General features: G+C 45.6%; 3 protein-coding genes and 4 pseudogenes across 3 annotated transcripts in view; 5 read left to right on the top strand and 2 right to left on the bottom strand.

Moving 5' to 3' along the window:
- The first annotated feature begins 4,522 nt into the window (after nt 1–4,522).
- On the top strand, nt 4,523–6,498 carry LOC136147203 (mast cell protease 3-like). Its single transcript, XM_065906479.1, has 5 exons — nt 4,523–4,585; nt 4,780–4,927; nt 5,414–5,549; nt 5,738–5,995; nt 6,337–6,498. The coding sequence occupies exons 1-5, from the start codon at nt 4,531–4,533 to the stop codon at nt 6,496–6,498; spliced, it is 759 nt and encodes a 252-aa protein (XP_065762551.1). The 5' UTR covers nt 4,523–4,530.
- Nucleotides 6,499–10,660: 4,162 nt separating this feature from the next.
- Nucleotides 10,661–12,590, top strand: LOC136147200 (mast cell protease 1A-like). The gene is made up of 5 exons (XM_065906474.1): nt 10,661–10,715; nt 10,930–11,077; nt 11,513–11,648; nt 11,838–12,095; nt 12,429–12,590. Exons 1-5 carry the CDS (start codon nt 10,661–10,663, stop codon nt 12,588–12,590), a joined length of 759 nt encoding a protein of 252 aa, XP_065762546.1.
- A 4,187-nt stretch (nt 12,591–16,777) lies between these two features.
- LOC136146959 (adenylyltransferase and sulfurtransferase MOCS3-like) lies at nt 16,778–18,955 on the top strand (annotated as a pseudogene).
- A 5,019-nt stretch (nt 18,956–23,974) lies between these two features.
- On the top strand, nt 23,975–25,864 carry LOC136146958 (mast cell protease 3-like; annotated as a pseudogene).
- A 2,755-nt stretch (nt 25,865–28,619) lies between these two features.
- Nucleotides 28,620–38,237, top strand: LOC136146957 (cathepsin G-like; annotated as a pseudogene).
- A 26,439-nt stretch (nt 38,238–64,676) lies between these two features.
- LOC136147212 (granzyme H-like) lies at nt 64,677–67,552 on the bottom strand (annotated as a pseudogene).
- A 2,438-nt stretch (nt 67,553–69,990) lies between these two features.
- The window catches only part of LOC136147002 (mast cell protease 1A-like), a 124,121-nt gene continuing 123,603 nt past the window's right edge, over nt 69,991–70,508 (bottom strand). The window contains exons 4-5 of the mRNA XM_065906089.1: nt 70,492–70,508; nt 69,991–70,172 (exon numbers count right to left, since the gene is read on the bottom strand). The exon at nt 70,492–70,508 is cut by the window's right edge and continues 241 nt beyond it. Of these exons, the coding sequence (XP_065762161.1) occupies nt 70,011–70,172; nt 70,492–70,508 (179 nt within the window). The 3' untranslated portion in view covers nt 69,991–70,010. The remainder of the gene's footprint in view (nt 70,173–70,491) is intronic.

The raw sequence follows: 70,508 nt of genomic DNA, 5'->3' as shown, positions 1-70,508 counted from the left end.
GTTATTGATTGGTAGGTAATTTTTGCCATTTTGTTCATTGTTTTCTAGTTGTTTCCATGCTTCTTTTTTTGTTTCTTCTTTTGCTCTCTTCCCTTGTGATTTGATGACTATACTTAGTGTTACATTTGGATTCTTTTCTCTTTTTTCTGTGTGTGTATCTAGTATAGATTTTTGGTGTGTGATTACCATCAGGCTCATATATACATCGATATATATACATCAGTATTCTGTAACTGTAATTAGTTTCAATTGCTGGCCTCTTAAGTTTAACATATCGTTACAACTCTGCATTTTTATCCCTCTCATTGTTCATTTTTTTAACATTGTATTTCATGGCTTTTTTTTGTTTGTTTTTTTGTTTTTTGTTAATCAAATGATACTTTATATTAATTTATGAATTATGCTTTGGAATTCTCTAAGTCACATGGCTTTTTATTTCAAGTATTTGTTAACTGCCTATTGTGGATATAGATGAGTTTACTACTTTCATCGTTGACTTTCCTACTAGCTTTATAAGTGGTTGATAGCTACCCTGAAGGACATTGTCCAGTTGCTCTGTCATGTCCAGCTCTGGGACTTCACGGGCTGCAGCATGCCAGGCTTCCCTGTCCATCACTCTCTCCCAGACACATACACCTTCATTTTTCCTTACCAATGAGACTTTTTCTTTGATAATTTTCATATTCTAGTTGTGGTCTTTTCTTTTTCATTTAGGGAAGACCATATAACATTTCTTATAAGGCTGTCTTTGTGTTGCTGAACTCCTAGCTTTTGCTTGTTGTAAAACTTTAGCTTTCTCCTTCAAATATAGCCTGCCCAGTGGAATACTCTTGGTTATAAGATTTTTTTTCCTTTCCTGATTAGAAATATATCATGCCACTCCCTTCTGGCTTGCAAATTTTCTGTTGAAAAGTCTGCTGGTAGCTGCTCGTTCCCCTAAACATAACTTTTTTGCTTTTCCTTTACTGATTTTAATGTTCATATTAATATAAAATTAATAATTAATTTTTGCCATTTCAATTACAGTGTCTTACTGTGGTCATCTTTGTGTTTATCCTGTTTGGGACTGTCTGTGTTTCCTGGACCTGGACATTTCTTTCTTTTCCTGTGTTAGGGAAGTTTTCAGCTATTATGTCTTCAAATATGGTCTCTAACCCTTTTCTTCTCTCTTCTCCTTCTGGGACTCCTATAATGTGAGTATCAGTATCCTTGATATTATCTCAGAGTTCTCTTAAACTGTCCTCATTAGAAACATTCTCTCTCTCTCTCTCTCTCTCTCTCTTTTTTGTCTGTTCAGGTTGATTGATTTCTACTGCTCTCTCTTCTATTTTGCTGATTCACTCCATTGTATCATCTAATCTACTATTGATTCCTTCTACTACTGCTACTAAGTCACTTCAGTCACGTCCGACTCTGTGCAACCCCATAGACAGCAGCCCACCAGGCTCCCCCGTCCCTGGGATTCTCCAGGCAAGAATACCGGAGTGGGTTGCCATTTCCTTCTCCAATGCATGAAAGTGAAAAATGAAAGTGACGTCGCTCAGTCGTGTCCGACTCTTAGTGACCCCGTGGACTGCAGCCTACCAGGTTCCTCCATCCATGGGATTTTCCAGGCAAGAGTACTGGAGTGGGATGCCATTGCCTTCTCCAATGATTCTTTCTAGTGTATTTTAAATTTCAGTTATTGTATTCTTCAGTACTGCTTGGTTCTTCTTTAGATTTTCTAACTCTTTGTTTTTATATAGATCAACTCTTTGATTATGATATATGTTCCAATAATTTTTTTCCAAGTTATTGTCTGTATTTTGGTTTTGCTTATGCTTGATTTTTGAGATATAAACATTAAAAAACTGTATTTTACATATCACAATTTATTTGTCAATCTCTTTTTTTAATGTTTCTGTATTTAAAGTCATTGCTAGACCTCTAATGTTATGAAGGGATTTATCCACATTTATTTATTACTATGGCTTTATTTCATACATTTGTCTCTCATATTTTGCACTTACTCAGGTGGTTTATGTGATGTATGACTAACTTATTGCTCCAGTATCATTTATTAAAAAGTACTACTTTTACCCAGTGATTTTTTTTTAAATGTCACCTTAGTGTAAACTACATTTTCATATGTGCTTGGGAATGTTTCTGAATTTTCTATTCTTTTTCTTTGGTCTGTCTGTCTGATCATGAGTGGGCAACACACTGTTTTCAGAAAATACATCTTACAGGATGTTTTTTGATATCTGACTAGTTATTCTTTCAAGCTATTTTCTAAATAAATTTTAGACATTAGCTAGAACTTCCTAACACTAGGAGAAAAAAAATTTTTTTTAATCGAAATCACATTATTATATCAACTTCAGGAGAATCAGTGCTTTTTTGGTGTGGTTCCACCCTATCATAGAACTAAGACTGTCTTTCTATTTGTAAAGTCTGTTTATATATTTTTCAGGAATCTTTTAACATTTTGCTCAAATAGTGTTTCACAATTCTGGTTTTGTTTTTCCCAAGCTCTTTATGTTTTTTGTTGCTGCTGTGATAGATTATCTTTTCAAAATGTATCTTCAAACTGGTTGTTGTTCATATATGTGAAGGCTATGGATTTCCTTTTACTTTTGAAGTCATCTCAGGCTTACAGAAAAGTAGCAATTATGATACAAAAGCTTTTATTTTCCTGAACCATTTGAGAGTAAAGTTACTGACATGGTGTTCCATCAGTTCTCAAAAACTTTAGAGTGCAATTTCTACAAACAAGGGACTGCTTATGCGACCACAATTCAACCATCAAATCCAGGAAATTAACATTGATGCCACCAATACCATCTAATCTTCAGACAGTAAGAAATCAGGGCACTGGCCTTAATATGTTTAATTATTTGATTAGTCTGCACAGATATTTATAAAACAGGTCTCTTCTCATCTCCAAGTGCATCCCCTGCTCTTCCCACCCAGGCCCTGGTGATCCATGTCATGCAGCCACTTCAAAGCAAAGCCCACCTCGCCCTATTTGTCCTGCTCTGACACATCTCACCAGATGCCCTTTTCTGTTGGAGTCCCTGAATCCTCCTTGGGCTCCTTTACCGCCTACTGGTCAACCCTTGTGTAAACACCCTCCTCACAGCCCGTGGATGCTCACTCCCTACGTAGCAGTAGTACTAACAGTCACTCAGTTGTGTCTGAGTCTCTGTGACCCCAGGCACTGTAGCCCGCCAGGCTCCCCATCCATGGGATTCTCCAGGCAGGAATACTGGAGTGGGTTGCCATGCCCTTCTGCATTCCCTATGGAAGGCAACACTCCTCACCTCACTTATATTCTGATATCTCATCCAGGTCGTCCAGTGTGGGGTGTCCAAGCCCATGTGGGATGAGGACACCCCTTGGTTCACTGTGACTCTCTTACCAGAATCACTATTGACCATGGACTTTGTTTCTTTAACTAAGGTCCTGTTGCTTTTAAAGAGGCTTGGGATCAAGATGTTTAGAAACAACAATTTTTTTGATTCCATGCCTTCCCCCATTTTCATGATGGGGACACGACTGCCATTGCCTGTCTCCATCCTACAGGCTCTTCTTACGTGACTGCAACAAAGGAGGTCTAGGGCCTTCCTTTTTTAACCTGGGTGAGGGGAGCTCTTGATTGCTTTAAGCAGTGGAATATGGTAGAATAGGTGCCATACGACATCAAAATCTAGGTAATGAAAAACCACAGCTTCTAGATGGCTCAATTTTTAGGAGATGCTCACTCTAAGGAAACCAACCGCTGTGTTATGAGGGAGACAAAGAATCCCATGAAGTGAGATTATTTGAGGGGCTCTTGTGGAGAAAAACCAACGTGCTGAGTGGATAGCCAGCACCAATCACTGGGCATGTGTGAGCAATCCTGCAAGTGATTTAGCCTCCAGGCTTCAAGCAACCCTGATGCCAAGGTGAGTAGAGGGATGCCATCCACACTGTACCTGGACCAAAATACAGATGGATAAAGCAATGTTACTGTTATTTTAAACCACTGAGTCCTTTAGTAAGGGGAATAAACCCTCTTCAGCATCACTTTCACAGAATTATTTCTATTCCACACCATGGATCTTGCCTTTATAGTTTGATCATGATGGTTTATCTCCTCTGCATGAAGCAAGGAATCTCATTTCCAATATTTCTCACATTCTTGCTGAAGAAGGGGTCTCAATGCCCAATCACCCTGGTGATCTCAAATGAACCACATGAAGACTTTCTTTGATCTCTCATCATGAGGCCCAGGTTTCTGGGGCTCAGTCACCTAAGGGCTTAAGGACTGGCTGATGGAACCCCGCCCCCTCCCCCCCACCCCGACCCCTGCCCCACCCAATGGATGAAAACTCAGCAGACGCTTTAACTAAATTCAAATTCACAGTCCACTCTGACTCCAAAAAAGTGGTTTGAGGCTTTCAGAGAAGGCTCACATGATAAAGGCCAGAGTATGGGAGGAGACAACTCAGGGTTAAAAGACCAGAAGGAAGCAGCAGCTGCTCAGAGCTGGGCAGTCTTCCTGGAGAGATGGTCCTGTTCTTGCTCCTGGTGGCCCTTCTTCTGTCCCCTACTGGGGAGGCAGGTGAGTGATGGTCCCACCCTCAGAGGCCCAGTCCCACCCCACATGGACAGACCTGATCAGACAATACACTCATGCACAGCCTGGGTCTGGTCCATCTAGAAAAATTTCTGAACTCAGGGAAACCGTGATCCCATGTCCCCTCTTCAAACTTTGGCTCCATGAGCACAGCAGGCAGGCTGGAATCTTTCTTTCAGGGAAGATCATCGGGGGTCATGAGGCCAAGCCACACTCCCGTCCCTACATGGCGTTTCTTCGCTTCCAGATTTCAGGGAAACCTCACATATGTGGGGGTTTCCTTGTGCGTGAGGACTTCGTGCTGACAGCAGCTCACTGCCTGGGAAGGTGAGGAGCAGGGCCTGGGCCTCCATGCCACTGTTGAGCCTCCCAGGGAACCCTCTTAGAGCTGCAGACCCGTGCACCCAGGTAACAGAGGAAGCTATTCAGAGGACAGGTGCGCACTGGGGAGAGAGGGACAGGTCAAGGCCAGTCGCGCATGGAGGGAAGGGACAAGCAAACTTGGAACATAAGGTAGCCAAGGTTGTGGCCTGGAGCCCACAGTGCAAATGTGAGAAATTCCTGTCTTCCTTCGAGACAGCCAAGCTTGTGCAGGACTGAACACCCTCCGTGGACTCCAGGAACTGCCACCCTGCCCAGGCTGCCAGGGAGCAGACAGTTTAGAGACGCTCAGCCCCAGGGCCCGTCACCTAGAGTTTCGCCACACCCTCCCCCTGCCCCACCCCAAGCTTTGCCCTGTCCCAAGCTGAGCTCTTTCCTCCCAGCTCCTGGACCATATCTCCTGTGACACCCCCCTCTCTGCTCTCTGTGCAGCTCAATTGGCGTCACCCTGGGGGCCCACAGCATCATGGAAAGAGAGAGGACCCAGCAGGTCATCCCCGTGAGGAGAGCCTTCCCGCACCCACATTATAATGATAAAACTTTTGAAAATGACATCATGTTACTGCAGGTGGGACCCGTGGCTGCACTGACTCTGGGACACTTCCATCCAGGGCCCTGCATCCCCCGTGACCTCATTCCTGACCCTCCTCCTGTGCCACCCTCCGTGGTCCCAGGGCTGTGAGGAGGCAACCCCATGACTGTCCTGCAGCCTCTGTGGGCCATCAGTAGGTGAGAATGCTTGTCCTCTGCCTTCAGCTGGCTTGGAAGGCTGACATGACGGATGCAGTGAGCCCCATCAGTCTGCCCAGGAACTTCCAGAAGGTGAATCCAGGGATGATGTGCAGTGTGGCCGGCTGGGGGCGACTGGAGGTAAATATGCCCTCTGCAGACAAACTACAGGAGGTAGATCTTGAAGTCCAAAGTGAGCAGAGATGTATCGCTCGCTTCAGAGACTACATCCCCATCACGCAGATATGTGCTGGAGATCCAAACAAGAGGAAGAATTCTTACTCGGTGAGATCCCAGTGTTATCCCGTAAAACCCTGGGCCCAGCTGAGCTGTGAGGACGGGGGGGTGGGGGGCTGTGGGAAGGAACCCCATCCCTGTGTCCCCAACCTGCCCTCCTATCTGGTCTCTGTCCTGTGTCCCTGGGGGGTGAGCACTGCTCCACAGTCACAAATGGGCAGAGACTTCCTGCAGGTGGAGCAGCAGGATTGTCAATGCAAGGATGAAACCTAGGGACCAACAGGACCCTGATGTCAGCCAGGACCCCTAACAGAGACTTCCCATCCCAGGGTGGCAGGGAGACTAGACCTGAAGAAGCTGAGCTCAGCCCTTGCTCTCTCTGCCCACAGGGTGACTCCGGGGGCCCGCTCGTGTGTGATGGTGTGGCCCAGGGCATTGTGTCCTATGGAGACGTGTATGGTACGGCTCCAAATGTCTACACCAGAATCTCCAGCTTTCTGTACTGGATCCAAAAAACAATGAGACAGTACAAACAGCAGGGATCGGCCTGAGGTGCCCCCTGGGATGGACCCGTCCATCTTCCCTGGGAATGGAGGCATTGGTCAAAGGGTGTGGAGGAAGGCTGTCTGAAACTTAATAAACTTTCATCTCTTGAGCAGAAATCACTAATTCCTCCTTTATTCACATATTCATTAGGTACCTACTATGTCAGGGAACCATCTCTTCCCATTTCTGATCTGTCACCAGCTGCCCCCCACCCCAGCCCATACACCGCGCCTCCCAGCCCCATCTTCCATCTCTGGAATAAAAACACCTGCTGTACTGACAGCCAGATCCCTCAGTCACGTGTCCCCAGGGCCAGCTCCCCTTCAGGCTGCCCGTGAGCCCCAGCAGAGAAGGGAGACCCCTCTCAGGAGTATAGGTCCCTCTTGATTCTGACCCTCGTGTCTCATCCGTACGCCCTCCTCCTCATCCACACCGACTCCCCTCCCCCACATCCCAGTGCCCAGGGGGCAACAGAAGAGAATCCAGATTTGGAAAGGGGACCACCTGAGAAGCTCTGGGGTTGAGGGGGGCACTTGTCCACCCTAACAGACGTGGGGGACGTTTACAAAGATATGGCTCACTCCCTGCATCAGAGGAGACAGAGATCAGAAGCCTGAGAAAGTTTCAGGAGGGCTTCAGGATGCCGAAGGCCTGCTTGAGTGTCTGTCACAGCGCTGTCTTGGAGTCGCGGGTCCAGGGCTCTGTTCAGCCTCTGGTGTCCTGAGGGCACATCCACCTTCAGCCCCAAGTGACCATGAGGGAGCTCTTCCACCTTGGCTGAGTCAGCCTCTCCCATTTCCATCATTCCCACCTGTATGCATGCTTCTATAAAGGAAAGTCATAGTAACAAAAATTTTTCGATTCAAGGTATCCTAATATTTCAAAGGTGCCCCATACCTAATAGCTTATTGAATAATTTTTTCTCTTCTATTTTTCAATAATCGAGGGATTTCATGTAAGAATCTATTCAGGAAAGTAATTTCATTTTTAAAACATGCAGCTTGGAGATGACTGGGCTAAAGAGAAGTGGTTTGCTGGAAGTTTGCATGGTGAGTGAACTTAGACCATGGCAAAATGTATTTTGCATGTAAAACATCACAGATAATCATATGAAGATAGCTAAATACAAGACATATAAGTAAGAAATTTAAAATTGCCTACAATTTCACCACCCGCAGATCATCATCATCAATGGTTAAGCCTGTATCCTTCTGCTCTGTTTATTCGTAAGATGCTCTTGCCAGAACTCACTGGGGACTGGCTTGTTTAGAACTCCTCATGTGACCTTTACCATTCCTCTTTCTCCTTTCTTGTACTGGTGACAGTGTTGGAATCACCTGCACGTGTTCAGGATGGCCTGGCCCAGAGACATCAGAGACATGATTCTCTGGACTCTGGACAGAGAATATTAGTGGGGAGTAATTATTAGGATGATCAGCATCACTTATCTCATCACCACACACCACTAACCAGATTTTTTGAGAGGAAGGCCCTCCCCCTCACAGGAACCCTGAGTTGGATGGGACAGCCCCCAACTCAGCTCAATGGGTGCTGGATACCTCAGCACAGCCAAGCCAGTCAGGTCACTGGATGCTGAAGGACCCGGTGATGGTGGTTTTGGTCCAATGAGTATCAAGTCCAAGACTTTAGTTCAACACTGTGGGATAAGAAAATTTCTGTCGTAAATATTTACATTTGAAGAGCTGATTGTAAACACCACAAAAATGTGAGGCTGGAACCCGGGCAAGATAGGAAATGGGGTTGATGTTTGGTTCACCTTGGTGAGTCCAGGTCTATCTGCTCCCAAACCAAGTTCAGCCGCTTCCTCACCCTTGGCAAGAAGCAGATCCCTCATCATAATCCTCACCACTTGTCCTCTAGCCACCTATTCTAGGCCTTCCTCTGCCTCCTGTCAGCTTCACAGGGGCAGCAGCAGAATCTCTCATATCCCTGGACCTCCCTTACTGAGTAATTATTCATGATATTATCAGAATCATAAAAGTACCAAGAGTGGAGAAATGGAGATTCAGTTATTGAGGGGCTCCTGGGGATCCAGCTCCTCTTAGTGTGATAGGGAAGAACTTTGGTATTCTGTTCATTAGTCACTAGTGGTGTATTGCCTATAAAATTAATTATACATAACAGCATACCTTTGGGAACACTGGCTCCCAGGTAATGAACTTTAACCTAAAATACCTTTGTTTAGCTCACAGGAAACAAGCCCACTGATGAAAGATTGCAGGACAGAAGAAATTAATACAACCGTCCTGAGGCTGATGGGAACCAGGAAATGTTTGACTTTATTCCAATCCCTTCTAATATAAAAGTAGCCTGAATTCCAACTCAGGCTAGGTGGGTCTTTGAAACATGAATCCACCATCTTCTTGGTCTGCTAGCTTTCTGAATAAAGTTGCTATTCCTTCTTTTAGCAACTCATCTTGTGATTTATTGGCTTGTTGCTTAGCAAGTAGTATAAGCTCGAACTAGGTAACACTGTCTGCACCACAGGCGTCACTTTCTCATTCCTTCTGGTGAGTCTTTGTGTGTGAGTGTGGTGACGGTGTTATTCTCACCCAATCCAGGGCAGAGAAGGTGCTCATCTGTGGCATGCTGACACCTGGCTGGGGGGAGCACAGCTCTGGGAGGTCTGTGGGGGCACTGAGCCTCCCCTCCTTCCTTCCCCTGTGCTTTTGTCTGGAAGGAAGGAACCCCAGCAGCTGTGACCTAGAAAGACCTTTGGGAAGATGCAGCCCTTCCTGCTCCTGATGGCTTTTCTGCTTCCTGGGCAGTGACAGGTGAGTGACTGCCCATTCCTAAGGGTGTAGCCCATCTCACTAAGCCTCCCGCAGTCCTGACCCTTCTGCATCCCTCCAGTTTCTGAACCAGGTCCCATCGCAATGAAGAACACAAGTTTGATGCCACATAGATGCTAAGCAAGGACAGGTGGCAGGCAAGCAGGAAGATTGTCACTAAGATCTTTCATGGGTCTCAGCCTCTCTCACCACCAGAAAAATGGGTTGTGCATTTGGTAGAGGATGTGAAGCTACAAAACACAAGTAAGTACAATTCCTCACACCAGCCAGGAAGAGACAACTCAGACAAACCAACCACACTACGGGAGTTGTCAGTGGACCCAGCTTATGAACCAGTGCCTTCCACCCCTCACTCCTGTCCAGGATAGGAGGCAGGTGTGCGATTGATCGAAGGTGCTAGATGACAGCACCCAGAGCTCTCCAGGTGTCTTGGCTCTTTCCCAGGCCCCGAGCAGCTGACTTTCAGCCCCACCTCCCACGCCTCTCACGCCCTTAGTCGGCCACTGTCTGTGGCAGAGCCCTCCACCCCTCCCTGTGACCTGAAATCCCAACAGCACTATCCCCAGCAACCTCAGCCAAAAGCTAATGGGAGGCTGCTTGAGCCAGGCACTGTGTGTGGACGGAGCCAAAGAACCCCATGAAGTGAGATGACGTGAGGGGCCCCCCTGGCAAGAACCAATGGGCCCAAAGGACAGCGAGCAGCAACCACTGGGCAAGTGTGAGGGAGCCTTCAAGTGATTTAGCTTCTGGGCTTCAAGCTTCCCTGACACCAATGGGAGCAGAAGGGTGCTGTCTACATTGTACCATGAGCAAATTGCAGATTCATGGGTCAAGCAATGGTGGTGTTATTTTAAACCACTCAGTCCTTTGGTAATTGGAATAAGCCCTCTACAGCATCACTTTCACACCATTCTGGCCATCCCACACGCTTAATCTCACTGTTCTTGTCTGATCATGATGGCAAGCTCTCCTCCACCAGAAGCAATAGAGCTTATCTTCAGTGGTTCCCACAGTCTCTCACACAAAGAGGCCAAGACACAATCATTGTGATGATCTAAGGAGAACCACAGAAATGAAGACATTCTTTGATCTATCATCATGAGGCCCAGGTTTCTGGGGCTCAGGGACCGGAGATCTGCTGATGCAGCATCCCTACCTCCCCACAGATAAGAACTTATCAGAGGCTTTCGTTAACTTCTTACTCCACTGAGACCCCAAGACTTGATCAAACAGTGGTGGGACACTTTCTGAGAAGCCTCCTGTGATAACGGTCACCACAGCAGAGGAGACACTCAGGGTTAAAAGATCAGAAGGAAGCAGCAGCTGTTCATATCTGATCAGCCTTCCTGGAGAGATGGTCCTGTTCTTGCTCCTGGCAGCCCTTCTTCTGTTCCCCACTGGGGAGGCAGGTGAGTGATGGTCCCACCCTCAGAGGCCGAGACACACCCCACATGGCACAGACCTATTTAGATGCTACACTCATGCACACTCTGGCCCTGGTCTATCTAAGGAAATTTCTGAACTCAGGTTGAATTTTCTCAAAGACCAGCAACCTTGGTCCCATCTCCCCTCTTCAGCCTTCGCCTCCCTGAGCACAGCAGGAGTCTGGAATCTTTCTTTCAGGGAAAATCATCGGAGGCCGTGAGGCCAAGCCACACTCCCATCCCTACATGGCATTTGTTGAATACCAGGTTTTAGAAGACATTTTCTTCTGTGGGGGTTTCCTCGTGCATGAGGACTTTGTGCTGACAGCAGCTCACTGCTTGGGAAGGTGAGGAGCAATGCCCGGGCCCCCACCCTCTGTTGACCCGTCACAGGGAACGTAGGAAGCTTTTCAAAGGCCAGGTGAGCTTTGGGGGGAGAGGGCCAAGTGCATGCCAGTGGCACATGAGAAGAAGCAACTGATCAGACCCGGAATGGAAGGAAGTTAAGTTGTGCTTTGAAGCCCAGGGTGCACGTGTGAGAAATTCATGTTTCCCTAGAGACAGTCAAGCTTGTGTAAGACTGAACACACTCCGTGGACTCCAGGAACTGCCATCCTGTTTCAGCTGCCAGCAAGCAGACAGCTCAAAGATGCTAAGCCCCAGAGCCCATCACCTAGAATTCTCTCCCCTCCAGTCCTGCCCTGTCTTAAGCTGAGCTCTTTCCTACTGGCCTCTGGACCATTTCTCCTGTGACATATGCTCCCTCTCTGCTCTCTGTGCAGCTCAATCAATGTTACCCTGGGGGCCCACAACATCATGGAGCAAGAGAGGACCCAGCAGGTCATCCCAGTGAGAAGAGCCATCCTGCATCCATGGTATAATGATAAGACTTGGGCCAACGACATCATGTTACTGCAGGTGGGACCCGTGGCTGCACGGACTCCGGGACCCTTCCATCCAGAGCCCTGCATCCGCCGTGACCTCATTCCTGACCCTCCTCCTGTGCCGCCCCTCCGTGGTCCCAGGGCTGTGAGGAGGCAACCCCATGACTGTCCTGCAGTCTCTGTGGGCCATCAGTAGGTGAGAATGCTTGTCCTCTGCCTTCAGCTGGCTTGGAAGGCTGACATGACGGATGCAGTGAGTCCCATCAATCTGCCCAGGCGCTGGCAGAAGGTGAATCCAGGGATGATGTGCAGTGTGGCCGGCTGGGGGCGACTGGAGGTAAATATGCCCTCTGCAGACAAACTACAGGAGGTAGACCTTGAAGTCCAAAGTGAGGAGAGATGTATCGCTCGCTTCAGAAACTACATCCCCATCACGCAGATATGTGCTGGAGATCCAAGCAAGAGGAAGAATTTTTTCTCGGTGAGATCCCAGTGTTATCCCGTAAAACCCTGGGTCCAGCTGAGCTGTGAGGACGGGGGGCTGTGGGAAGGAACCCTATCCCTGTGTCCCCAGCCTGCCCTCCTATCTGGTCTCTGTCCTGTGTCCCTGGGGGCTGAGCACTGCTCCACAGTCACAAAAGGGCAGAGACTTCCTGCAGAAAGACCAGCGGGGTTGTCAAACCCAGGATGAAACCTCAGGAACAACGAGACCCTGATATCAGCCAGGACCCCTAACAAAGACCACCCACCCCAGGGTGGCAGGGAGGCTAGACCTGAAGAAGGTGAGCTCAGCTCTTGCTCTCTCTGCCCACAGGGTGACTCTGGGGGCCCGCTCGTGTGTGATGGTGTGGCCCAGGGCATTGCGTCCTATGGAAGAGATGATGGGACAACTCCAGATGTCTACACCAGAATCTCCAGCTTTCTGCCCTGGATCCAGACAACAATGAGACAGTACAAACACCAGGGATCAGCCTGAGGTGCCCCTGATATTGACCCTCCATCTTCCCTGGGATTGGAAGCATTGGTCAAAATGTGTGGAGGAAGGTTGCCTGGAACTTAATAAACGTTCATCTCTTGAGTAGAGATCACTGATTCCTCCTTTATTCACATAATTGTTAGGCACATTCTCTGTCAGGGAAACATCTGTTCACAGTTCTGATCTGTCAGTGGCTTCCCCCACCGCCCACCAGCACATACACCGCGCCTCCCAGCCCCATCTTCCATCTCTGGAATAAAAACACCTGCTGTACTGACAGCCAGCTCCCTCCAGTCACATGTCCCCAGTGCCAACCCCCCTCAGGCTGCCTGTGAGCTCCATCAGAAAAGGGAGACCCCTCCTCAGGAACACTGGACCCCCTTGTCCACGACCCTTGTGTCTGATCCATATGCCCTCCTCCTCGTCCACACCTACTCCCCTCCCCCACATCCCAGTGCCCAGGGGGCAACAGAAGAGAATCCAGATTCGGAAAGGGGACCACCTGAGAAGCTCTGGGGCTGAGGGGGCACTTGTCCACCCTAACAGAAGTAGGGAGATTCACCAAGGTGTGGCTCACCCCATGAGTGTTCCCTCCCCGTATCAGAGGAGACAGAGGTCAGAAGCCTGAGAAAGTTTCAGGAGGGCTTCAGTGTTCCCAAGCTCAGCTCACGTGTCTGTCACAGCCCTGTCTTGGAGTCCCGGGCCCAGGGCTCTGTGCAGCCTCTGGTGTCTTGACAGTACATCCTCCTTCAGCCCCAAATGACCCTGAGGGAGCTCTTCCACCTTGGGCTGAGCCAGCCTCTCCCATTTCCATCATTCCCACCTGTATGCATGTTTTTATAAAGGAAAGTCATAGTAACAACATTTTTTAGATTCAAGGTATCCTAAAATTTCAAAGGTGGCCCATACCCAATAGCTTATTGAATAATTTTTTCTCTTCTATTTTTCAATAATCTTTGAATTTTCATGTAAGAATCTATTCAGGAAAGTAATCTCATTTTAAAAACATGCAGCTTAGAGAAGGCTGGGCTAAAGTGAAGTGATTTGCTGGACTTTTGCATGGTGAGTGAACTTCAACCATGGCAAAATGTTTTTTGCGTGTAAAAGCAACACATATAATCATATAGTAAGTAAGTTTTAGTTTCTCAGTCATGCCCGACTTTTTGCAATCCCATGGACTGCGGCCCACCAGGCTCCTCTGTCCATGAGATTTTCCAGGCAAGGATACTGGAATGGGTTGCCATTTCCTTCTCCAGGGTATCTTCCCAACCCAGGGATCGAACCCGGGTCTCCTGCACTGCAGGCAGATTCTTTACCAACTGAGCTACAAGGGAAAAGATAGCTAAATACAGGACATATAAGTAAGAAATTTAAAATTGCCTACAATTTCACCACCCTCAGATCATCATCATCAATGGTTAAGCATGTTTCCTTCCGCTCTGTTTATTCATAAGATGCTCTTGCTACAACTCACTGGGACTTGGCTTGTTTAGAACTCCTCATTCCATCCTTTCCATTCCTCTTTCTTCTGTCTCATACTGGTGACAGTGCTGGAATCATCTGCACATGTTCAGCATGGCCTGGCCCAGAGACACCAGAGACATGGTTCTCTCATCCCTGGACAGAGAATATTAGTGGAGAATAATTATTAGGGTGATCACCATCACTTATCTCATCACTGCACACCAGTAACCAGCATTTCTGGACAGCAAGGCCCTCCTCCCCCTCACAGGAACCCTGATTTGGATGGGAGAGCACCCAACTCAGCTCAAGGGGTGCTGGATACCTCAGCACAAGCCAAGCCAGTCAGGTCACTGAATGCTTAAGAACCCGGTGACGGTGGTTTTGGCCCAATGAGTATGAAGTCCGAGACTTTTGTTCAGCATAGTGGAATAAAAAAAGTTTCTGTCACAGAATATTTAAGTTTGAAGAGCTGATTGTAAATACCACAAAAATGTGAGGCTGGAACCCTGGCAAGATAGGAAATGGGGTTGCTGTTTGGTTCACCTTGGTGAGTCCAGGTCTATCTGTTCCCAAACCAAGTTCAGCCGCTTCCTCACCCTTGGCAAGAAGCAGACCCCTCATCATAGTCCACACCACTTGTCCTCTACCCACCTATTCTAGGCCTTCCTCTGCCTCCTGTCGGTTTCACAGGGGCAGCAGCAGAATCTCTCATATCCCTGAACCTCCCCTATTAGTAATTATTCATGATATTATCAGAATCATAAAAGTACCAGGAGTGGAGAAAGGGAGATTCAATTACTGAGGGGCTCCTGGGGATCCAGCTCCTCTTGGTGTGATAGGGAAGAACTTTGGTATTCTGTTCATTAGTCATGAATGGTATATTGCCTATAACACTAATTATACCTGATGGCACATCTCTGGGAACGCTGGCTCCCAAAATGAGCATTAAGCTAAAATACCTTTGTTTAGCTCACAGGAAACAAGTCCACTGATGAAAGAAAGCAGGACAGAAGAAATGAACACAACTGTCCTGAGGCTACTGGAATCAGGAAATGTTTGACTTTACTCTGTTCTTTTCTAGTATAAAAGTAGCCTGAATTCTAACTCAGGCTACGTGATTCTCTGAAACATGAATCCACCATCTTCTTGGTCTGCTAGCTTTCTGAATAAAGTTGCTATTCCTTCTTTCAACAGCTCATCTCATGATTTATTGGCCTGTTGCTTAGCAAGTAGTACAAGCTGGGACTAGGTAACACTAGCTGCACCACAGGCCTCACTTTCTAATTCCTTCTGCTGAGTCTTTGTGTGTGAGTGTGGAGACGGTCATTCTTTCCCAATCCAGGGCAGAGAAGGTGCTCATCTGTGGCATGCTGACACCTGGCTAGGGGGGAGCACAGCTCTCAAGGTCTGTGGGGGCACTGAGCCCCCTCTTCTTCCTTCCCCTGTGCTTTTGTCTAGAAAGAAGAAACCCCAGCAGCTATGACCTGGACAGACCTTTGGAAAGATGCAGCTACTCCTGCTCCTGATGGCCTTTTTTCTGTCTCCTGGACAGGGACCAGTGAGTGACCACCGATTCCTGAGGGTGTAGCCCATCTCACTAAACATCCCGACTCCTGACCCCTCTGTCCAGCTCTAATTTCTGAACCAGGTCCCATTCCAATGAAGAACCCAAGTTTGATGCCACATAGACACTCAGCGAGGACAGGTGGCAGGCAAGCAGGAAGATTGTCTCTAAGATCTTTCATGGGTCTCAGCCTCTCTCTCACCACCAGAAAAATGGGTTGTGCATTGTGGGTAGAGGATGTGAAGCTACAAAACACAAGTAAGTAAAATCTCTCACACCAGCCAGGAAGAGACAACTCGGACAAACCAACCACAGTACGGGAGTTGTCAGTGGACCCAGCTTATGCACCAGTGCCTTCCACCCCTCGCTCCTGTCCAGGATAGGAGGCAGGTGTGCGATTGATCGAAGGTGCTAGATGACAGCCCCCGGAGCTCTCCAGGTGTCTTGGCTCTTTCCCAGGCCCCGAGCAGCTCACTTTCTGCCCCACCTCCCCCACCTCTCAGGCCCTTAGCTACACCACTGTCGCCACCCACCCCGTGACCTCAAATCCCAACAGCACTATCCCCAACAACCTCAGCCAAAAGCTAACAGGAGGCCACTTGTGAAGCCAAAGAAAATTTTCTGAGATCCTGCATGCGTGATGCCCTAGGACATGAGGATTTCAGAAAACTCACTTCCATAAGTTCCTCATGCAAATGCACATTAATTTCACACTATTCCTGAGAAAGCTCCCAGAAGCCCTGCACTCATGTCATTGAAAAGCACAAGACACAGTGTCACGCCCCCAGGGCTGTCTGTCACCCCAGTGTCCCTCAGCTGCAGCCCTGCCCTGAGGTCGCCGCCCGTCCCGGCTCCTGGGCCGCATCTCCTGTGACCCCACGCTCCTCACACCCCTGCTCTGCTCTCTGCAGCTCAGTCAGCGTCACCCTGGGGTCACAGCGGCAAGGAGCAGGAGAGGGTGCAGCAGGGCCAAGTGATTTTTTCCATGGAGAAAGATGTGTCCTTAACGACACCATAGAGACATTTGTTTTCCTAAGCATCACTTATTTAGGAGGAAAAAAATAGTCTCTCACCACTCTGCCATAAAACCATCATAAACCAAGTGCTCTATATTTGTGTAGAATGTCTCAATGTGTGCGGGGTCTCTATCTTGTCATCGATGTCTCTATGGTGCCATTAGTACCACACTATCTTCATTACTATGACTTCATTTGCTAAAGCAAGAGCTCCCATGTTATTCTCATCCTTTCAGCCTGTCTTCTCCAATGCTGGTTACTGGTTTTCCACGTCTATTTAGAACCAATAAAGTTCTGTGAAATACTTCCTGAGTACAATGAATCTGTAGATCACTTTTGGGGAATGAATACCTTAAAAATATTGTCTCTTCCAAACAGGAATGTGCAATATCTTCACGATTCATACTTAGTTATTTCACCATTTCCATGATTTAAATGTTTTATTCAAATTTCATTTTCTAACTATTATCATATATAGAGAGATGTGATTAATGTTTGAGTTGATTTTGTGCCCAGAAAATTTGACAATTACTAATCGTAATAATTGATCTGCAGGTTCCTGGCTATTCTTGTTGTATATTATGTCTTGAATATTCAGTTTTATTTCCTCTTTCCCTGTCTTATACCTTTTACTTCTACTGCCTGCTTAACTGTAGTGGCTAAAATCTCTAGTATATTATTGAGGAGAAATAATGATTATGGCTATCTGTGTGACCTAGTATTGTTTGGCTCTCGAATAAAAAACATTGAAAATTTCATCATTAATTATATTGATTGGCGTGGGATTTTTGCAGGGATCATTTATCATTATCATTATCATTAAAGCCCTCATTTCGGGAAAGAGGCCGGCTTGGCTGCAGGGGAGGAGGTGCTGGCCCTGCAGGCCGAAGTCGCGCAACGTGAGGAGGAGCTAAGTTCCCTGAAGCAGAGGCTGGCGGCGGCCCTTTTGGCGGGGCAGGAGTCAGCGCGCTCGGTTCCGGTGTCGCTCCTGCCTCCCAGGGCCGCCCTGTCCGGAGAGGAGATCCAGCGCTAGAGCCGGCAGCTCGTGCTGCCGGAGCTCGGCGTGCAGAGGCAGCGCCTGGCGGCCGCGGCCGTGCTCATCATGGGTTGCGGGGCGCGGCGGGGGGGGCTCGGCTGCCTGCTGGCGCAGTGCCTGGCCGCGGCGGGCGTCGGCCGCCTGGGCCTCGTGGACTAAAATGTGATCGAAGCGAACAACCTGCCCCGCCAGCTGCTGCACCGGGAGGCCCTGGCCGGCCAGGCCAAGGTCTTTTCTGCGGCCGCCGCCCCGCGCCGCCTCAATTCGGCGGTGGAGTGCGTGCCCTAGGCCCAGGCGCTGACGCCGGCCACGGCGCTGGACCTCGTCCGCCGTTAGGACGTGGTGGACAACTGCTCCGACAACGCGCCCACCCGCTACCTGGTTAGCGACGCCCGTGTGCTCGCCGGCCGGCCCCTCGTGTCCGCCAGCGCGCTGCGCTTCGAGGGCCAGCTCACGGTCTACCACTACGGCGGGGGGCCTTGCTATCGCTGCGTGCTCCCCCGGCCTCCCCCGGCCTCCCCCGGCCACCCCCGGCGGAGACGGTGACCAACTGCGCAGATGGCGGGGTGCTCGGCGCGGTGACCGGGGTCCTGGGCTGCCTGCAGGCGCTGAAGTGCTGAAGACCGCTGCGGGCCTGGGCCCCTCTTGCAACGGCCGCCTGTTGCTCTTTGACGCCCTCCGAGGCGATTTCCGCTGTATCCGGCTGCGGAGGCGCAGGCCCGACCGCCTGCGGGGAGCAGCCCACCGTGGCAGACCTGCAGGACCAGGAAAGCTTCTGCGGCTCCTCGGCCGCGGATAAGGGCCGCTCCCTCCGGTTGCTGAGCCCGGAGGAGCGAATTTCCGTCATGGACTGTAAGCGACTTCTGGATTCTGGGGCACCCCACCTGTTGCTGGACGTCAGGCCTCAAGTGGAGGTGGACATCTGTCGTCTGCCTCACGCCCTGCACATCCCTTTGAAACGTTTGGAACGGTGGGATGCGGAGAGCCTGAAAGTCTTGGGAGAAGCCATCTGCGAAGGGAAGCAGGGCGCACAGGAAAGGGCGTCTGTCCCCATTTATGCGATTTGCAAACTGGGCAGCGACTCAGAAAGCCGTGAAGGTCCTGCAGTCCTGGACAGACTTAGACTCTTTAACAGTTAAGGACGTTGTGGGGGAGCTCATGGCCTGGGCTCCCAAAATCGATGGAACGTTCCCGCAGTACTGAGGTGGCCGGTGGAGTCTGACCAGCGAAGGGTGTGGGTTGCCATGTTACCTGAAGTTTTTTGGCCTTTATTTATTTGCATTTGTTTTTTTCCAGTAATGTATGGAAGAGCCTGGGATTCTACAGTACCTGTGATTAGGTGGACTTCTTTTTATAAGGATCTTTTAAATGGTAATTTATCGAATGATGTCGTTATTAAGGGGTGATAACATTGTTCCTGTGAACTGTCTTGTGTTGCAGCACTTGCTGCAAGTGGTGTCTTGAACGGGTGAGATACAATGTAAGTGACAGGGCTTTGTGATTTGAACTCAGGTCATTTGCCTGTGCTGCCCCCCCCCTCCCCCCCAAATAAAAATCTTCTCAGGATGTGAGGGCGATCTGGTTGTAATACCTGTCGCCCCTTTGATCGCCAGGGTTGGTGCGACTGACCTGGCTAGCTAGGCGGGTGTCTCCTTCCTCCTTCATTGCTCCCATGAGCATTTCTCCCCAAGCTGTGCCCTCAGTGAAACCCGACCGCCATCCCTGGTGGAGGAGGATGGCTCTTCAGTAGAGGGCCTGGGAGTAGCTGTGCTTCCCCGATAGAACCTCCCAGCAAGCTCCCAAGTTTATTTGCTCTTTAAATTGTACATCTTAATGCTTGGAAAGGTGTAGTAAACTTAATTGATTACAGATAAAATAGTTAAGCTCAGTTTATTGTTTACTAAGACATTTTTTGGATGTTATTTTACTTCAGATGCTAAAACAAGTTCTAGAGCAGTGGTCCCCAACTATTTTGGCACCAGGGACTGCTTTCATGGAAGACATATTTGGGGGAGGGGGGGACGGATAATTTGGTTTCCATCACCCACCTCTCCACTTTGCAGTCCTGTACCTAACAAGCCACCAACCAGGACTGGGGTTCCGGGACCCCTTTTATAGAGAAATCAATATTTAAAATGTAAATTATTTACACGTTAAAGTGCAAATTACCTGGGACGTGGTCATTTTATTGTTTCAAATTAATAGCCAAGTAAGATACTTACAGTCTAGCAAGATAGAAACCATCTTTGTAGTTTCTCAGTTTCTTTAATAAACCACTGATTTTTTTTTTTCTAGGCTTAGCTTCAGGTTCCACCTTCTGTTGTGCAAATAGAAATTTCTAAACTGTGTTGTGTGGCTTGCTTTAAAATCTTCGGGTCCAAGTCCCAACTTTCTGCCCTCCCCTCTCCATTTTCCAATGTTCAACTTGTTACTTTAATTTTTTGCTTTACTGTGTGGCCAGGATGCCATATACATTATTAAAGTGAAATAATAAACACTTCTTCTCTCCTTTGCAAAAAAAATAAATAAAACCCTCATTTCTGTTCCTATTTTGTAAAGAACTTTTTAAAATGAAGGATAGTGAGTTTTAGTAGATGCTTTTTCCCCCTTCAGTTGAATTATCATATGGTGTTTCTTCTTTCACCAGTCAATGTGTTGTGTTACAGCAATTGTGTTTTCAATGAAAGCCACTCATCCTCAGAAAAACCCAAATTAGAAATGATCTAATACTTTGACTTATGGACTGATTGGATACATCAATACCAGAATAACATTAACCCATAAAGTTTTCCTCCCATATTGTCATCACTGGGTTTGTCATGTAGGTTTTGCTAGTCTCATAAGGGAAATGGGTAGCATCTACGTGCCAACAGAAATTGTATATCATTCTTTAAGTTGTTTTCAAAGATTTCCAGGGAATTATTGTGAGCTTACAGCTGTCCTTGATGGACAATTTTTGAAAACGGAATCAATTCATGTAATGTTTTTAGGAAAATACAAACTTCCTGAGTATGTTTCTTTAAGTTATATTTTCTAGGGATTTGTAATTCCATGTAGATTTTCAAAATTGTTCACTTCCCTGTAACTTAGAGGTTAGCATAGATAAGATTTATGAATGTAAATATACATACACATATCTCCCAGTTAAAACTCTTTCTTAGTTCACCCAACCTGTGGCTATAGTTTTCACTATCTCAATAGTGTCTTTCAGCTCAGTCCAGTTCAGTTCGTTCGCTCAGTCGTGTCAGACTCTGTGACCCCATGAATCACAGCACCCCAGGCCTCCCTGTCCATCACCAACTCCCAGAGTTCACCCAGACTCATGTGCATTGAGTTGGTGATGCCATCCAGCCATCTCATCCTCTGTCCTCCCCTTCTCCTCCGGCCACCAATCCCTCCCAGCATCAGAGTCTTTTCCAATGAGTCAACTCTTCATATGAGGTGGCCAAAGTATTGGAGTTTCAGCCTGAGCATCATTTCTTCCAATGAATACCCAGGACTGGTCTCCTTTAGGATAGACTGGTTGGATTTCCTTGCAGTCCAAGGTACTCTCAAGAGTCTTCTCCAGCACCACAGTTCAAAAGCATCAATTTTTCAGCACTCAGCTTTCTTCACAGTCCAACTCTCACATCCATACATGACCACTGGAAAAACCATAGCCTTGACTAGATGGGCCTTTGTTGGCAAAGTAATGTCTCTGCTTTTTAATATACTGTCTAGGTTGGTCACAACTTTCCTTCCAAGGAGCAAGCATCTTTTAATTTCATGACTGCAGTCACCATCTGCAGTGATTTTGGAGCCCAGAAAAATAAAGTCTGACACTGTGTCCCCTGTTCCCCATCTATTTGCTATGAAGTGATGGGACCAGATGCCATGATTTTAGTTTTCTGAATGTTGAGCTTTAAGCCAACATTTTCACTCTTCTCTTTCACTTTCATCAAGAGGCTTTTTAGTTCATCTTCACTTTCGGCCATAAGGGTGGTGTCATCTGCATATCTGAGGTTATTGATATTTCTCCCAGCAATCTTGATTCCAGCTTGTGCTTCTTCCAGCCCAGTGTTTCTCTTGATGTACTCTGCATAGAAGTTAAATAAGCAGGGTGACAATATACAGCCTTGACGTACTCCTTTTCCTATTTGGAACCAGTCTGTTGTTCCATGTCCAGTTCTAACTGTTGTTTCCTGACCTGCATACAGGTTTCTCAAGAGGCAGGTCAGGTGGTCTGATATTCCCATCTCTTTCAGTATTTTCCACAGTTTATTGTGATCCACACAGGCAAAGGCTTTAGCATAGTCAATAAAGCAGAAATAGATGTTTTTCTGGAACTCTCTTGCTTTTTCGATAATCCAGTGGATGTTGGCAATTTGATCTCTGGTTCCTCTGTCTTTCCTAAAGCCAGCCTGAACATCTGGAAGTTCATGGTTCACATATTGCTGAAGCCTGGCTTGGAGAATTTTGAGCATTACTTTACTAGCATGTGAGATGAGTACAATTGTGCGGTAGTTTGAGCATTCTTTGGGATTGCCTTTCTTAGGAACTGGAATGAAAACTGACCTTTTCCAGTCCTGTGGCCACTGCTGAATTTTCCAAATTTGCTGGCATATTGAGTGCAGCACTTTCACAGCATAATCTTTCAGGATTTGAAATAGCTCAACTGGAATTCCATCAACTCCACTACTTTGGTTCATAGTGATGCTTTCTAAGGCCCTCTTGACTTCACATTTCAGGATATCTGTCTCAAGGTGAGTGATATGGTAATCAGAATTATCTTATTCTTACATACCCAACAAATTTTTAATATAGATCAACTTATTCATCATTTCGATTGTCCTTTTTACATCTTGTATTAATTTGCTTTTACAATGTTAAATGTATAAGGAAATTCTCCTATATTCAAAGTTTTCATGTTTTACCTTTCAATGAATTAGATAAACAGTGTTAAGTGGTCAAGTTTATGTTTATTCACACATAGCCAACAGATTTTACTATATTTTCATCATTACTTACCATTTTGAATTTCTTTTCTTTTGATTTCCATTATGATTTTGCTTATGATTTACAGTGGATCCTTGAACATGCCTCACATCACATGTAATCTGATATTCAGGCCATGCAGTGCATGGTTTCGAGCCTTGAAACCTCATGTGGCATGAGGAGACCACTTGGCTCACTGTGACTCTCCAGCCCGAATCACTATTGACCATGGGCTTTGTTTGTTGTACTCAGATGTTGTTACTTTTCAAGAGACTTGGGATCAAGATGTTTAAAAACAATTTTTTCTATTCCATGGCTTTCCACATTTGCATGGTGGAGATATGACCTCCATTGTGTGTGTTTATCCCACAGGCTCTTCTTTCATGACTGCAATATCTCACCTCCTGCTGGGAGGTGGGGTCTAGGGCCCTTCCTTTTTAATCTGGTGAGAGCTCTTGCTCTTGATTGCCCAAAGCAGTAGTTATAGTAGGATGGATGTCATATGACATCAAACTCTAGGTAATGAAAAGAACACAGCTTCTAGATGGTTCACTTTTTAGTAGATGCTCACTTTGGGGGAGTCAGGCACTGTGTTTGGTTGGAGCCAAAGAATCCCATGAAGTGAGACGACATGAGGGGCCCTCGTGGTAAGAAACCAACGTGCCCAAGGACAGCTAGCAGCAACCACTGGGCAAGTGTGAGGGAGCCTTCAAGTGATTCAACTGGGCTTCAAGCTTCCCTGACACCAATGGGAGCAGAGGGATACTGCCCACATTGTACCATGAGCAAATTGCAGATTCATGGGTCAAGCAATGGTGGTGTTATTTTAAACCACTAGTCATTTAGTAACTGGAATAAGCCCTCTTCAGCATCAGTTCACACCATTCTGGCCATCCCACACGCTTAATCTCACTGTTCTTGTCTGATCATGATGGCAAGCTCTCCTCCACCAGAAGCAATAGAGCTTATCTTCAGTGGTTCCCACAGTTTCTCACACAAAGAGGCCCAAGACACAATCACTGTGATGATCTAAGGAGAACCACAGAAATGAAGACATTCTTTGATCTATCATCATGAGGCCCAGGTTTCTGGGGCTCAGGGACCGGAGATCTGCTGATGTAGTATCCCTACCACCCCACAGATAAGAACTTATCAGAGGCTTTCGTTAACTTCTTACTCCACTGAGACCCCAAGACTTGATCAAACAGTGGTGGGACACTTTCTGAGAAGCCTCCTGTGATAACGGCCACCACAGCAGAGGAGATACTCAGGGTTAAAAGACCAGAAGGAAGCAGCAGCTGTTCAGAATCTGATCAGTCTTCCTGGAAAGATGGTCTTTTTCTTACTCCTGGCGGTCCTTCTGTTCCCCACTGGGGAGGCAGGTGAGTGATGCTCCCACCCTCAGAGTCCCAGACCCACCCCACATGGCACAGACCTGCTTAGATGCTACACTCATGCACACTCTGGCCCTGGTCCATGTCAGGACACTTCTGAACTCAGATTAAATTTTCTCAAAGACCAACAACCTTGGTCCCATCTCCCCTCTTCAGCCTTTGCCTCCATGAGCACAGCAGGCAGTCTGGAATCTTTCTTTCAGGGAAAATCATCGGGGGGGCATGAGACCAAGCCACACTCCCATTCCCTACATGGCATTTGTTGAATACCAGGTTTCAGAGGACATTTTCAGCTGTGTGAGTTTCCTCGTGCATGAGGACTTTGTGCTGACAGCAGCTCACTTCTTGGGAAGGTGAGGAGCAGTGCCCGGGCCCCCATCCTCTGTTGACCCCTTGCAGGGGATGTAGGAAGCTCTTCAAAGTCCAGGTGAGCGTTGGGGATAGAGGGCCAAGTGCATGCCAGTGGCACATGAGCAGAAGCAACTGATCATACCTGGAATGGAAGGATGCCAAGATTGTACCCTGGACCCTAGAGTTCATGTGTGAGAAATTCATGTTTCTCTCTGTGACTGTCAAGCTTCTGCATAACCCTTCATGCATAACCCTTGTGGACTCCAGGAGGTCCTCCCTGCCTGGGCTGCCAGAAACAGACCACTTAGAGATGCTCAGCTCCAGGCCCATCACCTAGAATTCTCTCCCCTCCAGTCCCACCCTGTCCCAAGCAGTGATCTTTCCTCCCAGCCTCTGGCCTGTATCTCCTGTGACACCTGTTCCCTCTGTTCTCTTTACAGCTCAATCAATGTCACCTGAGGGTCCACAACAGCATGGAACAGAGAGGATCCAGCAGGTCATCCCTGGGACAGGAGCCATCCGCCACCCAGACTGTAATGGTAAGACTTGGCCCAACGATATCATGTTACTGCAGGTGGGACGTACGGCTGCACTGGCTCTGGGGCACTTTCCTCCCAGGGCTCTGCATCCCCCTGACCTCATTCCTGCCTTTCCTCCTGTACAACCCCTTCCATGGTTTGAGCACTGAGAAGAAGGCAACCCCACAACTGTCCTGCAGCCTCTGTGGCCGCAGTAGGTGAGATGCCTTTCCTCATCTTCAGCTGATGACAGCTGACTTGACAGATGCAGTGAGCCCCATCATCTGCCCAGAAGCTGGTGAAGGTGAAGCCAGGTATAATGTGCGGTGTGACTGGCTGGGGGCAACTTGGGGTAGATATTCCCTGTGCAGACAAACTACAGGAGGTAGATCTTAAAGTCCAAAGGGAGGAGAAATGTATCACTTGCTATGCTGGAGATCCAAACAAGAGGAAGTATTCTTTCTTGGTGAGATCCCCAGTGTTATCCATGTAAAACCTTGGGTCAGCTGAGCTGGGAGGATGAGGGGAATGGGAATGAACCCTGTCCCTGTGTCCCCAGACTGTCCTCCTATCTGGTCTCTGTCCTGTGTCCCTGGGGGGTAAACACTGCCCCAAAGTCATATATGGGCAGGGGCTTCCTGCGGGAGGAGCAGCAGGATTGTCAATGCCTTGATGAAACCTCAGGACCAACAAGGCCCTGATGTTAGCCCAGGTCCCTAACAGAGACCAGCCTGGGCATCAGTGGGGAGAATAACTGAAGAAGGTGAGCTCAGCCCTTGCTCTCTCTGCCCACAGGGTGACTCTGGGGGCCCACTCGTGTGTAATGGTGTGGCCCAGGGCATTGTGTCCTGTGGAGAAGGGTATGGGAGGCCTCCAAATGTCTACACCAGAATCTCCAGCTTTCTTTCCTGGATCCAAACAACAATGAGACAGTACAAATGTCAGGGATCAGTCTGAGGTGCCCCTGGGATAGACCCCTCCATCTTCCCTGGAATGGGTGCACTGGACAAAGTGGGTGAAGGAGGGCTGCCTGGTATTTAATAAACTTTCATCTCTAGAGCAGAAATCACTGATTCCTCTTTTATTTACCTAAACACATTTGTTAGGCACCTACTCTGTCAGGCAATCGTCTACTCATATCTGATCTCATTCCTCCAGTATATACACCGCGCCCCACCCCCACCTTCCAACTCTGAAATAAAAACTCCTGCTGTACCGACAGCCAGCTCCCTCCAGTCACATGTCCCCAGAGTTAGTCCCCCTGCAGGCTGCCCATGAGCTCCATCAGGAAGGGAGACCCCACCTCAGGAACACATGACCCTCTTGTTAACGATCCTCATGTCTCATCCATATGCCCTCTTCGTTATCCACATTTACTCTCCTATCCCCCATCCCAGTGCCCAGGGGGCAACAGAAGAGAATCCAGATTTGGAAGGAGGGTCACCTGAGGCTCTGGGGTTGAGGGGGGCACTTGTCTGTGCTAACAGAAGTGGGGGAGGTTTATAAAGGTGAAGCTCACTGAATGGAGTCCCTCCTTACATCACAAGAGACAGAGGTGAGAAGTCTGAGAAAGTTTCAGGAGGGCTTCAGTATTCCCAGGCTCAGCTTGAATGCCTGTCACAACCTGTCTTGGGGTCCTGGGTCCAGGGCTCTATGCAGCCTCTGGTGTCTTGACAGCACATCCTCCTTCAGCCCCAAGTGACCTTGAGGGAGTTCTTCCATCTTGGGCTGAGCCAGCCTCTCCCCACCTCCATTATTACCATGTGGGTGTGTATATAAATGTACTTATCTCTAAAGGAAACTCATTGTAATAAAAAGTTTTGGATTCAGGGGTATCCTAGTGTTTCAAAGGTTTCTTATAACCTATAGGTTATTGACTCAATTTTTCCTTCTATTTATCAATAATCTCTGAATTTTTTATCTATGAATGTATTCAGGAAAGTTACTAATTTTTAAAACATGCAGCTCAGGGAAGGCTAGTCTGAAGGGCAGTGGTTTGCTGAACATTTGCATGGTGAGTGAGTTTTGACTGTGGCAAAATGTATTTTGGATGGAAAAACAACAGTCATCATAGTTAAATACAGAACATATAAATAAGAAAGTTAAAAGAAGTGCAGAATTCCATCATCATCTGATCATCATTAATGCTTAAACGTGTTTCCCTTTGCTCTTTTTCTATTTGTTCATAAGATGTTGTTCCTTCAATTCACTTGGGATTGGGTTGTACAGAACTCCTTATGCTGTCCTTTCCATTCCTCTTTCTTCTGTCCTCATAGAACAGGGGTCTCATAGAGTGTGGGGTCATCTGCACATGTTTAGGATGGTCTGTCCCAGGGTTATCTGAGACATGGTTCTCTGGACACTGGGCAGAGAATACTTTGCAGGGAGTAATTACTAAGATGAGCAGCATCCATATCTCTTTCACCACATACCAGTCACCAGCATGTTTGGAGAGGAAGCCCCTTCCCACTCACGAGCACTCTGATTTGGGTGGAAGTACCCCCATCTCAGCCTGAGGGATGCTCAGTGCCAAAGGTCCCAGGGATGGTTTGTTTTGGTCCAGTGAGCATCAAGTCCAGGACTTTTGTTCAGAACTGTGGGTGAGAAAAGCTCCCTAGGTTGTGAAATATTTACATTTAAACAGGGGATTCTAAACACTCCAAAAATGTGAGGCTAAAATGGTAACAAGATAGGAAACGGGATTGCTGTTTGGGCCCCTTGGTGTGTCCATGGTACCTGCTCATAAGGCAAGTCCAGTCTCTGCCTTCTCACGTGGCGCCCAGCAGACCCGCTTGTCTTGGTCCTCACTATCTTTCTCTCTATCCACAGATGCTAAGTTTACCTCTGCCTACTGTCAGCTTCTCAAGGGCAGGAACTGTGTCTCTCAGATCTCTGGGCCTTGCTATTGAGTAATTACTCATGATCTCATCAGAATCATAAAAGAACCAACAGTGGGGAGATGGAGACATTCTTGATTCAGTCACTGAGGTGCTCCTGGAGTCCAACCCCTCTACTGCTCCATTATGGAAGAATCTTTGCAATCTATTAGATTAATGACTAATGGGGTGTTGAATACAAGTTTTAATTATACATGATGACCCATCTCTGGAATCCTGCCTCCCAAGTAATGAGCACTGAGCTAAAATGCCTTTGTTTACAACACAGGACACATCCTGGTCAGGCCCCCCAAGGAAAGATTGCAGGATAGAAGAAACCGACACATCCTCTCTGGAGGCTGACGGGAACCAAGAAATGTTTGGTGCTACTCCCTCCTCTTATCATAGTGTAAAAGAAGCCTGAATTCTAACTCAGGCAAGACGGTTCCTTGGGACACAAGTCCACCATCTTCTTGGTCTGCTGGCTTTCCAAGTAGAGTCACTATTCCTCGCCCAAACAACTCACCTCTCTGTTTACTGACCTTCTGTACAGCAGGGAGCCTGGACTTGGTAACGCTGGCTGCACCCCAGCCTCCACTTTCTTGTGCTTCCTCTTGCTTTGTGACTCTGCAGTGGGAGAGCAAGTGTGGTGACTGCCGTTCTCACCTATCTCACAGCAGAGAACATGGACACACGTGGCGTGCTCACACCTGGCTGGGGGTGCACAGCTCTGGGAGGTCTGGGGGTCACTGAGCCTCCCCTCCTTCCTTCCTCTCTGCTTTGTGTCTGGAAGGAAGAAACCCCAGCAGCTGTGATGTGGGCAGACCTTCTGGAAGATGCAGCCACTCCTGCTCCTGATGGCCTTTCTTCTGCCTCCTGGGCTGGGACAGGTGAGTGACTGTCCCCATTCCTGAGGGCAGAACCCATCTCACTAAACCTCCTGCAGTCCTGACCCTCTGCTTAGCTCCAATTTCTGAACCAGTTCCCATCCCAAGACTATAAGTTTGATGCCACATAGACACTCAGCAAGGAGGGATGGCAGGCTGGAACAGCAAGGAGGGATGGCAGGCTGGAAAAAAGATTTTCACTAAGAGCTTTCATGGGTCTCAGTCTCTCTCTCACCACCAGGAAAGTGGACTGTGCATTTGGTGGAGGATGTTAAGCTGCAAAATACGAGTAAGTAAAATCCCTCAGTGCAGCCAAGAAAGGACAACTCAGACAAACCATCCACAGTTTGGGAGTGTTTGGTGGACCCGGCTTAAGAACCAGAGAAGACTTTTCAGTGCCCCTCACCCTTCACTCCTGCTAGAAGAGAAGTCCAGGGTGATTGATCAGAAGTGGCTAGGTGACATCACCCAGAGCTCTCTAGGTGCCTTGACTCTTCTCCAGGCCCCAAGAAGTCCGTTTTCTGCCCCAGCTCCCCTTGCCTCTCAGGCCCGCAGCTGCCCCACTGTCTTTAGCAGTGCCCTCTCCCATCCCTGTGGTCTTGAATCCCACCAGTACTATCCCGACCAATCTCAGCCAAAAGCTAAAAGGAAGCCATTCACTGGTGCAGCCAAAAAAAAATAAACATTTACTGAGATCCTGGGATGCATTAGGCTTGAGGACATGAGGATTTTACAAAATCCACCTCTGTAAGCTCCTAGTGCAAGCTCACATTAATTTCACAATATTCCTGAGAAAGCCCCCAGAAGCCCTGCACTCATGTCACTGAAAAGCACAAGACACAGTGTCATGCCCCCAGGGCTGTCTGTCACCTCAGTGTCCCCTCAGCTGCAGCCCTGCCCTGAGGTCGCCGCCCGTCCCAGCTCCTGGGCCGCATCTCCTGTGACCCCACACTCCTCTCACCCCTGCTCTGCTCTCTGCAGCTCAGTCAGCGTCACCCTGGGGCCACAGCGTCAAGGAGCAGGAGAGGGTGCCGCAGGGCCAAGTGATTTTCTTTCCTTGTAGAAAGATGTGCCTTATAAGACACCATAGTGCCATTTATTGTGCTAGCACCACTTATTGAGGAGGGGAAAAGATAGTCTTTTCCTCATTCTCTGCCATAAAACCTCCATCATAAACCATGTTTGATATATGTGTCGTTCTTTAATCACTAAGTCATGTCTGACTTTTGTGACCCCATGGGCTGTAGTCAACCAGGCTCCTTCCTTCATGGGATTTCCCAGGCAAGAATACTGGAGTGGGTTGCCATTTCCTTCTCCATGGGATCTTCCTGACCCAGGGATTGAACCTGGGTCTTCTGCAGTATTTGGTGGATTCTCTACTGTTGAGCCACGTGGGTAGCCCTTGATATGTGTGTATCATTGACCCAATATGTGTGGGGTCTCTTTTTCTTGTCCATTAGTCTATATCCCTATGCTCCATCAATGCCACACCATCTTCACTACTATGACTTCATTTGTTAAAGCAAGACCTACCATCTTGTTCTCATTCCTTGAGACTACTTGGCTGTTTTTGGTCATGGGTTTTTCCACATCTATTTTCCATGTCTATTTAGAATCAAGTAAGTTCTATGAAATACCTCTTGGGTGCAGTGAATCTATAGATCGCTTTTTGGAGAAATGACATTTTAAAAATATTTTCTCTTCCAAACATGAACATGGAATATATTTCTGCTTAAATCTTCTAAGTGTCTCTTAATAAAGTTTTATAATTTTCAGCATATCTTTTCTTTAGTTTTATATTTACTTATCTGACAATTTTCATGCTTTAAATTTTTTTTCAAACTTCATTTTCTGGCAGTATTACCATGTATATAGAATATAACTAATATTTAAATGATTCTTTTCCTAGAAAATTTGTCAAACTCTCTTAGTAATCATAATAATGGATCTGGAAATTCTTGGACTTTCTCAATGTATAGTGTATCTCATATACTCAGTTTTATTTCCTCTTTTCCTGTCCTTATGTCTATAAATAGAAGCTTTCCTTCTATTTCCTGCTTAACTGTACAGGCTAAAATCTCTTATATAATGTCAAAGAGAAATGATGATTATGGCTCTCTGTGTGGCCTTGTATTGTTTTGCTCTCAAATGAAAAAACATTCAATACTTCATCATTAAGTATAATGCTTGGTATGGGATATTTGCAGAGACCTTTTATCAGAATAAAGAGCCTCTTTATTGTTTCTATTTTGCTAAGAATTTTTTAAAATAATGGTGAATTTTGGTACATGCCTTTTCCCCCCTCAGTTGAAATATCATATGGTGTTTCTTCTTTCATCAATCAACATGTTGTTATAGCAATTGTGTGTTTGTGTGTTTAAAGATTTCAGCTACAACTTTATTAATCAGATGTACACCAAAATGATAATCAGGAAACAGCAACAGGTGTGGTAAGGGAAGAAACAAATATACAGTAATTGTGTGTTAAATGAAAATCAACTCATCCTCAGAAAAACCCAAATTAGAAATGATCTAATATTTTTGCTTATTGACCAATTTGACTTACATCAATACTGGAATAACATTAGCCTGTAATGTTCCTCTCCTATATTGTCATCACTGGGTTTGGCATCTAGGTTTTGCTAGTCTCATAAAGGAGATGTTTAGCATCTCCTTGCCAGCAGAAATTGTATATCATTCTTGAAACTTTTTTTTCACAGATTTCCAGTGAATCCCTGTGAGCCTGGGACTGTCCTTGATAGACTATTTTTGAAAACTGAATCAAATTATTTGACGTTTATAGGAAAATTCAAATTTCTTGAGTATGTTTCATTAGGTTACATTTTCTAAGGATTTGTCAGTTTCATGTGTTGCTGTTCAGTCGCTCAGCCGGGTCTGACTCGTAGTCCTGTGGACTGCCACCAGCCAGGCCCCTCTGTCTATGGAATTTTCCATGCAAGAATACTGCAGTGGTTTGCCATTTCCTTCTCCAGGGAGTCTTCTCTACCCAGGGATTGAACCCATCTCTCTCTCTTTTTTGTTTCTGAACCTATGTCTCTTGTGTCTCCTGCATTAGAAGGCAGATTCTTTACTGCTAATTTTCAAAATTACTGGCCTCCCAGTGACCTAGAAGTCAATATAGATATGATTTATATGTATATATATTTCCTAGATAAAAACTCTTTATTTGTTCTCCCACCATGCTGCTGACTTTTCACTATCTCAGTAGTGTCTTTGGTAATCAGAATTTTATCTTTATTCATATACACCCAACACATTTTTAGTGTAGATGAACTCATCTATTATTATTGGTAGTTGATGCTTCTTATATCTGTATAATATACAATATTAATATTAATACAGTATCTGTATCATATACAATATAATCTGTTTTTACCATGATGAGTGTATAAAGAAATTCTCCTATTATTCAAAGGTTTAATTTTTTACCTTTCAATTAATTAATTTGAGGCATAGTGTTAAACGGTCAAGTTTCATCTTTATTCTGATATACCCAACAAATTTTACTATAAATTAATCTGATCATTAATCATTTTGGTATTTTTTTGTTTTCATTATGATTTTACTCATGATTTCCAGTTGACCCTTGAACAGCATAGGAGATAAGGGGCACCAACTCTTCTGGTGGAAAATCCAGGTATAACTAACCTATAGTTGGCCCTCATGTTCTATGGTTTTGCAACCAACCATGGAGAGCTCAGTAGTCTAGGATTTACTATTGAAAAAAAATCAGCATATAAGTAGACCTGTTCAGTTCAAACCACTGTTGTTCAAGGAACCACTGTATTTAGCAGTCTATTTCCTTAGTTTTTAAGATATAAGGATTTCCTGCTCATATTCTTGTTATGAAATTCTGTTTAAACTCATTGTGGCATATTAAATATGATGTATCATTTAAATCCTTTAAACACTTTTGAGACCTCATCTATGGCTTAATCTATGGTAAAGATCTGCTTGTGCTTTTCAAGTGTGTAATCTGCTTTTGTTGGGTAAGATGTTCATTATGTATTCATTTTTTCATTAGCTATTCATAACTTCTATATCATTGAAGTGAAATGAAAGTGAAAGTCACTCAGTCATGTCAGACTCTTTGTGACCCCATGGACTATACAGTCCATGGGATTCTCCAGGCCAGAATACTGAAGTGGATAGCCTTTTCCTTCTCAAGGGGATCCCAACCCAGAGATCCAACTCAGCTCTCCCCCACTGCAGGCAGATCTTTTCCAGCTGAACCACGAGGGAAACCCATTGCTAATCTATATCATTACTAATCAATTAATAAGATAAGTTTTAAAATATTCCCAAATGACATGAAAATATTTCTTCCTGGGGAGCATCCACTCCCTGCTGCTGTTGAAAATTCAGCCTTTGGCCTCCCATTCATTTGAAAGTATTTAATCTGTTTATCTTAATCTACTTGCCCTTAATTTTTCTGCCATTTCTTTATAATATTAATTTCTAAGTGTCAATTTCTTTTTTTGCATTCTGGTTGAGATTTATTTATCTTTTTCTAACCTCTAACTGCATTTTTATCATCAGCTTAATAAATAAGCTCACCTAGTATGTCATTATATATTACTATTTTCCCTTTTCTTTCTTGATTTTCTTCTAATCCAACATATGTTCAACCTTCTAATTCTACTATTTTCTATATTTTTATCTTTATGCCTGCCTGTGCTCCATTCTGGACAATTCTTTCTAAGCTCTTTCAGGTTAGTTATTCTCTTCCCATCTTTGTCTAATCTGTTATTAACTTTATTCACTGTGACTTTGATTTTTTTTTCTCATATTTTTTACTTTTAGAAGTTGTATTTAGCTCTTTTTCAGATGTTGTGTCATTTTGTAAGGTTAATGTTCCCGGGAGTGTGTTTAAAGCTAGCTTTTATTTCAGTCAATTGTTTTGCAATATTTTACTAATGACATTATATTCCAATAATTAAAGTTTTTTTTCTCTATTCTTATTATCTATTATTTCTTAGTCATGGTATCCTGTATTTGTTTGCTAGTTCATCTTTTTATATTTGGCTATATACATATTACATTTGAAAAACAATATTTAGGTGTAATTCAAACACTGAATTTAAGTGAATTTCCTCTACATTTGTATTTGATTTTGCCAGGTACTTTGAGAAACAGTCTGTAATCACATTAGTAGAAGGAAGTTCAAGGTATGAGAGGCTGTGAAAATCTACATAATACCATCTTTCATGCTATTACATGCAAGGAATAGCCCATTAACTCTTTTTTGTTACTTTGAGTATGTAGACTTTTAATTCCCAGCTTATCATGGTGGGGGGCCTGATTAGACCTGCTTGTGAGGGTCTTGGTCTTTAATTTCTATACCCCTCACATTATATGCTCATTAATACAGAAGCTATAAAAACAAAACCAGAAGTTCAAATTTTGTGGGTTCAGAAAATGTACACAGAACAATAATAATTATCTAACTGGATGCTTGTTATTCCTTCAGCTGTGGCCTGAGTCACTTCTGCATTGGTAATTCTTCAAGGCTTTTCAGGTTTTTAGACATTTTAAACAGGTTTGTTTTGGTCGTTTTTGGAGGAAAAATTGGCATAAAATGTTAGTCACTGTGACTGAAATCCCTTATGCACATCTTCATTCAGATGATTATATATATTTGACTCCCATTTCTTTGCATGCTACTCATTATCTTTCCTTTAAAAAAATTACATTAAAGTTTATAAAATAAAATGAAGTGCTGAAAAAATGTAAGTAACAATGATTTTCAATTACCCAAATGCTAAGGCACTAATAAAGCTGTTATTCTATTTTTTACTTTTTCCCTCCTGTTTTCTGCATATTACTTTTTAGATGCCTAAAGAAATTTCACGAGGTTGCAAGCATAAACCATGCATTTGAGAAATGATTAAGTTCCTTGCAGCTGTGAGAATAAGTGATAACCTGCAGGTATTTATATATGCAGAGAGGATCTTTACCTATCATAATATTTTCAAGTGGCCTTAAAACAATCCACAAAAGGTTGAGAATAATTAGAATTCAATTCTGACATTATGGCAAAATTTTAACCATGCTGTAGGGCTTTCTGAGGCAACACAGAGTCTTCCAAGTATTTTACGTGTGTCTGCCAACCCCCTGTGCTACTCTACAGACCTCTGCCATCCTTTTCTCTCAATGGTGAGTGTCCCCTTCTTCATGTCTTACAGGGAGCACAGCAGTGAGGCGCCTCCTTCTTAGGAGCTAGCGCCCATGGTGCAGAGATGGGTTTAGGCTGACGGGTCTATCATGGATGAATAGGATCTGAGATGCTTTTCCACAGGGTCTGAGGGCTGTCAACAAAATCAAGTCATTGGGCTTTCTCTGCAGGCACGGAAGCTTCTGGGACACAAAACATTCACCTGAGGAGGAGGCAGAAGAATAGAAGCCGTCCCCAGCATCATGATTCACTGAGAGCTTGTTGGGGGCTCAAGTGACCTGAGAAAGAAATGGTCAGTGGCAGAACCTCACTCTTCCTTTTCTTTCTCTGGCTGTGCCCCCTCCACCCCCCAGGAGCAGAGCTACTCAGGGCGCTTGAGAGCTTCTAGAAAGAAGTGGGAGCAGCAAGGGTCTGGGTGGGGCTTAGGACCAGGGGGTGAAGACACGCATGTTCCATTCCCCGAGGGAGAAGGAGGAAGTAGACAGGTCCCAGCCTTGGTGCCTCTGAGGACCCTATTGAATGTGGTGGGTTTGGGATTCTGGGGCTCAGTGCCCAGCACCCACCCCCCCGTGCCCTGGGCTCCCATTTCTGTGGCCGGCACTGACTCAGCAGCTGTGCGGGCTATTGCACTGAAGGCTTCGGTTACTGTCTTCCCCCAGGTCCCTGGCAGTTGGTGGGCAAGCCTCTTGGGCAGTTCTGGGTGATGAAACTTATCACAGCAGCAGGAGAATGGGACTGTGAATTCTTGAGCCCCCGCCCCCCACCCTCACCTTTCCTTCCTCTCCCAGGGGCTCAAAGTCAGACAGGAGGAAGTAGGGGCAGCAACTGACTGGGCAGCCTCGCCGGGAAGATGCGGCCGCTCCTGCTCCTGGTGGCCTTTCTCCTGTCCCCCAGGGCTCGGGCAGATGAGTGACCATTCCCACTCTCAGGGGCCCAACTCCACCCCATAGACTGGAGCCAGACCACCCAGACACTTGCTAGCCCTGTATCACTGGGCAGCTTGCATGAGTCCAGAGTTTCTCAGCTTCAGATTCTGAAGGCAGAAATTATATCAAGCCTACCTGGAGAGTCGCTATGAGAGTTAAGAGACAGAGTGTACATAAAGCTCTCAGAACTACCCTTGTACATACTACCTGCTATATAAATGTGCTCTCTGAACTGAGTTTGCAGCCCCTGTGTCAGAGCCTAGGGAATCAAGATACAGCGATAGCGGGCCCATCAGCTCATCTCTAGATCTTTAAATTCATGAGCTGGACTCACAGGCATCTGGAAAGTTCCCTGAGGAAGAAAGTGCCACAGAACTTCAGGTTTCGGGCCCCTCCAGAGGGCTCTGGGTTTGCCATCCCCACAGCAGAGAAACCCTCCTGTGAGGGAGCCTGCAGCTGGCCCTTCCTTCCGGGCAGGTGGGAGGGCGCTGAGGCTGGATGGAGAGCCAGCAGCACTTCCTGCAGAGTCCTGGAGCCGCCCCCAACTCTGCGCCCTGCAGACCCCATTCTCACCAGCCACCAGCTCACCCTGCCCCTGCAGCATCTCTCCTGCTCCCCAACTTCCAGTCTTTCTGGAGCCACCAAGCTGATGTTCACACACCTGCCAGTGCAGAGATAATCCTAGTGCTTCCTTCCAGGGCAGATCATCGGAGGCCGAGAGGCCAGGCCCCATTACCGCCCCCTACATGGCATTTATTCTGATCCGAACTCCAGTAGGTCTGAAAGTTTGACGGGGGTTCCTGGTGCGTGAAGACTTTGTGATGACGGCAGCTCACTGCCTAGGAAAGTGAGGACTTCAGGGACTTCTGGGCACCAGCAAGGCAGGTCCAGTAGAGCTCATGAGAGGAATCTCTGAAAGTAGGTTCTAGCCATGAGTGGGTGAAAAAAAAAAAGACCATGTAGAGCTTGGCGGACAAGAAGCAGGCCAGTGTGAATGGGGGAGGACCTGATCAAAAAGAACAAGAGGGAGAGTTGAAACCTTCGCACTGGGCCTCAAGTTATGACTTCAAGGTATTTTTACAATCTCTTGTTGGGGAGGCAAAATCCAAAATCACTATATCCTCCACCACCTCCAGCTCAAGGCTGGGGAGACCCCGGGCACAAAGTTCAGTCCCATAGACCTCCTGTCTCTTTCCTTGGCTGAAGTCTGTCAACCCTAGGTATTCACTTGACTTGTATTGCGGACCACAGTTCCCGTGGTTCAGACCTTACCTCTAGGCTCTCTTTCCTTTGCAGCCAAATCAATGTCATCCTGGGGGCCTACAACGTCAAGACCCTGGAAGGCACGCAGCAACGCATCCCTGTGCTCAGACCCGTCCCCCACCCCGGATACAGTCCGCAGAGCCACAGCAATGACATCATGTTACTGCAGGTACCGACCCTCTGGTTCTTCAGCTGGGCGGCTCGTTCCCAGCCTGGGGCCTTCCTGTGTCCTGGGATCAGGGATGGGGCAGCCGGGCAGACCCCCAGGGCGGTGGGGGGCACGGGATGACCATAGAATAGACAGTCCCTCAGTGCCTGCCCGCTTCTTGTCAGCTGGCGAACAGAGTCCAGCGTAATTGATTCGTGAGGCCGGTGCCTCTGCCTCACACTCAGAACAGACTCAGGCCTGGGATCCGGTGCACCGTGGCCGATGGGGCCTGACTGGTCTGAACACGAGAACAGACACGCTCCAGAGTGTGCAGCTGAGGGTGCAGAGGGATAGGTTATGCAGTAGACGCTTCATCTCATACAACGGCCGAACACAGATCTGTGTGGGGGACCCGAGACAGAGGAAGTCTGCCTTTGTGGTAAGACCACGGCATCTGCCAACACTGACAGGGGACCTTGGGTAGACCGGGCAGTGGGACAGACCACATTCCCATGGCTGCAGTCTGGGGCCTAGATCAGAGGGATGGGTGGGGGCTTTCCCCCATCCATCCAGTCTCTGGGGGAATAGGAGAAGGACCAGACACACAGGATGTTCATGTGCAGTGTTTTCCTGAGGCCGGTGAAGGTGCCTTGACCTGGGTTGGGCTGGAGAAACAACCACAGTCAGGACTGAAGCCCGGTGATGGGAAAATTCAGAAGCTTTTCTTCTGCACCCCACCACCCTCCCATCTCACACACAGCCAGCACTGGAAGGAACTTTCCTCAACCCCCATCTTCTCTGAGGGTTGGGAGAGGGCAACAGGAGTGGGGAGTCCTGGAAAACGGAGTGTCCGTTCCCTCCTCTGCCTGTAGGGGGACTCCGGGGGCCCCCTCGTGTGTAGCAATGTGGCCCAGGGCATTGTCTCCTATGGAGACAGGATGGGGACCCCTCCAGCAGTCTTCACCAGAATTTCCAGCTTCCTGCCCTGGATAAGGAGAACAATGAGACGCTTCAAAGAGCGGAGATCAGAGTGACATCCCACGAGACTGACTGTCCTCTGGGGCAGAGCCCAGCTCCAGGGCAGTTCCCAGAGCCTTAATAAACGCCCTAGCCTGGAGTGGAAATGACTGATTTCTAATGTGTTCATTAAACATGACTCATGTACAACAAAGTATGCCAGGACTGAGGATAAACTTCATCTTCATCAGGAAGATGGGGTATCTTTCTCAGGACAAGTGAATCCCGATTCCTACCATCCTGGGGTCAGCAGGAGCTTCTTCTCTCCGCCAAGCCATCCATTCCTCTGTGTCCCCTCTACCCACAGCGTGGGGGTGGATGGAGGGACCTACATCTTCCCAGAGAAAGGTTCCTTGCTCTCCAGTCTACCAGAGACGCCCCCTTAGGTACCTGAGAACCACATGCCATTGGCCTGGGTAGGACATAAAACACAAAGGAACAATTGAAATTCCATACGAGGCTCAATTTAAGAATAAATGTGGCAGTGCAAATCACTGGAAAACAATGCATTTTTAATAGATTGCAATGAAACAAATAGTCATTTGTGGAAAAGAGATAAAATCAGGTCCACATCTCATCATAAACCTAAATAATACTCAAATGGGATCAAAGATCTAAATGAAAATATCAACCATAGGAGAAATAGAAGAAAGAAAAAAAAAATCTACTTTCTTAAAAATATCTAACAAACACCCATATCAAAGCTGTGCTATTCACAATGGCCAAGAGATGGGAGCAACCCAAGTGTCTATGGAAAGAGTCTTTCTTCTAAACTGTTTTCCACACTAACCCTCTGTGCTGTAGACCAATGTTCTCATTTCCATGTGATGAGGGTCTCCTTCTGGGTTTGTTACTCGACAATTATACAAAACTCCACATAATATGTTGGCTAAAATAACATGACTTTTACTGTAAAGATGAGCCTGTGACTAATATACCAATATTATATTCAAATAATAGATTTCTGAAGTCACATAGTTTAAAAGCATGTTTTAACACTTTAGGGTAACTATAAAGAATCAACTGGAGGTTCTTCTATATTCATCAAAATGTTAACTGTGTTTCCCTGATGGTCTCGTGGTTAAGAGTCTGCCTGCCAATGCAGGGAACAATGGTTTGATCCCTGGTCTGGGAAGATCCCACATGGCGCGGAGTAGCTAAGTCTGTGCACCGCAGCTACTGAAGCCCACATACTTAAATCCATGCTCTGCAACAAGAGAGGCCACCACAGTGAGAAGCCTGTGCATTGCAACAGAGTAGCCCCCACTCGCCACAACTAGAGAAAGCCTGCGTGTGACAACAAAGAGCCAGTGCAGCCAAAAATAAACAACTATTTAAAAAATGTTAATTACTCCCTGCGTGACATTTCCCACCTGAATTTTCGCAGTCTCCGTAATCCTGAGTAATCGCTGAACACATATCAAACCTGACTGATGTATACAAATATGCTTTGGTAAATTTGATCATATTTTTCTAGATACATCTTGCCAGAAGGTCATTTGCCTAATATTCAGTGTGAGTCATTTACCAAGAAAATTTTAATCAGGGATGCATCTTTGAAAGTAATCAGTCATTGTTTCCCTTTATTTGCTACCACCCAACCATAGGAATTATGTCTTGCTTGTATGTTCTAGGGGAAAACAATCTCATTATTAAATGTTTGCTTTGCCAGGTGGTAAGAATACTTGATGGTGGAAGGGGGAGGCGAGAGCAGTGGAAGAACCCCCATACAGTCCCTCCTCAGATCTGTGACGTTTATTTTGAGCCCCAGAGCACCACCCAAGTCCAGACTCAGTACTCGGGAAACTTCCATTGCAGACCCATCTCCCCACCTAAGGATCTTCCAGCTATTGAGCCCCTTCAAGGCAGCTGCCTGCCTTTAGCAGCCCTGCTGGAAAGGTTTCTACAGACCTCACCAGGCTCACCTCCAGAGGACAATTCTCTTCTTGAGCATCCCAAAAGTCAGATCCACCACCTCTCACAGCTTAGCACCCTCCCCTATTAAGTAAATCTCAGCAGCAGAAGTTTGGCATGGGTCCAAAGTTTACTTAAGGAAAATATTCCTTGTTGTGTTCTCCCCAGGCACTGGACTCTGATCTCTCAAGTACTAGCCAGCCCTCTCTCAATCAGAAGGTATTGTTCTTCTATTTTCTCCCTGTCCCGCTGGCCACAAGACCATTCAGCCTGCTACTCTCAGATCTATCTTGATCCTGTGGCTTGGTCTAAGTCTTGGTCTAGGTGACCCCATCTTTTTCTCTGAAATGAAGTCTGTCTCCCTGGGGCTTTCTAGTCATCCATACATCTCAGTGAAGTATAGTGTTTGACTAACTTCAGTTTCTTCTGGAATCTCTGTGTTACTGTGACTTACCAAGTTATTTAAACTCTGTAAGAGTTCCTTTTTCATCCTTGGTATAAGGAATCCCCCAAGAATTCTGAGGATAAAATGACACAGTACATTTACAAATTCCTTCCAAAGTACCTGGTGTGTAAAAAGATTTCAATAAATATTAATCATCACTTCTCTTTCTTTTACTTTTTCTGTCCCAGCACTGGAACCACAGGAAGAAATTCACCTCAGGCAGTGTGACAGTCCTTAACTTAGGAGAGCTATCATGTCTAGTGTCCTGTCAGTGTAACTCTCTTCTGAAAAAAATAACACCTCCAGCTCGTCACCTATTCTCTTAAAGATATTCAGGAGTCCATTCACTCCCCAGGATCCTCTCTTGTGGAAATTCTACTCCAAGTCAAAGACTGGGACCTCCCAGACCAAGCCACACATTGAGTTTTCTCAAACCTGAGGATCAGGACTAGGGCTGTGGTTTCTGGAAGCAATTCCACAAATATTTCCACTGCATCCCCTAGTCTTCTCAATACATGTGGTTTGTAGAAAGGCTAGAGAAGAAATGCCCAGGTGGGGGCAGTCACTTTGAACTGGGGCTATTCTTTGCTTGAAAACAAGAACAGATGCCCTCATCAGGCTTCGGATATCTTTCAGTTGTCCCACATGAGTGAGGATATTTGCTTCTCACTTCTTTCTTTAGCTTACAGGATGGCCCAAAGTTTGGAGAGTGAGGCCTCTCTAGCCTACCTGTACACATGCAGGAAAAGGCAGGAGGAACCTGGTTGTCGGGGGCTGGATGAAGACAGGCAGGCTTGTTTGTGATGACTTGTTCCCTGTGCAGCTCCCTCTCCATCCCTTTTCTCTGACAGTCTGTTTGCACAGGTTTCGCCTGCTACCTATTAAGGTGTAAGTGATAAATGAGGTTCAAGATTGATAATGTGATCATGCTCAAGGCTCTTGCATTTATTTATACACGAATCTCTTGCAAATTCATGGGATACAAAGTAGAATGGTGATTCCCAGGGGCTGGGGGGAAGGGGTAATGGGGGATTACTACCTAACAGGTTAAGAGTTTCAATTTGGGAAGGTGAACATTTTTTTTAAGATGGATAATAGTGGCGGTTGCACAGTGATGTTCATGTACTTAATGCCACTGAACTGCACACTTAAAACTGGTTAATAGGTAAATTTTCTATTATGTATATTTTACTACAATTTTAAAAGTAATTTAAAGAAAGAATTTCTTGCAACTCTTATTAAAAGTTTCTAATAATAGAAGACGCTATTTGGAGAAAGTGGGCAGCTGCCTCTTCTGCACACAGACAGCATTGTTGGAGTTACTTTTCCTTGAAGAGCACTCTGGTTTCTAGATCAAGGAGCAGAGGCCCCATGTCTGAATGATGTCATAGACCCCAGAAGTAGCTCCACCCCTGCATTTCTCATGCATGAACATAACACAGAAGGAGAAGCTGTAGGAGAAAATGAGCCAGAGGTGCTATCTGAAGAGAGGCCTGGGCTGGAAATAAAATGATGAGATCTAGGGTAGAAAGTAAGGAGGAGTGGGGGAAATCACACCAGTTCTTTTATGATATTGAAACTCTATCCTACTTGGAGTTCACTGAGTTTCTTAGTTTTGAACGTTAATGCTTCACAGTTTTTCATCAATATTGCGAAATTTTCAGCCATTATTTATTCAAAAATTTTTAGCTTTTTATTTTCTATTGGAGTATGCAGGCATGGGCATGCTTAGTTGTGTATGACTCTTTTTCGACCCCATGAATCCAGCTTGCCAGGTTCCTCTGCCCGTTTTTAAGGCAAGAACACTGGAATGGGTTGCCATTTCCTCCTCCAGGGCATCTTCCTAACCCAGGAATCGAACGTGCATCCCCTTCATCGGCAGGCAAGGCTTCTTTACCACGGAGCCACCAGGGAAGCCCTGTGTTGGAGGAAAGCCGATTAATAATGTGATTTTTTAGGTGCACAGCAGAGTGACTCAGCCATACCTATACACATATCCATTCTCGCTCAGACTTCCTCTTTACTTCTTTTCCTGCTCCTTGCTCTGTCTCCTCTCCTTCTGGGACTCCCTACTTGTAAGCTGCATGTAGTGTCCCACACATCTGATACTCTATTCGTTTTTATTCTTTTTTTGTTCTGTTCACTGGAAAGTCCTAAAGCAATTCCAGATTTGTTAGTGATTACTTCACAGGGGCAGCCAGCTACTCTCCTGGAATAATAGCCAAGCTCAGACACAGGTGCCTTCTGCCCTTGGTCCAAGCAGCAGAGCTAGATGTGAGTCAGGTGAGACAGGAGGAGGCGGGGAGAAGGAAAACAGAGAGAAATTGCTGATCAACATTATGTAGATCCACGGGGAGCCCTGGAAAAGGGAGGCCTGAGCCACGTGTGGGGTGCAAGTGTAGTCCAAGGTGGAGTCCAAATAGCTCAGAGGAAAGCTGTCTGTCAGAAAAATGTGATGGCACTGCCAAATGCACAGGAAACCAGCTACAGAAATTGTGAAAACTCTCATGGTTCCATGTGACAAGATGCATTAAAATGATAAACACCTGCTTTGCGCTAAAATTAGTTTATCCTCTTTGATTTTCTATACTTCCTCAAACATCGTAAATAATATTCTATAGGTACATTAAAGTACAATGTGTCAACACAGTGGTTTAATAAATTACTACAACATTGATGAGCATGCTTGAGGTCTGCAAATTGGTGGTGGGGAAGAGAGGTAAACCATCAAAGGTAAGAAGCCATGTATCCCCTTTAACTGTCATGTCTGGGGCAGAGAGTGAAAATGAGAAGATACATGTTCCTCTTTATGGGTAAGACGGAGCCAATACATGCAAAGTATCTTAAACATTATGTCCAGTTTGAGATAAGATTCCAAAGTCTTCTCATATCTATATTAAATTATAAAAGAACAAATAAAAGTAATTTAAGCTGTTTGTCTGATTGCATGTATTCTAAGTAGAACCATAGCTTGGAACGTGCCCTGAAGCCTGACAACGCCTACACTCCCGTGTGCAGAGAACTCCTGAGCGAATATGCCTGGTTCCTCACCAGGAGCAAGGAGGCTTGGTGGGCAGAACCGTTGCCCACGTCATGGTCTTTCCTGGAACCCACATTACCTGGGCCAGGAGGGACAGGAGTGACCCGGAAAACTTAGAATGAACGACGAAGCTTTGTTTATCCTCTTGCTGTTACTACCTGCTTCCCAACTACTTTAATACTGGGGTCTTTTAAAGCTTTGAAATATCAACAAGTTGACAACAATACTGGCTTTACAAGGACTACCTGGGACTGGACCATAAAATAAATTCAGGCGCATTTGTCTGTCAAACCCACCTTCTGAAACTCTTCTATTCTGTCACTGCCTTACCTTCCAGGGGCTCTCACTGACACTCCACCTCCACTTCACCCGCAGTCTCTGGTCCTCACCCCGTCCCCAACAGTCTGCAGTTACCTGAAACTACCAAGAAGCTGATGGACGGCTAGGCTCTTGCCGAATGTGTTCCAGGAAAGACTTCTGCTTGGTTATTTTGCCTTTATAAAGATAACAGCAACAAACCTCTTCAGTTTTCCAAGAAAAAGGGAAGTTCTACAGAGTATAATTGGATAGCTGTATGCTTTTTGATACCTAATGACAAATTCAAGGCATGGTGGTATCAGATTTATGGTCTTGGAGGATCAAAATTAGAGGAAGTGGACACCGTTTCTGATTAATGCCACCAGCTGCACCCCACCCCACCCCCCCAACTCCTTTCTCTATTCAGAAAGTCCATCCGGGACTTTCCCTAGATGAATTTGGTCGTGCTGTCAAGGGCCTAAGAATGCAGCTCCTGCAACACCCTCACCACACAGACTTTTCTGATGAAAGCTCATGTCTTGAGAATCAATAGAACCAGGAGCAAATTGGTGGTGCCCGAGCCTGCCCTTTTAAACTCAGGCTTGAAAAAACCTGAAAGGAGAACTCGAACGCCGCTTCAGACCTGCTCAGCTTTTCAGAGAAGATACTGTTGCTCCTGTTCTTCCTGGCCGATCTCCTAACCCCTGGGGCTGGAGGAGGTAAGTGACTGTCCCTGTCTTCAGTGAAAGTTGTGTAGTCAAGTCCGACTCTTTGCAACCCCATGAAATATACAGTCCATGGAATTCTCCAGGCCAGAATACTGGAGTGGGTAGCCTTTCCCTTCTAAAGGGGATCTTCCCAACCCAGGGATGAGCCCAGGTCTCCCGCATTGCAGGAAGATTCTTTACCAGTCAAGCCACAATGGAAGCCTCTTTGTCCCCAGAGGCCTGGCTTATTCCAGCAGCACCACTTCCCCAGTGCTCCTGAGACACTATCGCTATGATGTTTTGTGGGAAATGACATACACTGAACTTTAGGCAAATGACTTTTTGACAGGAACTACGCATAAACATAATGGACAAATTTACCAAAGCATATCTGTGTAGAGCCAGTTGGATTTGATACGTGTCTATGGATCATTCCATTTCAGATTATGGAAACTGCAAGAATTCAGGTGGGAAATGTAACACTGCAAGGAATAGTTAACATTTTGATGGATGTAGAACCTCCTACCTGATTCTCTACAGTTACCTTAAGGTGTTAAAGCTTGGGTTTAAATTATGTTACCTCAGAAATCCTTTATTTCAATATAATATTGATGCATTAGTCATGGGTTAATCTTCAGGGTAAAAGGCATTTTATTTTAGTCAACATATTGTGTGGAGGTTTGTTTAATTTTAGAGTAACAAACCCAGAAGGAGATTCTCATCGCAATGAAAATGAGAACAACGGTCACAGCACAGTGAGGATTTATATGGGAAAGGATTTAGGAGAAAGACTCTGGCTGTCCATAGACACTTGGGTTGCTCCCATCTCTTGACCATTGTGAAAAGCACAACTTTGATATGAGTGTTTGTTAGATATTTTTAAGGGAGTAAATCTTCTTTTTTCTTTCTCCTGGTACTTGCATGGCTTGATTTTTAACATTTAGATCTTTGATCCCATTAGAGTGTTATCTTGGATTATGGTAAGAAGTATGGACCCAACTGTATCTTTTTTCCCTGGTTCTGTTTTGTTTCAATGACACTTATTAAAAGTTTATTGTTTCCCAGTGGTTTGAGAATTGTTCACCATATATTAAATTGGGCCTCACTTAGAACTTTTATTTTTTTTTATTGGTTTGTCAGTGTGTTCATTTTTTTTTCCCATTATTTTTATTAGTTGGAGGCTAATCGCTTTACAATATTGTAGTGGTTTTGTCCATACATTGGCATGAATCAGCCATAGATTTACATGTGTTCTCCATGCCGATACCCCCTCTCACCTCCCTCCCCATCCGATCCCTCTGGGTAAAACTGGAGTTTGCTTAGAATTTCAGTTGTCCCTTTGGTTTGCCTGTCTGTCCAACTCATCCTTCTCACACCAATGGTACGTGGTTTTGGGATACACTTTAATTCCTAGTGTGCAGTCTCTTTAATACTCTAGTGGGTAGAGAATAAAAAGCCTTACTCTGGGGAGAGGTAGGTCCCTCCACCCCTCCCCAGGCTGTGGGTAGAGGGGACACAGAGGTATGGGTGGCTGGGAGGAAAGAAGAAGCTCATGCTGACCCCAGGACGGTAGGAATCGGGATTCACTTGTCCTGGGAAAGAGGCCCCATCTTCCTGATGAAGCTCACCCTCAGTCCTGGCACACTTTGTTGTGCACAAATAATGTTTAATGAACACATTAGAAATCAGTCATTTCCACTCCAGACAAGGATGTTTATTAAGGCTCTGGGATCTGCTCTGGAGCTGGACTCTGCCCCAGAGGAGACTCAGTCTCGTGGGATGTCACTCTGGTGTCCACTCTTTGAAGCATCTCATTGTTCTCCTTATCCAGGGCAGGAAGCTGGAAATTCTGGTGAAGACTGCTGGAGGGGTCCCCATCCTGTCTCCATAGGAGACAATGCCCTGGGCCACATTGTTACACACGAGGGGGCCCCCGGAGTCCCCCTACAGGCAGAGGAGGGAAGGGACACTCCGTTTTCCAGGACTCCCCACTCCTGTTGCCCTCTCCCAACCCTCAGAGAAGATGGGGGTTGAGGAGAGCTCCTTCCAGTGCTGCCTGTGTGTGAGATGGGAGGGTGGTGGGGTGCAGAAGAAAAGCTTCTGAATGTTCCCGTCACCGGGCTTCAATCCTGACTGTGGTTGCTTCTCCAGCCCAACCCAGGTCAAGGCCCCTTCACTGGCCCCAGGAAAACACTGCACATGAACATTCCTGTGTGTCTGGTCCTTCTCCTATTCCCCCAGACACCAGATGGGTGGGGGAACGTCCCGCTCCCCACCCCATGTCACTTTGGTGTGGACCCCAGGATGCAGCCACGGAGATGGAATCTGACCCCCTGCCCATTCTGCCCAGGGCCCCCTGTCTCGGGCACTGTCAGCAGACCCTACATTGTCTTACCAGGAAGGTGGACTTCCCCTCTCTTGGGTCCCCCACACAGATCTGCTTTTGGCCAGTGTAGAAATCGAAGTGACTGTGACACTCTCCATCCCTCTGAATTGTCAGCTGCACCTCCTGGAGTGTGACTGCTCTCCTGTTCAGCCCGGTGAGGCCCCAGCCGGCCACAGTGCACTGGGTCCCAGGGTTCAGCATTTCCTCTGTCTGAGGCAGAGCTACCAGCCTCATGGCTTCATTCTGTCTGACTCTGTACGCCAGCTGGCAGGAAGCGTGCGGGCACTCAGGGACTGTATGCTCACCCCATGCCCACCACCACCCTGGGAGTCGGCCCTGATTCCCCCTCCATGGTCCCAGGACACATGAAGTCCCCCAAGCTGGGAGAAAGTCACCCAGCTGAAGAACCAGAGGGTCGGTACCTGCAGTAACATGATGTTCTTCCGGTTGTTTCGCTGATTGTATCTGGGGTGGGGGATGTGTCTGGGAACAGGGATGCGCTGCTGCGTCCATTCAGAAGCGGTGACACTGTGGATCCTCCAGATGACATTTATTTGGCTGCAAAGGAAAGGGAGCCTAGAGGTAGGTTTGAGCTGCAGGAACTGCGGTCCCCAGTACAGGTCAAGTGACTGCCCAGGGTAGCGAGACCTCAGCCAAGGGAACCAGGAGACAGGAGGGCTCTGGGGCTGAACTCGATGCCTTAGGTCTCCCCAGCCTTGAGATGGGGGTGGTGGGAAATTCAGTGACCTTAAATTTTGCCTCCCCTACAAGAAATTGAGAAAGAGCTTGAATTCACACTTTGAGCCCCATGGTGTACCTTCCATCTCCCCCTCTTATTCTTTCTCAGATTCTCCTTTCTATCCTCTCACACAGGCCTTCTCCTGGTCTTTTTTCACCTGTTCATTGCTGGAAAGCTGCCTTCAATGGCTGCTCTCATGAATAATTCTGGACCTGCTTTGCAGATGCCTAGAAGCTCTTTAATTTCTCACCTTCCCAAGCAGCGAGCTGCTGTCATCACAAAGTCTTCACGCACCAGGAACCCCCCACAAATGGTCAGACCTGCTGGTGTCAGGGTCTGAATATATGGCATGTAGGGTGGGAATGGGGCCTGACCTCTCGGCCTCCGATGATCTGCCCTGGAAGGAAGCACTAGGATTATCTTTGCACTGGCAGGTGTGTGAACATCAGCTTGGTGGCTCCAGAAAGACTGCAAGTTGGAAAGCAGGAGAGATGCTGCAATGGCAGGGTGAACTGGTGGTTGGTGAGATTGGGGTCTGCAGGGTACAGAATTGGGGGAGGCTCCAGGACCCTGCAGAAAGTGCTGCTGACTCTCCATCCAGCCTCAGCACCCTCCCACCTGCCCAGAAGCCGGGGCCAGCTGCAGGCTCCCTCACAGGAGGGTTTCTCTGCTGTGGGGATGGCAAACCCAGAGCCCTCTGGAGGGGCCTGTCCGTGAAGTTCTGTGACACTTTCTTCCTCTGGGAACTTTCCAGATCCCTGTAAGTCCAGCTCATGAATTTAAGGATCGAGAGATGGGTTGATGGGCCCCCTATCGCTGTATCTTGATTTCCTAGGCTCTGACACAGGGGCTGCAAACTCAGTTCAGAGAGCACATTTATACAGCCGGTGGTACATGCCAGGGTGGTTCTGAGAGCTTTATGTACAGTCCGTCTCTTAACTCTCATATCGACTCTCCAGGTAGGCTTGATATAATTTCTGCCCTCAGAACCTAAAGCTGAGAAACTGTGGGCTCATGCAAGCTGCCCAGTTATACAGGGCTAGCAAGTGCATGGGTGGTCTGGTTTCAGAGTCTATGGGATGGATTTGGGCCCCTGAGGGTGGGAACAGACTTTGAGCCCCTGGGAGAAGAAGGAAAGGTGAGGGTGGGGGGCGGGGGTGGGGGAGGTGGGGGTCCAAGAATTCACAGTCCCATTCTCCTGCTGCTGTGATAAGTTTCATCACCCAGAGCTGCCCAAGAGGCTTGCCCACCAACTGCCAGGGACCTGGGGGAAGGCAGTAACTGAAGCCTTCAGTGCAATAGCCTGCACAGCTGCTGAGTCAGTGCCGGCCACAGAAATGGGAGCCCAGGGCACGGGGTGGGGGTGGGGAGCTGGGCACTGTGCCCCAGAACCCCAAACCCACCACATTCAATGATGTCCTCACAGGCATCAAGGCAGGGACCTGTCTACTTCCTCCTTCTCCCTCGGGGAATGGAAACTGCATGTCTTCATCCCCTGGTCCTGAGCCCCACCCAGACCCTTGCTGCTCCCACTTCTTTCTAGAAGCTCTCAAGCACCCTGAGTAGCTCTGCTCCTGGGGGGTGGAGGGCACGGCCAGAGAAAGAAAAGGAAGAGTGAGGCTCTGCCACTGACCATTTCTCTCTCAGGTCACTTGAGCCCCCAACAAGCTCTCAGTGAATCATGACACTGGGGACGGCTTCTATTCTTCTGCCTCCTCCTGAGGTGAATGTCTTGTGTCCCAGAAGCTTCCCTGCTTAAAGAAAAAGCCCAATGACTTGATTTTGTTGACAGCCCTCAGATCCTGTGGAAAAGCATCTCAGATCCTATTCATCCATGATAGACCCGTCAGCCTAAACCCATCTCTGCTCCATGGGCGCTAGCTCCTAAGAAGGAGGCGCCTCACTGCTGTGCTCCCTGTGAGACATGAAGAAGGGGACACTCATCATTGAGAAAAAAGGATGGGAGAGTTCTGCAGAGTAACACAGGGGGTTGGCAGACACACGTAAAATACTTGGAAGACTCTGTGCTGGCTCAGAAAGCCCTACAATACAGTAAATGTTTGCAAAAATGTCAGAATTGAAAACCAATAGAGTTCTCAACCTTTTATGGATTGTGATAAGCCCACTTGAAAATTCTTATGAAAGTTAAGGATCCTCTCCTGATATACAAATATACACAGTTGGGCGCTTATTCTCAAAGCTGCAAAGAACTTAATTCCTTCCCTATTACATTGTAAATGATTGCAACTCATGAAATTTCCCTATGCATCTCAAAAAGATATAGGCAGAAAACAGGAAAACAAGCAATAATGGTATAAGTACTTTACTTAGTGCCTTTGGATAATTATAATTTATTGTTATGTAAGTTTTTAAAGTGTTTATTTTGTCTTTAAAATATTACTCTAATCTAAACTAAGAGGAAAGTATGAAGAACAGAGTGTCCCTGTGCAAAAAGGGAAGTAAAATATGCTCCTAATGATCTGGGTAGAGAGATGTTCAGGGGATTTCATTAACAGTGGCTAGGATTTCATGCCAATCTTCCCACCAAAACCAACCCCAAACAAACTTAAATGTATGTTTAAAATGTATGGAAACCTTGAAAGCCTTGAAGAACTCCCAATGCAAGAGTTATTATTAGGTTAAAACAGAAGGAATAATGGGAATCAAGACAAGTAACTCTATTTCTCTGAGAGAATTTGCTAAATCCACAGAATTGGAGCTTCTGTTTGAAGAACACCTAAAATGATGGTGTAGAAATCAAAGATCATGAGGTCTAGACTAGACAGACAGGTCTAGTCAAACCCTCCCCACAATAAGCTCTGAACTTAAAAGTCTACATCCTCAAATTAACAAAAAAGAGGTATTGAGTTAGTAATTGCAAATAATTTCTTGAAAGTTTGCAATTACCTGGATTTTTTAATGGACTCTCAAGCCTTGAATTTCTGTTATTGTACTTATGGATTATGTTCCAAAGTACCTGGCAGAATCTATGGCAAATCTAGAAGTAATTCGCTTATTCAAAATTCAAATTACAACTAAAAAGTTAGTTTTCAAGTATAGTGACAAGCATATAGCCAAATACAAACAGCTCAGCAAACAATAAGAGAACGAGACATCATGACTAAGAAATAGTAAATAGCAAAAGAGGAAATAACCCTTTAGTTTCTAAGATAATATTATCAGTATAATAAAATATAGATGTCTTCTTTTACAGCTATTAGCATTTCCCTCATATATTGAGGTACTCCTATGTTGTGTGGATATATATTTACAATTGTTATATTTTCTTCTTAGATTGATCTCTTGATCATTATGCAGTGTCCTTCTTTGTCTCTTGTAACAGTGTTTATTTCAAAGTTATTTTGTTGGATATGAGTATTGCTACTCCAGCTTTCTTTTGATCTGCATTTGCATGAAACACCTTTTTCCATCCCCCTCACTCTCAGTCTTTATGTGTGCCTATATCTGATGTGGGTCTTCTGTAAATAGCATATATGTGGGCCTTATTTTTATACCCATTCAGCAAGTCTGTGTCTTTGTTGGAGCATTTAATGCTTTTATAGTTAAGGTAATTATTGATATATATGTTATTGCCATCTTGTTAATTGTTTTGGTTTGTTCTGGTAGATCTTTTTCCTTCCCTCCCTCTCTGGGTCTCTCTTCTTTTGATTTGATGATTATGTTTAGTATCATGTTTGGATTTGTGTGTGTGTGTGTGTGTGTGTGTCTACTGTAGGTTTGGTTCCCATGAGGTTTTGTTATACAATATTGTTTTAAGTTGCTGATCTCTTAATTTCAAATGCATTTCCAATATCCTGCATTTGCGTACTCTCCTCTCTTCATTACTGCTGGCTTGGATGTCATATTTGTGTGTGGATGATTTCCTATCTTTGCTGAATGTTTGTCTTAACGGTGAGCTTTCCCATTCGTACTTTTCTTGGTTCTAGCTGTGGCCTTTTTTTCCGCCTAGAGAAATTCCTTTAGCATTTGTTGTAAAGATGGTTTGGTGGCATTGAATTCTCACAGCTTTTCCTTGTCTTTAAAGCTTTAAATTCTCCATCAAATCTGAACAGAGCCTTGCTGAGTAGAGTATTCTTGGTTACAGATTTTCACCTTTCATCACTTTAAATATGCTATGCCACTCCCTTCTGGCCTGCAGAGTTCCTACTGAAAACTCAGCTGATAATGGTGTGGGATTCCTTTGTGTGTTATTTGTTGCTTTTCCCTTGTTGCTTTGAATATTTTCTCTTCGTCTTTCATTGCTGTCACTTTGATGAACATGTGTCTCTCTGTGTTCCTCCTTGGGCTTATCCTGTCTGGAATGCTCTGTGCTTCCTGTAGTTGAGTGAGTGTTTCCTTTCCCATGTTAGGAAAGTTTTCAGCTCTTACCTCTTCAAATATTTTCTTAGGTCCTTTCTCTGTCTCTTCTCCGTATAATGTGAGTTTTGATCTCTCAGGCTGTCCTCATTTCTTTCCATCCTTCTTTCTTGATTCTATTCTGCAGCAGTGATTTCCACCAATCTGTCTTTCAGTTCATGTATTCATTCTCCTGCCTCATTTATTCTGTTGATTTCTTCTAGTGTATGTTTCGTTTCAGTCACTGTGTTGTGTTGTTCAATAATTATATTGTACTGTATTGTTCATCTTTGTTCTTTAAATCTTCTAGATCTTTATTAAATGATCTTGTATCCTCTCAGTTGGTGCCTCCATTCATTTTCTGAGATTGTGGATCATCTTTACCATCATTGCTTTGAATTCTTTTCAAGATTGCCTATATTCACTTCACTTAGTTGTTCTTCTGGGGTTTTATCTTCTTCTTCATCTGGAATATATTTTCCTGCCATCTCATTTTGTCTGACTTGCTGTCTGTGGTCTCTGTTCCTCAGGTTGCAGAATTGTAATTTTTCTTGTTTCTGGTGTCTACCCCCTGGTGGGTGAAGCTGGTTCAGGGTCTTGTGTAGGCTTGCTAGTGGGAAGGGCTAGTACTTGCTCCTGGTGGGTGGGGCTGTGTTTTGTCCTGCTGGTTGGCAGGGCCATGTCAAGGGATGTGTTTCTAGGCAGTTGTTGGCTCAGGATGACTTTAGGCAACATGTTTGCTGACGAGTGGGACTTTTTCCAATTGTTTTCCAGTTTGTTTGTTGCCCACCTTGTGGGTACGGGGTTATTTGATTTCATTGTGAAACAGGCATTCTAGCCCTGGAGCCTGCAGTCTGTTGAGTAAGGCCGGGTCGTGGTGCCCAAATGGCAACCCCCAGGAGCCCTCACACTGACGAACATTCCCTGGGGTGTCTGCCACCAGTGTCCTGGCCCTCACAGTGAGCCACACCTTCCTAGGATAGGATATCCCAGCTTCCTAGTATACCCTCCAGGCCCCCCAGGAAGGTCTGGCCCAGGCCTTTATGGAGTCACTGCTTTGCTCTGGGCCCCAGGGCACATGAAGCCTTGTATATGCACCCCAAGAGTGGAGTCTCCCTCTTCCCCAGTCCTGCAGAGCTCCTACATTCAAGTCCTGCTGGCCTTCAAAAGCAAATGCTCTTGGGGCTCTTTCCCCCAGTGCCAGATCTCCTGGCTGGGAAGCCTGATGTGGGGCTAGGGAGTCTCACTCTTGTGAGAGAATTTCTGAGAAATAATTATTTTCCGGGTGGTCGGTTACTTACTTAGTCGTATGGGGTTTGATTTTATTGTGAAAGAGCCCCTCTTGACATCTCATTGTAGCTTCTTCTTTGTCTTTGTGTGTAGAATATCTTTTCTAGTATGTCAGAGTCTTTTCTCATAAATGGTTGTTCAGCAGTTGTGATTTTGGTGTTTTCATTAGAGGAGGTGTGCTCAAGTCCTTCTACTCCACCATCTCGTTTTTCATTCTATACAAGGTTTTTATTTTTCAGTTGTAAATGCTTCCATGCTACACTACCCATGGTTGATTATGTAAGTGAATGTGAAACCGCAGAATGGGAGGGCCAACTATAAGTTTTACTTGGGTATTCCACTGGGTGGAGACTCAATGCCCTTAACCCCTGCACTGTTCAAAGAGTCGCTCTAAATAAAGAGTCAAAATTTGAAAAGAATGGAGACAAAAGATGAGTTTAAAATGATTAATAATGGCAAAAATAATCTATAGTAAAATTTATTATGAATAAAGATAAAACTTGATTATTTAAAATAAAGGGAAACACTTTTAAAAGAAGAATTTCTTTATAAACTTAACAAAGGGAAAAATTTTAAGATATAGAAAGTGCTAACCAATAATAATTACAAAGTAAAAATAGATAAATTAATCTGCATAAAAATGTATTGGGTATGTATGAGTAGAGGTGGGGCTCCCCTGATAGCTCAGCTGGTAAACAATCTACCTGCAATGCAGGAGACCCCAGTTTGATCCCAGAGTCAGGAAGATCCCCTGGAGAAGGGATAGGCTACCCACTCCAGTATTCTTGGGCTTCCCTGGTGGCTGAGATGGTAAAGAATCCACCTACAATGTGGGAGACCTCAGTTCAATCCCTGGGTTAGGAAGATCCCCTGGAGAAGGGCATGGCAACCCACTCCAGTATTCTTGCCTGGAGAATCCCTATGGACAGAGGAGTCTGGCGGGCTGCAGTCTATGGGGTCACAAAGAGTTGGGCACGACTGAGTGGCTAAGCACAGCATAGGATGAATAAAAGTGAAATTCTGATTATCCAAAATATTATTAAGACAGTGAAAAGTAAAGCCATAGGGTGGGAAAAGATACTTGCATTAACTGAGAGAGGGTTTGTATGTGGGAGATGTGTGTGTGTGTATGTCATATCTATGTTATGTTATATGTTACTGGGAAGTCAATAATTTTGAAAATCTACATGATATTGACAAATCCCTAAAAAATATAACTTATTGAAATATACCCAAGAAGTTTTAATTTTCCTTTAAACATTAAATAAATTGATTCTGTTTTCAAAAACATTGTATCAAGGACAGCCCCGTGCTCATAAAGCTTCCACTGAACATCTCAATAAAATATTCAAGGAACACTACATGATATTTTCTGGAGAGGAGAAGCAACCTATCTCCTTTTTGAGATTAGCAAAGCCTCAATGCCAAACCCAATAAAGACAATATGGGAAAGGAATATGACAGGCTAATATCACTTGAATATTGAGGTATGTCGAATAATTAAACATGGAAAAGTAATATGTCAGGACTAATTTGGGTTTATCCTAGGAGTGGGTGGCTTTTTATTCAAACCCAGTTGCTGTAAAACAACGCATTGATTGATAAAAGGAGAAATGCCCTATGATTATTCAATTGAAATAAATAAGCATTTGCTGAAGTTCATTAATGAAAATTCTAGCAAAGTATAAATAAAAAATTATGTTTTTAATCTGAAAAAATGTCCCCGTAAAAACCCTCAGCAATCATTATTCTAATGGTGAAATGCACAGTGTTTTTGCTTGAGAGCAAAACAATATAAGGGCATGTGGATAGCCATAATCACCATTTCTCTTTAGTATTATACTAGAGATTTTACATAGTGCACGTAAGCAGGAATAGAAGTGAAAGACATAAGGTCATGAAAGGGGGAATTAAACTGAATGTTTGAGATGCTATTGTGTATGTAGAAAATGCCCAAGAACTTGCAGCTCAACTATTACAGTTAATAAGGCAGTTTGACAAATTTTCTGGGCCATAAAACCAACTTAAACATTAATTATATTTTGATAAATACTGTAATACTGTCAGAAATTTTGAGGAAGTTAGCATTTAAATCGTGAAAATTATCAAATAACTAAATATAAATCTAAAAAAAGATATGCAACATCTCTTTGGTGAAAATATGTATAAAATTATAAGAAGAGACACTTAATAGGACCTAAACATAGAGATAGTCCATGGTGGTGTTTGAAAGAGAAAATTTTTTTAAAGTTAATTCTCCAGAAAGTGTTCGATAGACTCTATTGATTCTAAACAGATATGGAGAAACCAATGGCCAACATTAGCCAAGACGGTCTTGAAGAATGAGAATAAGATGAGAGGTCTTATTCTAGCAAATGAAATCACAGTAATAAAGATAGTGTGGTACTGATAGGGACATACACATAGATTAATGGACAAGAAGTAGAGATCCCACACACATTTAGACACTGATACACATTGAACGCTTGGTTTATGATGGAGGGTTTATGGCAGAGAGTGGGGAAAAGATTTTTTTCTTTTTACTCTTCAATAAGTGGTTCTAGGATAATAAATGCCTCTATGATGTCCTATGAGAACATATATTTCTACTGGACCCTTATTTCACACCACGTCCAATAGTCTGTTTTATGTAGATTATGGATCCAAATGTGTATTTGAAAATGTAATAATAACTTTATGATAGATAAATATTTTCAATGCTGTATACAGAAGTATTAGTAAAAACAATCATTAATAAATGGAATAGTGACTTAGACATCAAAGTAGAGAGAAACAAAAGCCAGAGTTTAGGGATTAGAGAGACCATTTGGGTAGAGAGGGGATATATGATGGTAGAGAGAGGTACGTAGGCTTTTATTTTGTATTTTAATGAAGCGGGACTGAACTGGACTGAAAGTGATGTTTGGGTAAATAGGATGGTGATATGTTTCACAATATCCATAGCTGGTTACATCTACTTTGGGCTGTTTTATTACATTTCCGTCAGTTATAATGTATTTTTCCCCTCTGGGATGTTGGGACACTAGATCGGGTGTTTCCCATGTCCTTCCTGGCTCCAAACGCCACCAACAGTCCAAGTCTTCTGGGCAGGCACTTGTCCGGTGGTGCTGGGTCACTTCCCCTTCCCTCTTTTTGCTGCTGCTTTGGTCAGAAACCAACGTAGTTAGTCTTGACTTTGTAGGAGACCCGTGTACTCCTGAAGCATTCTGGAAATCCTCAGGGCTGCCTTAAAATCACTTAGAAGGAAGGATGTTTTGGAAGCTCCTTGGGGATGCTTTAACTGATCAGCTTGTGTTGCCCCATTACTGTCGTCCCACCACACGTGCAATGAAATACAAACGAAATGGAAACACAGCAGTCCAGAATCTGAGACGCAGCAACAGCAATTCTAAGAGGGGATTTCAGTGCAACACGGGCTTTCCTCAAAAGATAAGAAGCATCTCAAATAAGTAAAGCTGCCGATCATCAAAAGGCATTTGAAAAAGAAGAACAAAGTACAAAGTCAGGAGAAGGAGGGAAATAATAAAGACCAGAGAGGAAATAAAGCAGTGAAAACAAATAATGGAAATAAAATCAATGTAACCAACCTGATTTTTTTGAAGGGACAAACAAAATTCATAAACTTTTAGCCAGACTCACCAAGAAGAAGAGAGAGAGGACCCAAGTAAACAAAATAAGAAATGAAAGAGGAGAAATAACAACTGGCATCACAGAGACACAAAAGATCATAAGAGAATACCACAAACAGCTATATGCCAACAAATTGGTCAACCTAGAAGAAATGGACAAATTTCTAGAAAGATACAACTTGCCAAGACTGAGTCAAGAAGAGATGGATAATTTGAGCAGACTGATTACTAGTAGTGAAATCAAGTTTCTCAATAAAAGCACTCCTAGCAATCAAAAGTCTGGGACCAGACAATTTCACAAGAGTATTATACCAAACATATAATTAGGAGTTAATACCTATCTTTCTCAAGCTATTCCAAAAGTTTAAAGAGGAAGATAAACTCCCAAACTCATTGCATGAGGGCATCACTGAAAGTGAAGTGAAAGTGTTAGTTGCTCAGCCGTGTCCGACTCTTAGTGACCCCACGGACTATAGCTCACCAGGCTCCTTTGTCCATGGAATTCTCCAGGCAAAAATATTGGAGTGGGTTGCCATTCCCTTTTCCAGAGGATCTTCCTGACCCAGGGATCGAACCTGGGTCTGCTGCATTGCAGACAGATTCTTCACTGTCTGAGCCACCAGAGAAGACTGAGAGCACCATCACCTTATTACCAAATCCAGACAAAGGTGCTACAAAAAAGAAAAAGAAGTTTTAGGCCAGTAGCTTTGATGAATATAGATTTGAAAATGCTTAACAAAATATTAACAAACTATATCCAACAACATATAAGAAGGATCATATAATGTGATCAAGTTAAGCTTATTCCAGGGACACAAGGACAATTCATCATTCACAAACCAATGGATGTGATACACCATGTTATCAAAAGGACAGAAAAATCACATGATCATCTCAATAGATGAAGAAGAATCACTTGACAAAATTCAACACCCATTGATGATAAAAACTCTTAGCAAAGTGGGTATACAAGGAACATCTCTCAACACAATAAAGGTCATTTATGGCAAACTCAGCTGAGAATGCCCGTTACTATTTAACATAGTATTGGCAGTATCAGTCACAGCATAAGACAAGGGGGGAAAAAAAAACTTCTAAATTGGAAGTGAAGAAGTAAAACTGCAGATGACAAGATAATTTATATAGAAACCCTAAAGTCTCCATCCCCAAACTATTAGAATTAATAAATGAATTTGGCATAATTGCAGAATACAAGATTAATACACAGAAATCTGTTGCTTTTCTACACACCAGTGATTAACTGTCATGAAAAGAAAATAAAACCATCCTATTTAAAATAGGAAGCAATTTTAATCTACTTAGAATAGATGCAATTCCATAGGATCAAAAAGAATAAAATTAAGGAATAAACTTATCCAAGCAATTAAAGAAAACTATAAAACATTGATGAAGGAAATTGGAGATGATAAAAAAATGGAAAAATATCTGATGCTCTTAGCGCAGAAGAATTAATATTGTTAAAATGACATTACTACCCAAAGCAATCTACAGGCTTAATGCAATCCTTATCAAAATACCCATGACATTTTCCATAGAACCAGAAAAAATAACCTTAAAATTTACATGGAACCACAAAAGACTCCAAATTGCCAAGGCAATCTTGAGGAAAGAATAGCAAAGTTGGGAGTTACCATCCTCCCTGACTTCAGACTGCTCTACAAAACTACAGCAATCCAAATAGCATGGTATTTCATGCTTAGTCAGTCGTGTCTGATTCTTTGTGACTCTATGGATGGTAGGCCGCCAGGCTCCTCTGTCCATGGGATTCCCCAGGCAAGAATACGATGCGGGTTGCCATTTCCTCCTCCAGGCAATCTTCCCAACCCAGGGACCAAACACAGGTCTCCTGCATCTCCTGAATTGGCAAGTGGGTTCTTTACCACTCTGCCACCTGGGAAGCATGCTACTAGTATAAGAACAGACATACAGATCAATGAAGGACATAGAGCCCACGCACCTATGGTCCATTAATCTACGACAAGAGAGGCAAGACTCTGCATTGGAGAGAGACAAGCTTTTCAACAAGTGTTGCTGGGAAAATTGGACAGCTACGTGTAAAATAAAAAGGCGAGATAAGATACTTCCTCATATCATATATAGAAATAAACTCAAAATGGTTTACAGACCCAAATGGAAGAACTGAAACCATAAAACTCATAGAAGAGAACATAGCCAGAACACCATCTATTGTAACAATATTTTTTTGGATTTATCTTCTAAAGCAAAAGCAATATAAGCAAAAATAAAGAAATGGGACCTAATTAAACATAAAAACTTCTGCATAGCAAACAAAACAAACTAAACAAAAGAAAAGGCAACCTATGAAATGGGAAAAAATATTTGCCAGTGATAATTGACATGGGATTAGTATCCAAAATATACAAACAACTCATAGCGAAAAAACCACTAACCAAATCAAGAAATTGGCAGAGGACCCAAATAAACATTATCTTCCCCCAAAGAAGACATACAAATGACTAACTGTCACATGAAAAGACACTCAACATCACTAATTATGCCAGAAACACAAATCAAAACAGCAATAACATGTCACCTCATACCTGCAGAAATGGCTATCATAGAAAAGTACACAAATAACAAATGCTGGAGAGGACATGGAGAGAAGCGAACCTTCCTTCACTGTAAGTGGGGATGTAAGCTGGTACAGCCGCTATGGAAAGCACTGTGAAAGTTCCTCAACAAGATAAAAACAGAACTTCCATATGAGCCAACAATTTTAATCTTGGGTATATATCCAGAAAAACAAAACACTAATCGAAATGGGACATGTACCCCTGCACTGCACAACTTACAATAGCTGATATTTGGAAGAAACCCAAGTGCTGATTAACAAATGAATGGATACAGAAAATGTGGTATACCTATACAATGGAATATTACTTGGCCATAAAAAGAATGAAATTCCACCATTTGTAGCAATGTGGATGAATCGAGATAATATCAAGATTAGTGAAATAATTTAGAAGAAAAATTCTATATATCACTTATATGAGGAATCTAAAAAATATTCAAAGTGCATGTATATGCAAAGTGAAGCAGACTCACAGATATGAAAATCAAACTAGTGGTTAGCAAAGGAGAGAGGGCAGGGGAGAGGCATTTAGGGGTATGTGACTAAGAGCTACAAACCACTGTATACAAAACAGATATGCAACAAGGATATATTGTACAGCACAGGAAGTTACAGCCATTATCTTGTATAACTTTACATGGAGTATAATCTGCAAAATACTGAATCCTTATGCTATACACCTACAACAAATAATGTAAATCAATAGCACTTCATTAAAAAGACATAAAAACCTAAAAGCAAAAACAAATAAATGAAAATTTATCTAATTAAATCTGATTTTTCTATAAAAATAAGCAGAAAAAAATGGAGGGCCATGATCCTTCTAAACAGCAAACAGTATTAAGTGCTGTGGTAGAGAAGACCTGGCAGTTTAGCAAAACCAGACCGTATGTCCCTGTGTTCCGGGGACGTGGGTGAACTGTACCGTTCATCTCCCTTGAGTGGAGCTGTGCCTCGGTCACTGTCACAGCAAACAAGGGGTGAATGAAGTGCCATGAGCCCCATGCAGAGCTGGAGCAACTCCCACGCTTGACCATCTAGTGTCTTCCCTTTCCGGGTTTGGCACAGATGAACATGGGGAGCTTGAAAGCATCTTTAGGGGACCGAGTCTGGACCCCTTAACTTTGGGCTGACCATGTAATTTATTGCCCAAACCAGGACACTTGAGAGTGAACGTGGGCACTGCTCACCAGGAATGTTCACTCGGGACGGTCACTGAGCTAAAGGGAGGATTCTATTGTGCCAGCCGTGAAATGCTGAAAGTGACCTGTTAGAGGGGTCAGTTACCTTAACTAACACATCTGCCAGCTTATTTAACCCTGCCTTTTCTAACATGGAATTTTTAAAAATACAATTATTTTGTGAATGATACATTTTAAAATAGTGAATAAATTAAGAGGAAAAATAAGAAAAATGTTAGCCTTAAATGCATCCTTTAACTGACTACTGTTAACAGATCTATTTCCATCCAAGTTTTTCACATGTTTATTTTTTATAGGTGTGGTTACAATATGTTCAGTTTTGAATCCTATAGTTCATTTAACAAACATTTTCCTCATTTTATTAAAGAAACTGTTAGTGAAGATCATTTTAGAATCTCATTCATATTTTAAAAAAGACACTTATCTAAATTATACACAAATGTTGTAGAAAAATTAGATAAATGGTTGTGTAGGAAGGAAAAAAGCCAAAAAGGAAAATGTATGTATAAGCAAAACTTGACTTTAGTATGTACAGCTCTTAATCTGCTTTTGACTTAAATCTAGTGACCATTCTTTCATGTGGCAATTGCAATTCTATATCATGACTTTAAAATTTCCATTGATTTAAAGTGATGAAAAATTCTGAAAAGCAAATCCCCATTTAATTCTGGGTTAATTAGTATTTCTTAAGATTTGACCTGTGTAACTTTTTTGGGCATTACCTTCTGCACTTTTCCTGGTAGAGTTGGTGGTGACATCAGATTCTTCTTTTCTTTTTTAAAGGATATTTGCGTACAAGGTGTTAAGCTACATTTTCTCAGTGTCTATTCTAAATCTCACTAGTATCGTTTGTGTCAATCCTTTCCAATCACATAAGTAAAGACCATTAATATTTCAATTTTCATTAATTAATTAGTGAGCTTTCACTTTTCCCCAAATGTTGATTCAGTTATTTAAATGATTTTCCTATTAATATTCTCAGCCTAGTTTACTTTCTTTTGTGTTCTCTGCCTAGTTTTTTTTCTTTTGTTTTCTTAGCCTGGTTTTCCAGCGTAGTGGAAAATGTAGAAAATAACGACTGCATAATATATAATGCAGGCATGCCATATTTTGCCATCTAGCTATTTTAGACATTAATACTGATTCTAATTTGAGGTCTATTATTAAACAATGGTATGATGAACATTTATGTGAGTAACCCCCTTACACATACGCACACACACACATTTTAGATCTTATGTAGGTTAAAGTCCTAAAAATAAAAATCACTAGATCAAAGAAAGAAATCATGTAAAAATATTTGGAAATCATTTTTAGGAAATATACAGCCTCAAGCAGTCCCATGATCATGATGCTACAGCATCGTAAGGTAACCGTTTTTCTCCCTAATATATCCCATATTATGCTAAATGATTCCATCAGGTGGAAGGGGGAGGACTAACGCGTCTGGCACTGCCTCTCAAGGGCACACAACCTTCCTGGGGCGGGGGACATCCCTGGCCACTCTGCCTTACTCTCTGGGCTTCTGTGGAGTTCTTCATGACTGGCTTCCTGGGCTCTCTACATTCCTTTTGTTAAGACATCTCCAAAGAGTGTCATCATTTACTGCGGGGACCCGAAGTTGTCCCCTGGCTCATGCACTCCTTACACTTCTCTGGTTCACCTTCGTGCATGCGTTCAGCTCTTTGCTCACCAGTGCCCTTGCTGGTACTGTGACCTCCAGGGAAGATTTGGCAGGTAGATGTACGGATGGTCTTGTGTGAAAAACAAGTGTTTATTTGTTTTTCACCTTAGTTTTCGATATGTTGGATTTTACTTCTCATATTCATGTGATTTGTTATTTTTAGTGAAGTTCCTTCTCTTTGCTGTGTTTCTTTTTGTTGCTGTGAAGTATCTTTCCTTCTCAATGTTGATCTCACTGAATTCAGTGTTTGCCCAGTTACTATGAATTTGATGTGTTCTATCATCCTCAATTCACTGGTGGTGCTGTTTAAAGGACTCAAGACAACTGGGCCACAATGAACTGTCTTCCCATTTAAATGTGGCATCTCATAGATTTGCAAACTGAGGTTCATGCTTCCACATGTAAGATAACAAAAGAGGCAGCTCCAGGGGTCTCTTCTCTCCCTCCCCTCCAGACATGAACTCCATGGAGCACAAACTGGAAACCCCAGGACCTGTGGGTCTCCAAGCCTCTTCCAATTTCACATTGCCCTTCTGAAATCAAACAAGATTATGCATGTGAAACTCTAATGTACAATCCAGATAAAATACAGAGAGTAATTATTTTCAAGACAAGATTTCTTCCAGATTCCAAATACAGGTCTACCTGTGCCAAACTGAACTTCCTTGTGGAAGGAGAGGCACCACGGAAAGTTAAAGGAAGTTTCTCACCACTAAACGTTTCCTGATGGCAGAGGCAGAGCTTGTTATATTCTGGCACAAAGAGGAAGATCAATACTTGCTCTACTGATGGGTGGCAACGTGGTACTTTCCCGCCCAGTGGCCCTGGACCCCTGGGGTCACAAGGCTGCCATAACCCGGTTGCCAGCAGGGGGAGGCAGAGGCCCAAAGCCAACCAGGCTGAGAGGGCTGAGGCCTCAGTACCTCGACAGGCCTTGGCGGTGGTTGAGCCCCTGGGGGATGTTGGGCTGGACCCAGGGCCAGAGGTGGCCCTTCCCAGGTGGGAGGTGGGTCCTGGCTCTCTGATAAGCAGAAGGTACTGGTTGGGAGGTTAGGTATGGCAGGGACACGTGAGGAGGAGGATTCTGTTAGGGAGATGAGAGGAAGGGTGGCTCAAAGCCAGGTGAGCTGGAAGGGAAAGGAGCTGGTGGCTGGGGCACTCGGGCAGAGAACAGGGGCTGGGGTGGGATGGCACGCAGGGAGCAAGGTTGACTGCGTCTCGTGTTGGGCCTGGGGCAGGGTGTGGAGATGGGGCCTGGGTGAAGCTGAGGGCCGTCATGGGAACATCTCAGCCTCCTAAGCTCTAGGCAGTCCCGGTGTGGGAGCAGCCCGCCCTCACAGGAGAGAGAGACGCCCTGGAAACAGGAATCCAAGTGCCCATGGATGGCCCCCTGCCCTGCTGGGTCCCTGGAGTTATTCTCCTTCCTCTGACCTACGCTTTGCTAAATTGTTGAGGGGTTGGTGACAGTGCTTGGCTTAGAGAAGGAAAGAAATTTCTAACACCCAGAGAGGACCATTTTGGGGGAGAGTGTCCTTTATAATGAATTGCCCTTTAGATTCATCCCTGGTGGAAGGCTAAGCACCAGAGAGATTTTCTTGCTTTGGCTAAGCACCAAATCATTTTCTCAATGATTTCTCATTGAGGAATCAATGAGATTCTATATAGACAGCATTGGATTAAGGGAGGAGTGAGGGCCAGGGTGGCTTAGTGGGAAAGAATTGCCTGCCAAACAGGAGACACAAGAGACACAGATTCGTTCCCTGGGTCGGGAAGATCCCCTGGAGATGGAAATGGCAACCCACACCAGTGTTTGTGCCTGGAAAATCTCATGGACAGAGGAGCCTGGCAGGCCACAGTTATGGGGTTGCAAAGAGTGGACACGACTTAGTGACTTAGCAGCAGAGGGCGAAGGAAGAAGGAGGAAGTAAAACCCAGAACTGACAGCAGAGGGTGTCTTGGAGCAGCGTGGTTATGTATTGAAGTGTTTCCATGAATAATTAGGAATTCAGTCCCCATCGCTTTAGAGATCCCATTTATTGTGGCCCTGTGATCCCACTGCCAATCACTATGGGATTCTTGCTGCTTCCCCAGGACAATGGTCAGTGCAGACAAAGGTGAGTCTCAAGCTGCTGTTAGAGGTGCTTCATTGTTCTCTTTATCCAGGGCAGGAAGTGTGAGACCTGGGTGAAGACTCCTGGAGGTATCCCATTCATCGTTCCATAGGAGAAAGTACCATGGACCACTTTTTTACACACGAGGGGTCCACCGGAGTCCCCCTGTGGGCAGAGAGAAGGGCTGAGCAGGCCTCCCTGGGGTTCTGTCTTCCCTGCCGCCCGGCTGGGTGGTCTCAGTCAGGGGCCGTGGGGAAGACCCAGGCCCAGGGAGGCCTGGTCACCTCCCGGTCCTGGGGCTCCAGCCTGACTCTGACTGTTCTTAGCAGCTGGACTCAAGTCTACCTTTCTGTCAATTTTCTCCTGGAAACTCTGGTGATAAGACAGCTGTGGGATGACTGATGCTTCCTGACCCACTCAGGGAAAAAAAGCAAAACATTGGATTCAAGGACCAGGCTGCCAAAGCTCTCAACTGAGGATGAAGATACGGCCTCCTATGCATACCTCCTGGGTCTGTGAGCTTAGATGCGGGAAAACTGACCTTGAAGCCGGTCTTCACCTTCCTTGGGTCCCCGACACAAATCTGGGTGGCCCGGCTGCAGTGCCTGGGGTAGAGGGTTTTACACACCCAGTCCTCCTGCACCGTCACCTCTGCCTCCCGCAGGGAGGTGGCTGGAGCGCCCAGGGCCACCTGGCCCCAGCCGGCCAGACTGCACACTGTCCTGGCCTCACCCAGGCCATGGCCCTGGGCAGACTAAGGGGCTTCACAGCTGACGTCTGCTTGGCCTTTCTCTCCAACTGGTGAGAAGAGACAAGAGTCCGGCTCAGCCGGTGGTCCTCTGGCCTGGATGCCATGATGAGGCTGCATGGACCCCATCTCTCATCTCTCCCCCTGAGACTGCTCAGGCGACCAGGATGGGAAGGAAGAAAAGGGCAGGAGCTCCTGGGAGGGCAGTGATCTGATCTCAGGGGGGCAGGGCCAGTGGGGAGTTTTCCTTGCCTGCAGTAGCATGATGTCGTTGGAGAAGTTCTTAGGATTATATTCTGGGTGGCGGATGGCTCTCCTCACCTGGATGACCTACTGGGTCCTCTCCTGCTGTTTGATGTTGTGGGCCCCCAGGGTGACGCTCATTGAGCTGCACGGAGGGCAGAGCAGGGGTGTGGGGATCATGGGGTCACCGGAGATACAGCCCAGGAGCTGTGACAGGCAGCTGACACCGGGCGGGGCAGCAGCTGAGGGGGAATTGAGGTGACAGACGGTCCTGGGGCTGAGTGACCCTGGGCCCTGTGCTTCTCGGTGACATGAGGGCAGGGCTCCCGGGAGCTTTCTCAGCAATATTGTGAAGTGACTCTGAGCTTGGGTTTGGCTCTCATGCACACTCTCATCCTTCTCTGAAGCTTTATTTGGCCATTGTGGGTCAGCCCTTCTCAACCCTGTCTCTTGTTCTCACCTCCGACCCACTGACCTCAAAACTTACCTGTCCTGTTTCTCAGCCTTTCATCACCCTAGTCATGCTCATAAGATGGCTTGTTTGATGAGCTCTTGTCCTGATTCCCAGGATCATGGGGCGAAGGAGGCGTACCCCTGGGCTCAGCTCCTGGGGAGAGGACGGGTCCCTGTCCAGGCATCAGGAAGGCTGGCTGGCTACTGCCCCTCACCTCCCTCTGCAGTGAACAGTAGTCAGAACAAAGTCCTTTTGTATGAGGACACCGCCACACCTCTTCCAACTCTTCTCACCCAGAAACTGAATGAAAGCCATGTAGGGGCGGGAGTGGGGCTTGGCCTCGTGGCCCCCAGTGATCTCCTCTGAAAGAGAAGGTTGAAAGATGGGGAGATGGGAGAGGCTATGGTTAGAAGGGAGGTTCGGGAAGGTGGCACTCAAGGTGGGTCACGGTGCCCAACAGACACTAGGGGAGAGTCCCCCAGGGTCTCACTGCAGTGGGATAACCTTTCCTGAACCCCAAACCTCAGTATTGTTCTCCGCGCCCTGATTCCCACAAACTTATGGAGGGGCCCGAGACTGCCTTCCAGAGGGTGGAGCCCAGAAGATCATGGATGGGACCCCTGATGAGCCCTCATTCTCATGGAGTCTCCTGGACCCTCTGAGCCTCTGCTAACATCCTGATTGGTGCCGTTTTCTAATAATCCATCTATGGGATTATGGAGTTGGATTTGCTAAAATCCTCATGTCTTAGGGCATAATGCATCCCAGGATCTCAGTAAACATCTGTTGACTGCACACATCAATGGCCTCCAATTAGCTTTTGGCTGAGGTTTGGTGGGGATAGTACTGGTGGGATTTAAGACCACAGGGATGGGGGAGGATCCTGCCAAAGACACTGGTGCAGGAAAAAAAAACTTCCTGGGGACTGGGGAAGAGTAACCACACCCAGAGAGCTTTGGGTGCCGTCATCTAGCCATTTCTGACCAATCACACCCTGGGCTCCTCTCCTGGGCAGGAGTGAAGGGTGGGGGAAACGGACAAATTTCTCTGGTTCTTAAGCTGGGTCCACTGACAACTCCCATACTGTGGATGGTTGGTCTGAGTTGTCCTTTCCTGGCTGGAGTGAGGAATTTTCTTACTTGTGTTTTGTAGTTTCACATCCTCCACCAAATTCACAACCCACTTTACCGGTGGTGAGAGAGAGGCTGAGCGCTACAAAGCTTTTAGTGAAAGCTTGCTTCCTACCATCCATCCTTGCTGAGTGTCTATGCAGCATCGAACGTGTAGTCCTGCTTGGGATGGGAGCTGGTTCAGACATTGGAGCTGAGCAGAAGGGCCAGGACTGAGGGAGGTTTAGTGAGATGGGCGACCCTGTCAGGAATGGGGATGATCACTCACCTGTCCCAGCCCAGGAGGCAGAAGAAAGGCCATCAGGAGCAGGAGTGGCTGCATCTTCCCGAAGGTTTGCCCAGCTCGGAGCTGCTGGGGTTTCTCCCTCCAGACACAAAGCATCGAGGAAGGAAGGAGGAGAGGCTCAGAACCCCCACAGACCTCCCCAAGCAATGCATCACCCCAGCTGGGTGTGAGCACACCACGTGTGCCCATGTTCTCTGCTTGAGAGAGGTGAGAACAATGATCACCACACTTGCACTCCCACTGCAGAGTCACAAAGCAAGAGGAAGAACAAGAAAGTGGAGGCTGGGGTGCAGCCAGGGGAGGAGCTGGGTCCCAGAGGCCCTCAGTGACTGAAGCAAGAGTGTCTTCATTTCTCCCCTCTTGGGTCTTCTCTGATTCTGGGGAAAGCATGAAGAATTACCCAATAGGTGAGCTGCAGGGATAACAGAGACATGGTTCCTGTACTTGAGAAGCTCATAGGGCTGGAGGAGACCTAGAATCTGTGAGTAGAGATCACGTGGGTGAGGACTATGGCGTGGGGCTCTACTTGGGGCCGAATGTGAGGCAGAGACTGGACTTGCTTTAGGAGCAGAGAGACCTGGACTCATCCAAGTGCCCCAAACATCAACCCCATCTCCTACTTTGCCAGGGTTCTAGCCTCACATTTTTGGAGGATTTAGAATCTCCTGTTTAAGTATTCTGTAAAAAAGAGAGCCTTTCTTATCCCAAAATTCTGAACGAAAGTCCTGAACTTGATATTTACTGAACCAGAAAAAACCATCACAGGGTCCTTCGGCAATGAGGGACATGATTGTGTTGTGCTGAGGTATCCAGCACCCCTCAATCTGAGATGGAGGCTGTCCCATCTGAATCAGGGTGTTTGTCAGTCAGGAGGGGCTTCCTCTCCAGAAATGCTGGTGAGTGGTGAAGGGGAAACTGATGCCAGTCATCTAATACTTACTCCCCACTAAGTATTCCCTGTCCAGAGTCCAGAGAGCCACATCTCAGATGTCTCTGGGCCAGGCCATCCTAAACAAGCAGATGACCCCAACACTCTCACAAGTATGAGGACAGAAGAAAGAGGAATGGAAAGGATGGCATGAGGAGCTCTAAACAACCCAATCCCAAGTGAGTTGAAGCAAGAGCATCTTATGAATAAATAGATAAACAGTGGAAGGAAATATGCTTAAAAATTAATGCTGATGACCTGGGTGTGGTGGAACTACTCTTCGTTTACTTTTCTTACCCATATGTTCTGTATTTAGCTGTCTTTCTGTGATGAATGAATGTCGCCTGGAGGGCGACAGTCCTTAGGGTCACAAAGAATGGTATACAACTGAAGTAACTTAGCACACTTGCATGCACCGTGTTAAATATGTTCCATTTATGAGGAATATCTTTTGATGAATATGTGTTACTTTCTATTCAGAACCCATTGTCCAATAGTTGAATCCCTCTCTCCATTCAAATGTTCAGCAAACCACTTCTCTTAAGCCCTCTCTAAGCTGCATGTTTTAAAACTGAGGTTGCTTTTCTGAACCTTGTATCAAAACTTCAACAATTGATAAAAAAAAAAATACAGGAAGAAATGTACCCAATAACTATAGGCTATAGACACTCTTTGAAATTTTCAGATACCTTGAAACCAATGATTTTCTTTATAGTGTGTTTCCTCTGCAGATAAATATATTTATACACAAACACACTTGGGAATGATGAAGGTGGGGAGCCGCTGGCTCAGCCCAAGGTGGAAGAGCTCCCTGAAGGTCACCTGGGGCTGAAGGAGGATGTGCCCTCAGGACACCGGAGGCTGCACAGAGCCCTGGGCCCGGGACTCCAAGGCAGGGCTGTGACAGGCACTCAAGCTGGGCCTAGGAATACTGAGGGCCTCCTGAAACTTTCTCAGGCTTCTGAGCTCTGCCTCTCTGACACAGGGAGGGGACACTGCATGGGGTGAGCTACACCTTTGTAAACTCCCCCATTTCTGTTAGGGTGGACAAGCGTCCCCCTGCCTCAACCCTCAACCTCATGTGGCCCTCCTTCCAAATCTGGATCCTCTTGTTTTCCCCCAGGGCACTGGGATGGGGAGGCGGGTGGTGGGGAGTAGGTGTGGACGAGGAAGAAGGCGTATGGATGAGACACGAGGGTTGTCAAGAGAGGGTCGTGTGTTCCTGAGAGGGGTCTCCTTCTCTGATGGAGCTCACGGGCAGCCTGGAGGGCAGCTGGCCCTGGGGACATGTGACTGGAGGGAGCTGGCTATCAGTGCAGCAGGAGTTTTTATTCCAGAGTTGGAACAGGGTGGTGTCTTGGAGGCGGAAGCCAGTAACAGGTCAGAACAATAAACAAGTCAGACACGGCAGGTGCTGAATGAATGTGTTTAGGTAAGTAAAGGAGGAATCCTTGATTTCTGCTCAAGAGATGGAAGTTTATTAAGTTTCAGGCAGCCTAGCTTCTAACCACTTTGCCCAGTGCCTCCATCGCAGGGAAGATGGACAGATCAGTCCTTGGAGAAACCTCAGTCTGGTCCCTGAAGTTTGTACTGTTTCATTGTTTTTTGGATCCAAGGCAGAAAGCTTGAGATTCTGGTGAAGACCTGTGGAGGTGTCCCATCCTCTTTTCCATAGGACACAATGCCCTGGGCCACACCGTTACACACGAGCGGGCCCCCGGAGTCACCCTGTGTGCAGAGAGGGCAAGGACTGAGCTTACCGTCTTCAGGTCTGTTCTCCCTGCCACCCTGGGGTGGGTGGTCTCTGTTAGGGGCCCTGGCTGATATAAGGCTCTTGTTGGTCCTGAGGTTTCTGTCTGGCCCTGACAATCCCCCTCCTCCCACAGGAAGCCTCAGCCCATATGTGACTTTGTGGAATTGTCCATCCCCCAGGGACACCAGACAGAGATTGGACAGGAGGACAGGCTGGGGACACAGGACAGAGCTCGTTCCCACGGCCCCGGACCCAAAGACCAAGGCTTTGCATGGATAGTACTGGGGATCTCACCACAAAGGAACTCTTCC

The sequence above is a fragment of the Muntiacus reevesi genome, chromosome 15, assembly GCF_963930625.1.
Source record: "Muntiacus reevesi chromosome 15, mMunRee1.1, whole genome shotgun sequence".
NCBI lineage: Eukaryota > Metazoa > Chordata > Mammalia > Artiodactyla > Cervidae > Muntiacus > Muntiacus reevesi.
This window is presented reverse-complemented; position numbering and strand designations above follow the sequence as displayed.

Bases quoted from the DNA above. Each gene is read 5' to 3' on its own strand.
- LOC136147203 (XM_065906479.1), top strand. From the start codon at position 4,531: ATGGTCCTGTTCTTGCTCCTGGTGGCCCTTCTTCTGTCCCCTACTGGG. The intron at 5,550-5,737 runs GTGGGACCCGTG...CTCTGCCTTCAG, and splicing joins ATGACATCATGTTACTGCAG to CTGGCTTGGAAGGCTGACAT. The intron at 5,996-6,336 runs GTGAGATCCCAG...CTCTGCCCACAG, and splicing joins AGAGGAAGAATTCTTACTCG to GGTGACTCCGGGGGCCCGCT.
- LOC136147200 (XM_065906474.1), top strand. From the start codon at position 10,661: ATGGTCCTGTTCTTGCTCCTGGCAGCCCTTCTTCTGTTCCCCACTGGG. The intron at 11,649-11,837 runs GTGGGACCCGTG...CTCTGCCTTCAG, and splicing joins ACGACATCATGTTACTGCAG to CTGGCTTGGAAGGCTGACAT. The intron at 12,096-12,428 runs GTGAGATCCCAG...CTCTGCCCACAG, and splicing joins AGAGGAAGAATTTTTTCTCG to GGTGACTCTGGGGGCCCGCT.